Source organism: Oncorhynchus masou, unplaced genomic scaffold, assembly GCF_036934945.1.
Source record: "Oncorhynchus masou masou isolate Uvic2021 unplaced genomic scaffold, UVic_Omas_1.1 unplaced_scaffold_1625, whole genome shotgun sequence".
NCBI classification, from domain to species: Eukaryota; Metazoa; Chordata; class Actinopteri; order Salmoniformes; family Salmonidae; genus Oncorhynchus; species Oncorhynchus masou.
The window spans coordinates 1-72,089 of NW_027006349.1; the positions used below are offsets into that span (position 1 = coordinate 1).

The window sequence follows — 72,089 nt, forward strand, 5'->3', positions numbered from 1 at the left end:
CAAATTAGTTCCTTGCTTATTAAGGACACATCAACAAATCTTTCAGATGTTTTCCTGTTCCACTCTGGTATTCAACCCGCTCTAACCGTTAGGCTACTTGCCGCCCATTATTTTATTATTATGTGATGAAAGAAATTAAAAATATGAGCTTTTTGTCTGGAAATAAAATAAACATCGATCTCAACTGCGTTACCCACTCCAATCAGCAGATGGCGATGAGCGTCTTTCAGGCGACGCTGCCAGTGTGACGTATAATCTAGTGGACGGGACGTTTCTTCAATAACAACAGCTTGTAAGACACCTCGGTAGCTTCCTAGACAAAATAGTCGTTGTTTAGTTGCACCTGTGGTTTAAAAATACGTATGTCTTATTGCTAGCTAGTTTCCCCATTTAATTTCATATATACGTTGTTAGGTAGCTGGCTTGATAACTGAGCTTATCAATAGGCTAACGAACGCTAGCTAGCTAGCTAACATTCCCGACCATGAGTTCACTAAGCTACTCTTCTCCTGATAAAGAAGAAGTCTACTGGACGGAGAAAGAAGCTCTGGTGAAAGAGGAGGAGGAAGAGAAATATGTTACAATACAAAAACAAATAGAGGGTGAGACTGGTACTGTGAAAGAAGAAGAGAAAGACGTTTCAGTGAAAGAAGAGGAAGACGCGTTCAGAGTGAAAGAGGAGGAGGATGTTACAGTAAAAGAAGAGGAGGAAGAGCGAGAGGAGGATGCAGTTTTTGGAGTGAAAGAGGAGGAGGATGAGATGACTGTCACATTGAAAGAGGAGGAGACAGGAGATCTGATTAAGACCCGTAAGTACAGTCTTAAAAACGGCAGCACAAACTATTGTTACTATTCTCTCATTGAAACCTCGTTGGAGGAAGTATGTTCCATATGCTTTTTACATTTGTAACACAATCCATGTTTCATAACACCATGATAATAGGGCCATTATAGGACTTTTTTAGACCTGTACATGCCCCATGTCAGACTCCATGACCTCTGACCCCTCCATGATACAAACAACATCTAGTCATTATACTGTCAGACCCAATGACCTCTGACCCCTCCATGATACAGACAACATCGAGTCATTATACTGTAATACCCTATGACCCCTACATGATACAGACAACATCTTGGTGTCATTATGCTTCTTATATTGTGCTCTAATATAGAGAGTCTAGATTATGAGATGTATTTTTATACATTAATATCTCAAAAGTAGCCTTTCTGATCCAGCTCATTTTTAGACATATATCATTTGTAACGATATAGCCTACTCTTTAAACAATTCACATGGACTCTAGGTACTTTTGAAAGATATGACCCGATTTATAAATATAATATTTTTTGGTGTCTTTTATTGAGGTCTCAGTTTAATATGTTCTGGTTGTAGCGTAGCCCTGTTGTAGATATAGAGGATGTAGCGTAGCCCTGTTGTAGATATATAGGATGTAGCATAGCCCTGTTGTAGATATAGAGGATGTAGCGTAGCCCTGTTGTAGATATAGAGGATGTAGCGTAGCCCTGTTGTAGATATAGAGGATGTAGCGTAGCCCTGTTGTAGATATAGAGGATGTAGCGTAGCCCTGTTGTAGATATAGAGGATGTAGCGTAGCCCTGTTGTAGATATATAGGATGTAGCGTAGCCCTGTTGTAGATATAGAGGATGTAGCGTAGCCCTGTTGTAGATATATAGGATGTAGCGTAGCTGTTACGGATACAGTTATCCTGTGTGTGTGTGTGTATCCTGTGTGTGTGTTTCTTTTCTCTCCTTCTCCCCTCACAGGTGAAAATCATCACTCCCCAATCAGTCAACAACCAATCATCAATCAGAAGACACACCTCCTCCAATTTCCTGACCTATCACAGTTCCTTCCCCATGGTTTAAAAACCCCATTTGTTTGTTCTAGAGCTCAGCTCAGCTCAATCTCTCTGTAAATGCCATGTCTGTAGGTCTCTGTGTTTCACTCTCGCTTTGTGTCTTAACCTCTCTTTTGTTTAAGCACCTCATAGCACTTTGTCATCACCTGTGAGTATTGTTTTTGGTTATGGTGTTTGTGTTTGATTGCTGGTGGAAAAGGGGGAAACCAAGACAAGTCGCCCATGGGCATACACTACCCGTAGGTGAACTTTGTTAAATACACTAGTTAGAACTGGGCGGACCACCCACTGTATTTTTGGTTAGTTAGTTAGCTGTTGTTAAAGTAGGCTAGTCTAGCTTAGGGGTGTTTTTGAATACTTATTGTTTCTTTCCTTGGGTCCAGCTCAGCCCCTTTTCCTGCTCCCCCATTACCGTGTGTTTATAAAAAAACCTAGAGTTTGACGGTAGATTTCAGTTGTCGTGCTTATTTCGTTCACACTTTTCCTTTGTCACAATAATAATTTGCATGAGTTATGTTACGAGTCTCATTACCATCCCCCTAGACTGTCGGGCCAAAAGGGATTCGTAACATAAGTGGGGGCTCATCCGGGATATGTCATAACTGACACCCATGCCGCTCATGTAGATTGTTGTAGTGGTATAGTTCAGTGTTGAGCGTCATAGCTGAAGTAGCATTAGTGTTTGCTATTTCCTTTGGCACTTGTGAAGTAGTGTAAAAATGACTACTTTTGATTTGAAATCTTTTTTTGGATAACCCTTCGTGGGAGGTTTTTGACAAATGTCGTAGAGTTGATTTAATGACCTTGGCTGACCATTATTCAGTATCGATTCCGCAGAGTTTAGTTAAGGCGGAGGTGAAACGGATAGTATTAAATGTATTGTTGGAAGAGCAGGTGCTTGTGTTACCGCTGCCTGAGCCTACTACCCCTGTAGCGAATGTTGCTGCTCCTGTAAGACCATTGGTGTCTGATAATGAGGGAGAGGCTAAAACACCAGCCACATTGTCCCGTTTGATCCACTCTCCCCACTGTCAAATGGTGATGCCAGGAGGGATGTCTGTTTAGCACAGTTCCAACTGGAGGTGGAAGAGAGAGCCCAAATTAGGCGAGAGACTCTCCAGTTGGAGATGTGTAAAATAGAGGCAGAAAAAGAACGAGAACAACGGCATTTAGAGATGTGTAAAATTGAGGCAGACAGAGAACAAAGGCAGTTGGAGTTCAAAATGCGCCAGATGGAACTTGAGGCAGAGACAGCGAGGCTAGCCTCCGGTCCTACTGTGCCTGTTTGTGAGCCGTCCTCACCTGCTGTGTCCTCAAACACGTTTGACATTAGTAGGCAGATTGCCTTAGTACCTTTGTTCAGAGAGTCATTTACATTTACATTTAAGTCATTTAGCAGACGCTCTTATCCAGAGCGACTTACAAATTGGTGAATTCACCTTCTGACATCCAGGGTTGACCCCATCCAGGGTTCAGAGGTTGACTCCTATTTTTGTGTATTTGAGCGTATAGCCGTAGCATTGAAATGGCCTGAAGAGGTTTGGTGCCTATTACTTCAGTGTAAATTAACTGGTAAAGCCCAAGAGGTTTTGTCAGCGCTACCTCTGGAGGACAGTTTGAATTATGAAGTGGTCAAAGCTACTGTTCTTCGTGCCTATGAGCTTGTGCCTGAGGCATACCGACAGAGATTTAGGTCTCATAGAAAGTCTTCTAGTAAGACTTATGTGGAATTTGCTAGAGACAAGGAAATCTGTTTGATAAATGGCATGCTGCTAGTAAGGTAACTGATTTCAACTCTCTCCGGGAGTTAATCTTGTTGGAAGAGTTTAAAAATTGCTTACCCGAACGCATTGTAGTTTACCTAAACGAACAGAAAGTATCCACCCTGGCAGAAGCGTCTGTGTTGGCAGACGAGTTTGTGTTGACGCACAAGAGTGTGTTTTCGGCTCAAACTGAGAGTAGAGCCACTGAGTTTCCTACCTTTAGTCCTAGTCGGCCAGCAGTAGTATGTCAAGCACGCCAGAAGAATGAGCGTCCATGTTTCTATTGTCATAAAGTAGGACATATGATTAATGATTGCTTCCTGCTTAAACGCAAACAAGGGATGCCTCTTCGTGCCAAGCCACCAACAGGTGTTGCTCTAATTGCACGGTTGTGAGGTCTGCAACAAAACAGGTGCCTCAGGGTAACTGTAGTTTGAAAGTCTCAGTCCCCGACCGCAGTTATGAAGCATTCATTTTCGAGGGGTTTGTGTCCCTAACGAATGACGAAGCGTCTCAACGACCGGTTAAAATCCTTAGAGATACTGGTGCGGCGCAGTCGTTCATATTGTCTGATGTGTTGCCCTTATCTGACGATACATACTGTGGTTCCAGTGTGTTAGTGCAGGGTATTGAAATGGGTTTTGTCCCAGTGCCATTGCACTTTGTGAAAGTACACTCTGAGTTAATCAGTGGAATATTCAGAGTAGGGGTACGCCCTATGTTGCCAGTGAAAGGTGTGACCTTCATAATGGGTAACGATATTGCCGGAGGAAAGGTAGTACCCGTATTGGAAGTATTGGATAAAAGTGACCACTCTCTCTCGAATGAGCTGGCACAGAATTATCCACATGTGTTCCCCGCTTGTGCCGTCACTCGTGCTCAGGCACGACAAGAGGGTGATGAGATAGATTTGTCGAACACTGTTCTGTTCAAAGAGGTTGATCAAGAGGATGGATTGTGTGATCCCTCTGAGAAGCATGGACAGGTGCGCCCTGTTAATGCCAAGGTCTTGGCTATAACTGCATTCCCTGCACCTACCACCAGACGAGAGCTACGCCGCTTTTTAGGGATGGTTGGCTACTACCGTAGCTTCTGTAAAAATTTCTCTGCGGTAGTTGCTCCATTGACCGATTTGCTTAGTCCGGCTAGATCATTTGAGTGGTCCCCTGATTGTAAGAGAGCTTTTGAATCAGCAAAAGCACTCTTATGTAGTACACCTGTACTTGCTGCTCCTGATTTTGAACAACCGTTCAAACTTGAGGTAGATGCTAGTGCCAGAGGTGCTGGTGCTGTTCTACTGCAGCAGGACAAGAGTGGAGTGGATCATCCCGTTTGTTATTTTTCACGTAAATTTAATAAATGTCAAACAAACTATGCGACAATAGAACAAGAAGCTCTTGCTTTGTTGTTGGCTCTGCAATACTTTGAAGTATATATTGGTTCCAGTGCCCTACCCGTGATTGTATATACTGACCATAACCCCTTAGTTTTTCTCCACCGAATGTACAACCAGAACCAGCGCCTTATGCGTTGGGCGCTGATTGTACAAAATTATAATTTGGAGATCCGCCACAAAAAGGGTTCTGATAATGTGTTGGCAGATGCTTTGTCTCGTGTGTGAAAATGATTTCTGCATGTTTTGCAAGGTTGTTGCTTTGTTGGGAGTATTCATTGAAATACTGTAGTCGCAACCCCTAGGGTTGCTCTTTTAAGTGTGGGAGTGTTACGGATACAGTTATCCTGTGTGTGTGTGTGTATCCTGTGTGTGTGTTTCTTTTCTCTCCTTCTCCCCTCACAGGTGAAAATCATCACTCCCCAATCAGTCAACAACCAATCATCAATCAGAAGACACACCTCCTCCAATTTCCTGACCTATCACAGTTCCTTCCCCATGGTTTAAAAACCCCATTTGTTTGTTCTAGAGCCCAGCTCAGCTCAGCTCAATCTCTCTGTAAATGCCATGTCTGTAGGTCTCTGTGTTTCACTCTCGCTTTGTGTCTTAACCTCTCTTTTGTTTAAGCACCTCATAGCACTTTGTCATCACCTGTGAGTATTGTTTTTGGTTATGGTGTTTGTGTTTGATTGCTGGTGGAAAAGGGGGAAACCAAGACAAGTCGCCCATGGGCATACACTACCCGTAGGTGAACTTTGTTAAATACACTAGTTAGAACTGGGCGGACCACCCACTGTATTTTTGGTTAGTTAGTTAGCTGTTGTTAAAGTAGGCTAGTCTAGCTTAGGGGTGTTTTTGAATACTTATTGTTTCTTTCCTTGGGTCCAGCTCAGCCCCTTTTCCTGCTCCCCCCATTACCGTGTGTTTATAAATAAACCTAGAGTTTGACGGTAGATTTCAGTTGTCGTGCTTATTTCGTTCACACTTTTCCTTTGTCACAATAATAATTTGCATGAGTTATGTTACGAGTCTCATTACCATCCCCCCTAGACTGTCGGGCCAAAAGGGATTCGTAACAGTAGCCCTGTTGTAGATATAGAGGATGTAGCTTAGCCCTGTTGTAGATATAGAGGATGTAGCGTAGCCCTGTTGTAGATATAGAGGATGTAGCGTAGCCCTGTTGTAGATATAGAGGATGTAGCGTAGCCCATTTGTAGATATAGAGGATGTAGCGTAGCCCAGTTGTACATATAGAGGATGTAGCGTAGCCCTGTTGTAGATATATAGGATGTAGCGTAGCCCTGTTGTAGATATAGAGGATGTAGCATAGCCCTGTTGTAGATATATAGGATGTAGCGTAGCCCTGTTGTAGATATAGAGGATGTAGCGTAGCCCTGTTGTAGATATAGAGGATGTAGCGTAGACCTGTTGTAGATATATAGGATGTAGCGTAGCCCTGTTGTAGATATAGAGGATGTAGCATAGCCCTGTTGTAGATATATAGGATGTAGCGTAGCCCTGTTGTAGATATAGAGGATGTAGCGTAGCCCTGTTGTAGATATAGAGGATGTAGCGTAGCCCTGTTGTAGATATAGAGGATGTAGCGTAGCCCTGTTGTAGATATAGAGGATGTAGCGTAGCCCTGTTGTAGATATAGAGGATGGATGTAGCGTAGCCCTGTTGTAGATATAGAGGATGGATGTAGCGTAGCCCTGTTGTAGATATAGAGGATGGATGTAGCGTAGCCCTGTTGTAGATATAGAGGATGGATGTAGCGTAGCCCTGTTGTAGATATAGAGGATGTAGCGTAGCCCTGTTGTAGATATAGAGGATGTAGCGTAGCCCTGCTTTACGTATAGAGGATGTAGCGTAGCCCTGTTGTAGATATATAGGATGTAGCGTAGCCCTGTTGTAGATATAGAGGATGTAGCGTAGCCCTGTTGTAGATATAGAGGATGTAGCGTAGCCCTGTTGTAGATATATAGGATGTAGCGTAGCCCTGTTGTAGATATAGAGGATGTAGCGTAGCCCTGTTGTAGATATAGAGGATGTAGCGTAGCCCATTTGTAGATATAGAGGATGTAGCGTAGCCCAGTTGTACATATAGAGGATGTAGCGTAGCCCTGTTGTAGATATAGAGGATGTAGCGTAGCCCTGTTGTAGATATAGAGGATGTAGCGTAGCCCTGTTGTAGATATAGAGGATGTAGCGTAGCCCTGTTGTAGATATAGAGGATGTAGCATAGCCCTGTTGTAGATATAGAGGATGTAGCGTAGCCCTGTTGTAGATATAGAGGATGGATGTAGCGTAGCCCTGTTGTAGATATAGAGGATGGATGTAGCGTAGCCCTGTTGTAGATATAGAGGATGTAGCATAGCCCTGTTGTAGATATAGAGGATGTAGCATAGCCCTGTTGTAGATATAGAGGATGTAGCGTAGCCCTGTTGTAGATATAGAGGATGTAGCGTAGCCCTGTTGTAGATATAGAGGATGTAGCGTAGCCCTGTTGTAGATATAGAGGATGTAGCGTAGCCCTGTTGTAGATATAGAGGATAAATCCATTTCAATTCAATCACGTTTTTGATAGCATCCCTTTTGAGTGTCCATAGTGTCCATAGAGTATCCATAGTGTCCATAGAGTATCCATAGTGTCCATAGAGTATCCATAGTATCCATAGTGTCCATAGTGTCCATAGTGTCCATAGAGTATCCATAGAGTATCCATAGAGTATCCATAGAGTATCCATAGTGTCCATAGAGTGTCCATAGAGTGTCCATAGAGTGTCCATAGAGTGTCCATAGAGTGTCCATAGTGTCCATAGTGTCCATAGAGTATCCATAGTGTCCATAGAGTATCCATAGTGTCCATAGAGTGTCCATAGTGTCCATAGAGTGTCCATAGTGTCCATAGAGTGTCCATAGAGTGTCCATAGAGTGTCCATAGAGTGTCCATAGAGTGTCCATAGAGTGTCCATAGAGTATCCATATAGTGTCCATATAGCGTCCATATAGCGTCCATATAGTGTCCATAGTGTCCATAGAGTGTCCATAGTGTCCATAGAGTGTCCATAGAGTATCCATAGTGTCCATAGAGTGTCCATAGAGTGTCCATATAGTGTCCATAGAGTGTCCATAGAGTATCCATAGTGTCCATAGTGTCCATAGAGTATCCATAGTGTCCATAGTGTCCATAGAGTATCCATAGTGTCCATAGTGTCCATAGAGTGTCCATAGTGTCCATAGAGTATCCATAGTGTCCATAGAGTATCCATAGTGTCCATAGTGTCCATAGAGTGTCCATAGAGTGTCCATAGAGTGTCCATAGTGTATCCATAGTGTATCCATAGTGTATCCATAGTGTATCCATAGAGTGTCCTTAGTGTCCATAGAGTATCCATAGAGTGTCCATATAGTGTCCATAGAGGATCCATAGGGTCCATAGAGTATCCATAGTGTCCATAGTGTGTCCATAGTGTCCATAGTGTGTCCATAGTGTCCATAGTGTCCATAGAGTGTCCATAGAGTGTCCATAGTGTCCATAGTGTCCATAGAGTGTCCATAGTGTATCCATAGAGTGTCCATAGTATCCATAGAGTGTCCATAGTATCCATAGAGTGTCCATAGTGTCCATAGAGTATCCATAGTGTCCATAGAGTATCCATAGTATCCCTAGAGTGTCCATAGTGTCCATAGATGTTTGTCCATGTAAGAAGTGGTCAGAAAGTGACTTTTTGGACCTGAATGGCAAAACATTCAGGAGATGTGGGTCGGCAGGTAGCCTAGTGGTTAGAGTGTAGGGTCCAATTTGTAAGTCGCTCTGGATAAGAGCGTCTGCTAAATGACTTAAATGTAAATGTAAATGTAGGGGCGGCAGGTAGCCTAGTGGTTAGAGTGTAGGGGCGGCAGGTAGCCTAGTGGTTAGAATGTAGGGGCGGCAGGTGGCCTAGTGGTTAGAGTGTAGGGGCGGCAGGTGGCCTAGTGGTTAGAATGTAGGGGGAGCAGGTAGCCTAGTGGTTAGAGTGTAGGGGGAGCAGGTAGCCTAGTGGTTAGAATGTAGGGGCGGCTGGTAGCCTAGTGGTTAGAGTGTAGGGGCGGCAGGTGGCCTAGTGGTTAGAGTGTAGGGGCGGCAGGTGGCCTAGTGGTTAGAGTGTAGGGGGAGCAGGTAGCCTAGTGGTTAGAATGTAGGGGCGGCTGGTAGCCTAGTGGTTAGAGTGTAGGGGCGGCAGGTGGCCTAGTGGTTAGAGTGTAGGGGCGGCAGGTGGCCTAGTGGTTAGAGTGTAGGGGGAGCAGGTGGCCTAGTGGTTAGAATGTAGGGGGAGCAGGTAGCCTAGTGGTTAGAGTGTAGGGGCGGCAGGTAGACTAGTGGTTAGAGTGTAGGGGCGGCAGGTGGCCTAGTGGTTAGAGTGTAGGGGGAGCAGGTGGCCTAGTGGTTAGAATGTAGGGGGAGCAAGTAGCCTAGTGGTTAGAGTGTAGGGGGAGCAGGTAGCCTAGTGGTTAGAGTGTAGGGCCGGCAGGTAGCCTAGTGGTTAGAGTGTTGGGGGAGCAGGTAGCCTAGTGATTAGAGCATTGGACTAGTAACCAAAAGATTGCAAGATCGAAACCCGAGCTGACAAGGTGAGAATCTGTCGTTCAGCCCCTGAACAAGGCAGTTAACCCACTGTTCCTAGGCCTTCATTAAAAATAAGAATTTGTTCTTAACTGACTTGTCTAGTTTAAAAAAAATATATTTTTGTATTCCCCACCATACCATGAGACATCCCATGTTTGAATCACTGGAATTGACAAACGGTTGAGTGTGATATAATTTAAAAGCTTACAAAAGGTTTGTTAAACTGTTTTATAACCCCCCCCCCCCTCCCATTTGTTATTTATTTTTTATTACATTTTTTGTTACCTTTTTACCGTCAATTATCTAAAACGTGCAAAATCCATGTTGTAGTTTAGACCCTACTTTACGTCATCTGAGGTTCATGTTGTAGTTTAGACCCTACTTTATATCATCTGAGGTTCATGTTGTAGTTTAGACCCTACTTTACATAATCTGAGGTTCATGTTGTAGTTTAGACCGTACTTGACATCATCTGAGGTTCATGTTGTAGTTTAGACCCTACTTGACATCATCTGAGGTTCATGTTGTAGTTTAGACCCTACTTGACATCATCTGAGGTTCATGTTGTAGTTTAGACCCTACTTTACATCATCTGAGGTTCATGTTGTAGTTTAGACCCTACTTTACATCATCTGAGGTTCATGTTGTAGTTTAGACCCTACTTTACATCATCTGAGGTTCATGTTGTAGTTTAGACCCTACTTTACGTCATCTGAGGTTCATGTTGTAGTTTAGACCCTACTTTACATCATCTGAGGTTTCTGCCATTGGTTGAATACAGGGAGTCATTTCAATTATACACATATAATTCATAGAATGGACCTTTCAGACCATAGAATTCATAGAATGGACCTTTCAGACCATAGAATTCATAGAATGGACCTTTCAGACCATAGAATTCATAGAATGGACCTTTCAGACCATAGAATTCATAGAATGGACCTTTCAGACCATAGAATGGACCTTTCAGACCATAGAATTCATAGAATGGACCTTTCAGACCATAGAATTCATAGAATGGACCTTTCAGACCATAGAATTCATAGAATGGACCTTTCAGACCATAGAATTCATAGAATGGACCTTTCAGACCATATAATGGACCTTTCAGACCATAGAATTCATAGAATGGACCTTTCAGACCATAGAATTCATAGAATGGACCTTTCAGACCATATAATTCATAGAATGGACCTTTCAGACCATAGAATGGACCTTTCAGACCATAGAATTCATAGAATGGACAATTCAGACCATAGAATTCATAGAATGGACCTTTCAGACCATAGAATTCATAGAATGGACCTTTCAGACCATAGAATGGACCTTTCAGACCATAGAATGGACCTTTCAGACCATAGAATTCATAGAATGGACCTTTCAGACCATAGAATTCATAGAATGGACCTTTCAGACCATAGAATTCATAGAATGGACCTTTCAGACCATAGAATTCATAGAATGGACCTTTCAGACCAGGGGTGGAAAAAGTACCCAGCTGTCAAACTGGAGTAAAAGTAAAGATCCCTTCATAGAAAATGACTCAAGTAAAAGTCACGAGTGAAATACTACTTGAGTAAAAGTCTAAAAGTATTTGGTTTTAAATATACTTAAGTATCAAATGTAAATGAAATCCCTAAAATATACTTTTAAGTATAAAAAGTAAAAGTATAAATAATTTCTCATTCCTTATATTTAGCATTTCTTGTTTTATTATTTTACAGATCGCCAGGGGCGCACTCCAACACTCAGAAGTCATTTACAAACAATGTATTTGTCAGATCAGATGCAGTAAGGATGACCAGGGATGTTCTCTTGATAAGTGTTTGAATTGGACCATTTTTCTGTCCTGCTAAGCATTCAGAATGTAACAAGAACTTTTGGATGTCAAGGAAAAGTACTTCGGTAGTACAAGATGGCCGCCGGTCCATCCAACCGTTGAATGTCAACTTAAATGGTCCTCTCTATTCTGTTTATTTTTATGATTTCAACAGGTTTCTTATGGAGGATTGACCGTATAATTTAAAACAACAGATATTCCCATTCAAGTCCAACATTCTCTGATGTGTGGACCTCCAACCGTCTTTGTGGTTCGATTTGGAAGTCGAAATGTACATTTTATGACCATTTTAGAACTTTTTTCGACCAAAACATGACACCCATGAGAACAAGATTGGATTTGGAGCTCTACATAATTTGTTTTTAAAATCTCACCAAGTTTACTTTTAATGATGTAATGTTGTGAAAACTGACCACAGGTTATTGAGGGTTGTTGTCTGGATTAAACCTCATATGAAGACAGTTTTATCATGTGGAGGTTTTATTCAGGCCTCTGTTTAACTAAATAATCTGTTTATCTTTGGCAGTAGAGAGACCAGACTCTCCCTCTGACAGCGGGAAGAGTCCTTTAGGGGAACCAGACCCAGAGACACCCAAACCAGCCAAACGACATCACTGCTCGCACTGCGGAAAGAGTTTTACTAAGTTACGAAACCTAAAAGAGCATGAGAGGACACACACAGGAGAAAAGCCGTTCCAATGCTCCCAGTGTGGAAACAGTTTTAGTCAGTTAGGGAGCCTGAAAATACACAAGAGAATACACTCTGGAGAGAAGCCTTACCACTGCTCCCATTGTGGATTGACTTTTACCTGGTTAGGGAGCCTGAAGTCACATGAGAGAATACACACAGGAGAAAAGCCCTACCACTGTTCCCACTGTGGAAAGAGTTTTAGGTGGTTAGAAGGCCTGACAAAGCATGAGAGGACACACACAGGAGAAAAGCCCTACCAATGCTCCCACTGTGGAAAGAGTTTTACTCAGTTGGGGAACCTGAAATCACATCAGAGGATACATACACAGGAGGAGAAGACATACCACTGCTCTAATTGTGGAAAGACATTTTCCCGGGCAGAGGACCTGAAATCACATGAGAGAATAGAGAGGCTGTGTTCTGACTTGTGTTTTTGATTGAGAATTTGTGTTTTTGTTCATGCCAAGTTAAATTGTATTGTTTATATGAAATCATTTTTTTAAAGAGCTTTACTTTTGTTTTAGTTTTTTCATCTGGAGACCTGATCATGTCTAAAATAAAATAAAATATTTTAAAATGTGTAAAAAAATAAATCTTATTAGCTTCGATTGATTGGATGCAAAATGTCAACCCTGTGATGTTGTTTATTATATTATTTGCAAAATGTAAATTATTATAAGTAAGTAGCCTTCCAGAACAGCTCATAGAAACAGGAGCCTTGTCTTGTATGATCCAGAACAAATCAAATCAAAGTTTATTTGTCACGTGCTCTGAATACAACAGGTGTAGTTGACCTTCCAGTGAAATGTTGAATACAACAGGTGTAGTAGACCTTACAGTGAAATGCTGAATACAACAGGTGTAGTAGACCTTACAGTGAAATGCTGAATACAACAGGTGTAGTAGACCTTACAGTGAAATGTTGAATACAACAGGTGTAGTAGACCTTACAGTGAAATGCTGAATACAACAGATGTAGTAGACCTTACAGTGAAATGCTGAATACAACAGGTTGTAGTAGACCTTACAGTGAAATGCTAAATACAACAGGTGTAGTAGACCTCACAGTGAAATGCTGAATACAACAGGTGTAGTAGACCTTACAGTGAAATGTTGAATACAACAGGTGTAGTAGACCTTACAGTGAAATGCTGAATACAACAGGTGTAGTAGACCTTACAGTGAAATGCTGAATACAACAGGTGTAGTAGACCTCACAGTGAAATGCTTACTTACAGGCTCTAAACAACAGTGTGATTTTTAAGTAAAAAATATGTATTAGGTGAACAATAGATAAGTAAAGAAATAAATACGAACAGTAAAAAATAAGTGGCGAGGCTACATACAGGCACTGGTTAGTCGGGCTAATTGAGGTAGTATCATTATGGGGTATTGTGTCATCATGGGGTATTGTGTCATCATGGGGTATTGTGTCGTTATGGGGTATTGTGTCATCATGGGGTATTGTGTCGTTACGGGGTATTGTGTCGTTATGGGGTATTGTGTCATTACGGGGTGTTGTGTCATTATGGGGTATTGTGTCGTTACGGGGTATTGTGTCATCATGGGGTATTGTGTCATCATGGGGTATTGTGTCATCATGGGGTATTGTGTCATCACGGGGTATTTTGTCATCATGGGGTATTGTGTCATCATGGGGTATTGTGTCATTACTGGGTATTGTGTCATTACTGGGTATGGTGTCATTACGGGGTATTGTGTCATCATGGGTATTGTGTCGTTACTGGGTATTGTGTCATTATGGGGTATTGTGTCATTATGGGGTATTGTGTCATCACGGGGTATGGTGTCATTACTGGGTATGGTGTCGTTACTGGGTATGGTGTCGTTACTGGGTATGGTGTCGTTACTGGGTATGGTGTCGTTACTGGGTATGGTGTCGTTACTGGGTATGGTGTCGTTACTGGGTATGGTGTCGTTACTGGGTATGGTGTCGTTACTGGGTATGGTGTCGTTACTGGGTATGGTGTCGTTACTGGGTATGGTGTCATTACTGGGTATTGTGTCATCATGGGGTATGGTGTCGTTACTGGGTATGGTGTCGTTACTGGGTATGGTGTCGTTACTGGGTATGGTGTCGTTACTGGGTATGGTGTCGTTACTGGGTATGGTGTCGTTACTGGGTATGGTGTCGTTACTGGGTATGGTGTCGTTACTGGGTATGGTGTCGTTACTGGGTATGGTGTCGTTACTGGGGTGTCGTTACTGGGTATGGTGTCGTTACTGGGTATGGTGTCGTTACTGGGTATGGTGTCGTTACTGGGTATGGTGTCGTTACTGGGTATGGTGTCGTTACTGGGTATGGTGTCGTTACTGGGTATTGTGTCGTTACGGGGTATTGTGTCATCATGGGGTATTGTGTCATCATGGGGTATTGTGTCATCATGGGGTATTGTGTCATCATGGGGTATTGTGTCATCATGGAGTATTGTGTCATCATGGAGTATTGTGTCATCATGGAGTATTGTGTCATCATGGGGTATTGTGTCATCATGGGGTATTGTGTCATCATGGGGTATTGTGTCATCATAAATTCCCACCTGGTTATGAATGCAGCGTACTGATAACTAAGCCCAGACATGTCATTGGGGTGGCAGCGTAGCCTCGTGGTTAGAGCATTGGACTAGTAACCGAAAGGTTGCAAGTTCAAATCCCCGAGCTGACAAGGTACAAAATCTGTCGTTCTGCCCCTGAACAGGCAGTTAACCCACTGTTCCTAAGCCGTCATAGAAAAGAAGAATTTGTTCTTAACTGACTTGCCTAGTTAAATAAAGGTAAAATCTTTTAAAAATGGCACTGTTTCTAATGGGAACAAAGTTGTATAATTCATCACATATCGTGCCTCACATAGTTATCATCTTGCTCTTTCAGCACTTCAGCAAATCTTTCCCAAACTTCACTTTTGTGACCCTCCCGTCTCTTTATTTTCAACTCTCCATTTCGCAGATTTTCTTAATAAATTAATAAACAATTATCTGTTTGTTTGACTGAATGACAAAATATTGCTGATGTGAAGTAGTATAATTTTATTTAACAAGGCAAGTCAGTTAAGAACAAATTCTTATTCACAATGACGGCCTACCAAAAGGCAAAATGCAGGACCAAACACATCACGACAAGAGAGAAACACAATCCTACAACACAACACTACATAAAGAGAGACCTAAGATGACAACATGGCATGGCAGCAACACATGACAACAACATGACAGCAGCACAAGGCATTGTACAAACATTATTGGGCACAGACAACAGCACAAAGAGGAAGAAGGTCGAGACAACAATACATCAAGCAAAGCAGCCATAACACTGACAATTGACATTATATTGTCAAGATTGGAGTTAAATCCCCAACGAGGTATTAATTTATGAACATTTTATTCATTAAGCAGACTCATATCAAACCAACAACCCTGGTGTTGCGTGCGCCATGCTTTATCAACTGAGCTACACGGAACTATTCTGCCATATTATGTATTCATAATGTACATATTCACATGTAGCTATAGATCTGCATATACGAATGTTTTGGCTGTAAGAAGTCAGACAAAACATATTTGCTCATCTTTAAATACATAAACAATGTTGTGAATATTTTTCTAAACTGCGTCACCCATTCCAGTCAGTTCACGGCGATGCGCGACCTCCATATGGTGACGTCATATCTAGTGGACCAACACGACACCGGAAGCTGTTTCAACAACACGGATACTGACTCATTCAACCACCCCTTTAGCCTTGTAGCCAACATACAACCGAAAATATTAAAGCTCTTTAGACCATTTTTTGTGTAAATTGATCTCGGTGTTTTTAACACACCGATCTACTATTTAACTTAAACGTAACTTACTTGTTCAATTTACAAATGTGTCGATTATACTTAACCTAAGTTAATCGTCAATCCTAGCTTGCCCACCATGAGCTCTCCAAGCTACTCTCCTCCTGCTAAAGAAGAGGTCTGCTGGACGGAGAAAGAGGGTCTGTGGCTGAACATTGTCGTGAAAGAAGAGGGGGAAGAGGAGGTTTCAGTAAAAGGAGAGGAAGAAGCTTTCAGAATGAAAGAGGAGGAAGAGGAGGCTATCAGTATCACATTGAAAGAAGAGGAAGAACCTTTTGGAGTGGAAGAGGAGGCGATCTCAATAAAAGAGGAGGAAGAAGCTTGGAGAGAAGAAGAGGAGACTGGAGATCTGATTAACACCAGTGAGTACTGTCTTAAAAACACGGCCAGAAACTCTGCAGTTGTTGAACTAATGTGTGGTTTTAAAGCCAAAGGGACATTGCACTGAAATGTGCACCTCACCAGAACCCCAAATATAAGCTTGTAAAGCTCCGTTGTGTGTAAACAATGAACATGTAAACAAACACTGTATTTGACTCAACGTGTTTAAAACCATAATTTTGATCTCATGGTGGGTCCTTGCGTCCACAGCTCTTGTCTATGAATTAGAGATGTTCCATTTGTTCAAACCCTCAGCTACTCTCCCCTATCTGTTTATTAGGACAGCGGAGATATAAAACATTTAAGTACCAATAAGGAGTATGGTATTTATGGCTCTACCTTTCTCACTCATTATTATTCATGATTCTTTGATGATTATCCCTAATCATGTTAGCATCCACATTAATATACAAGTGTTCAGAAACATTTTCTATTCTTGTGTGACTTGTATGATACGATACATTACTTACTGTTCATTTCTATTGGGTACAACATCATCTGAAACACAACCAAAACAAAACTTATCAATGTGATCGCCTCCCTGCACTCAGTCTTCCAATAGGATCCCTGATATAATGTAAACGTTATACATCACCCTCTCTCCCCTTATCAATGTGATCGCCTCCCTGCACTCAGTCTTCCAATAGGATCCCTGATATAATGTAAACGTTATACATCACCATCTCACCATTAATTTCTGTTGGGAACAACATCATCTTAAACACAACCAAAACAAACTGCAAATGTATCCAACAAGTTTGCTGAGTCACAAGCTTGATGTAGTCATTGTGTTCTAGGAATATGGGACCAAATACTTCAATACACATATAAATGAATTTTGTCCAAATACTTCTGACGCATTCAAATGGGGGCACAAGATACATGAAGTGATGTTATTTCTAAATGGTAAAAAATATATACCCTCAACTAAAAGGTGACGTTCTGTACTGTCTCATATGAAACATTTGATAGAGCCACATTTAACTGTTATCTTCCCTGTCCAGATAAATTGGTAGGGGAGTATATTTAGTTTATTTAAGCAATGAAGCCCGTATACCACAGGTATGACAAAACATTTATTTTTACTGCTTTAATTACATTGATAACCAGTTTATAACAGCAATAAGGCACCTCGGGGGGTTGTGGTATATGACCAATATACCACGGCTAAGGGCTGTTCTTAGGCACAATCCAACTCCCATATTACCTGACCTCTTTACTAACCTATAGGAGTAGGAGTTACCCAATCACAGGGATGGAAAACTCTGGAAATTCCAGCTGCTGCTACAGATTTAGGAAAAACAGCTGAGGCATTCCATGTCATTTCAGCAACTTGAAATGTAATTTGATCTTTGAGGAAATGAAGCTAGTTGATTTGCCCTTTTTGATTTAGAGGACTCACATAATAGTCAATAAATATAGTGTCCAACATCCAATTAGGACCAAACACTTCTTCTTCCTACCTTTTGAGTGGACATGAGGAATCCAACAACCAGTATATATATTTTTAATAGACACCAACTATCTTATCTACTTAAATTTGGAATCCAAAGGTCCCACGGTTGCGTAAAGCGTTTTTGGAGAGACAGAAAGAGGAAAGCCTCGTCCTCCATTACTACTGTACTACTAATATTCACAAGAATAAACAGAGAGACGGAAAGGAGAGACCCTCGTCCTCCATTACTACTGTACTACTAATATTCACAAGAATTGGGGTTTTTACATTTAAAAAAAATATATATATATTTCAGACATTGACGGCGAGGAACGTTCATAGAGGAGGAAGGACCGGTGTGTTCCTTTATGGAAAAGAACTCATGTCAAACATCACCCCTGGTCTCCTTAGTCTGTGCCACTACCATCCCTGGTCTCCTTAGTCTGCCACTACCATCCCTGGTCTTCTTAGTCTGTGCCACTACCATCCCTGGTCTCCTTAGTCTGCCACTACCATCCCTGGTCTCCTTAGTCTGTGCCACTACCATCCCTGGTCTCCTTAGTCTGTGCTCCACTACCATCCCTGGTCTCCATAGTCTGTGCCACTACCATCCCTGGTCTCCTTAGTCTGTGCCACTACCATCCCTGGTCTCCTTAGTCTGCCACTACCATCCCTGGTCTCCTTAGTCTGTGCCACTACCATCCCTGGTCTCCTTAGTCTGTGCCACTACCATCCCTGGTCTCCTTAGTCTGTGCCCCTACCATCCCTGGGCTCCTTAGTCTGTGCCCCTACCATCCCTGGTCTCCTTAGTCTGCCACTACAATCCCTGGTCTCCTTAGTCTGCCACTACCATCCCTGGTCTCCTTAGTCTGTGCCACTACCATCCCTGGTCTCCTTAGTCTGTGCCACTACCATCCCTGGTCTCCTTAGTCTGTGCTCCACTACCATCCCTGGTCTCCTTAGTCTGTGCTCCACTACCATCCCTGGTCTCCTTAGTCTGTGCCACTACCATCCCTGGTCTCCTTAGTCTGTGCCACTACCATCCCTGGTCTCCTTAGTCTGTGCCACTACCATCCCTGGTCTCCTTAGTCTGTGCCACTACCATCCCTGGTCTCCTTAGTCTGCCACTACCATCCCTGGTCTCCTTAGTCTGTGCCACTACCATCCCTGGTCTCCTTAGTCTGTGCCACTACCATCCCTGGTCTCCTTACTCTGCCACAACCATCCCTGGTCTCCTTAGTCTGTGCTCCACTACCATCCCTGGTCTCCTTAGTCTGCCACTACCATCCCTGGTCTCCATAGTCTGTGCCACTACCATCCCTGGTCTCCTTAGTCTGTGCCACTACCATCCCTGGTCTCCTTAGTCTGTGCCACTACCATCCCTGGTCTCCTTAGTCTGTGCCACTACCATCCCTGGTCTCCTTAGTCTGCCACTACCATCCCTGGTCTCCTTAGTCTGTGCCACTACCATCCCTGGTCTCCTTAGTCTGTGCCACTACCATCCCTGGTCTCCTTACTCTGCCACAACCATCCCTGGTCTCCTTAGTCTGTGCTCCACTACCATCCCTGGTCTCCTTAGTCTGCCACTACCATCCCTGGTCTCCATAGTCTGTGCCACTACCATCCCTGGTCTCCTTAGTCTGTGCCACTACCATCCCTGGTCTCCTTAGTCTGTGCTCCACTACCATCCCTGGTCTCCTTAGTCTGTGCTCCACTACCATCCCTGGTCTCCTTAGTCTGTGCTCCACTACCATCCCTGGTCTCCTTAGTCTGTGCTCCACTACCATCCCTGGTCTCCTTAGTCTGCCACTACCATCCCTGGTCTCCTTAGTCTGTGCCACTACCATCCCTGGTCTCCTTAGTCTGTGCCACTACCATCCCTGGTCTCCTTAGTCTGTGCCACTACCATCCCTGGTCTCCTTAGTCTGTGCCACTACCATCCCTGGTCTCCTTAGTCTGCCACTACAATCCCTGGTCTCCTTAGTCTGTGCCCCTACCATCCCTGGTCTCCTTAGTCTGCCACTACCATCCCTGGTCTCCTTAGTCTGCCACTACCATCCCTGGTCTCCTTAGTCTGTGCTCCACTACCATCCCTGGTCTCCTTAGTCTGTGCTCCACTACCATCCCTGGTCTCCTTAGTCTGCCACTACCATCCCTGGTCTCCTTAGTCTGCCACTACCATCCCTGGTCTCCTTAGTCTGCCACTACCATCCCTGGTCTCCTTAGTCTGTGCCACTACCATCCCTGGTCTCCTTAGTCTGTGCCTCTACCATCCCTGGTCTCCTTAGTCTGTGCCACTACCATCCCTGGTCTCCTTAGTCTGTGCCACTACCATCCCTGGTCTCCTTAGTCTGTGCCACTACCATCCCTGGTCTCCTTAGTCTGTGCCACTACCATCCCTGGTCTCCTTAGTCTGTGCCACTACCATCCCTGGTCTCCTTAGTCTGCCACTACCATCCCTGGTCTCCTTAGTCTGTGCCACTACCATCCCTGGTCTCCTTAGTCTGTGCTCCACTACCATCCCTGGTCTCCTTAGTCTGTGCCACTACCATCCCTGGTCTCCTTAGTCTGTGCCACTACCATCCCTGGTCTCCTTAGTCTGCCACTACAATCCCTGGTCTCCTTAGTCTCTGCCAGTACGATCCCTGGTCTCCATAGTCTGTGCCACTACCATCCCTGGTCTCCTTAGTCTGTGCCACTACCATCCCTGGTCTCCTTAGTCTGCCACTACAATCCCTGGTCTCCTTAGTCTGCCACTACCATCCCTGGTCTCCTTAGTCTGTGCCACTACCATCCCTGGTCTCCTTAGTCTGTGCCACTACCATCCCTGGTCTCCTTAGTCTGCCACTACCATCCCTGGTCTCCTTAGTCTGTGCCACTACCATCCCTGGTCTCCTTAGTCTGTGCCACTACCATCCCTGGTCTCCTTAGTCTGTGCCACTACCATCCCTGGTCTCCTTAGTCTGCCACTACCATCCCTGGTCTCCTTAGTCTGCCACTACGATCCCTGGTCTCCTTAGTCTGTGCCACTACCATCCCTGGTCTCCTTAGTCTGCCACTACCATCCCTGGTCTCCTTAGTCTGCCACTACCATCCCTGGTCTCCTTAGTCTGCCACTACCATCCCTGGTCTCCTTCGTCTGCCACTACCACCCCTGGTCTCCTTAGTCTGTGCTCCACTACCATCCCTGGTCTCCTTAGTCTGCCACTACCATCCCTGGTCTCCTTAGTCTGTGCCACTACCATCCCTGGTCTCCTTAGTCTCAACAGATTCACAGTAAACCCCAGACAAACATCTTCAGGTACCAACAGATTCACAGTAAACCCCAGACACACATCTTCAGGTACCAACAGATTCACAGTAAACCCCAGATACACTTCTTCAGGTACCAACAGATTCACAGTAAACCCCAGACACACTTCTTCAGCTACCAACAGATTCACAGTAAACCCCAGACACACATCTTCAGGTACCGACAGATTCACAGTAAACCCCAGACACACTTCTTCAGGTACCAACAGATTCACAGTAAACCCCAGACACACATCTTCAGGTACCTGCAGATTCACAGTAAACCCCAGACACACTTCTTCAGGTACCGACAGATTCCTAACTTTACAAGAAAGATATTCCCCTCTTTCCCATCACTCCCACCCACCAGCTGGCTTGATGAATGTCTGAACCTGGATCCCTATGTAAAGGGACACATTTCTATGCTGTATGACATTATTCAGAATATTGCATTCCCCCCACTTCTGACCAATGGAAAGCGTTGAGGAAGAGAGATTTCCGATATCACCTTGCATCCTGAATACACTTCATCCTCAATCTGCAGTAGACAGGTTACTACAGTTTAAAGTATTCTGCAGTAGACAGATTACTACAGTTTAAAGTATTCTGCAGTAGACAGGTTACTACAGGTTAAAGTATTCTGCAGTAGACAGGTTACTACAGTTTAAAGTATTCTGCAGTAGACAGGTTACTACAGTTTAAAGTATTCTGCAGTAGACAGGTTACTACAGTTTAAAGTATTCTGCATTAGACACAGGTTACTACAGTTTAAAGTATTCTGCAGTAGACAGGTTACTACAGTTTAAAGTATTCTGCATTAGACACAGGTTACTACAGTTTAAAGTATTCTGCAGTAGACAGGTTACTACAGTTTAAAGTATTCTACAGTAGACACAGGTTACTACAGTTTAAAGTATTCTGCAGTAGACAGGTTACTACAGTTTAAAGTATTCTGCAGTAGACAGGTTACTACAGTTTAAAGTATTCTGCAGTAGACAGGTTACTACAGTTTAAAGTATTCTACAGGAGTATTCTGCATTAGACACGGGTTACTGCCGTTTAAAGTATTCTGCATTAGATTCTACTGGTCATGTCTGACACTAGTTCCATTCTACTACTCTACTGGTCATGTCTGACACTAGTTCCATTCTGTTCCTCTACTGGTCATGTCTGACACTAGTTCCATTCTGTTCCTCTACTGGTCATGTCTGACACTAGTTCCTTCTGTTACTCTACTGGTCATGTCTGACACTAGTTCCTTCTGTTCCTCTACTGGTCATGTCTGACACTAGTTCCATTCTACTACTCTACTGGTCATGTCTGACACTAGTTCCATTCTGTTCCTCTACTGGTCATGTCTGACACTAGTTCCATTCTGTTCCTCTACTGGTCATGTCTGACACTAGTTCCTTCTGTTACTCTACTGGTCATGTCTGACACTAGTTCCATTCTACTACTCTACTGGTCATGTCTGACACTAGTTCCTTCTGTTACTCTACTGGTCATGTCTGACACTAGTTCCTTCTGTTACTCTACTGGGCATGTCTGACACTAGTTCCTTCTGTTACTCTACTGGTCATGTCTGACACTAGTTCCATTCTACTACTCTACTGGTCATGGCTGACACTAGTTCCTTCTGTTACTCTACTGGTCATGTCTGACACTAGTTCCTTCTGTTACTCTACTGGTCATGTCTGACACTAGTTCCTTCTGTTACTCTACTGGTCATGTCTGACACTAGTTCCTTCTGTTACTCTACTGGTCATGTCTGACACTAGTTCCATTCTGTTCCTCTACTGGTCATGTCTGACACTAGTTCCTTCTGTTACTCTACTGGTCATGTCTGACACTAGTTCCTTCTGTTACTCTACTGGTCATGTCTGACACTAGTTCCATTCTGTTCCTCTACTGGTCATGTCTGACACTAGTTCCTTCTGTTACTCTACTGGTCATGTCTGACACTAGTTCCTTCTGTTCCTCTACTGGTCATGTCTGACACTAGTTCCTTCTGTTACTCTACTGGTCATGTCTGACACTAGTTCCTTCTGTTCCTCTACTGGTCATGTCTGACACTAGTTCATTCTTCCCCTCGTTCTTTGAGACTGTCTCATGCACTAAGGAGATTTCCCCAGATACCTCTTTCGCTATTTTCTGGGTAGCACCTGACGGGCTCACTCTCTGTAACACCCAATCTGAGGCCATAGCCTTCTCATCCCTCCAAGAGTATTATTATTTTTAAGTGGAAGTCGGGTACCCAGCATTCGCATGTTCACTGGGTCAGTGATGTTATGTCTTATATCTTAAACTTGAGAAGCTCAAATATTCCATCCGTGGCTTCTCTTGTCAAGCAGCGATTTCTTAAGTACTTTGAGACCTTACTTTAACCTCTGCTCTGAGATCTTAATATAGCCTCTGCTCTGAGATCTTAATATAGCCTCTGCAACTCCCCATATCCTTCCATTGTTTATATGTACATCCAGATACTAACAGTGTTGGCCTAAAAGTGCTCGGTCCTCTTTTTCCTGTAGTCCACAATCATCTCCTTTGTCTTGATCACGTTGAGGAAGAGGTTGTTGTTCTGGCACCACACAGCCAGGTCTCTGATCTCCTCCCTATAGTCTGTCTCATCATTGTCGGTGATCAGGCCTACCACTGTTGTGTCATCGGCAAACTTAATGATGGTGTTGGAGTCGTGCCTGGCCGTGCAGTCATGAGTGAACATGGAGTACAGGAGGGGACTGAGCACGTACCCCTGAGGGGCCCCTGTGTTGAGGATCAGTGTGGCGGATATGCCACTGTGATTTATTTGTATCCTTTATTTTATCAGGTATGTTTACTGAGAACACATTTACAGCAACGACCTAGGGAGTAGTTACAGGGGAGAGGAGGTGAATGAGCCAATTGGAAGTTGGGGATGATTAGGTTGGCCATGATGGTATGAAGGCCAGGCTGGGAATTTAGCCAGGACACCGGGGTTAACTACTCTACTCTTAAGATAAGTGCAATTGGATCTTTAGTGACCACATAGAGTCAGGAAGTCCCATCCAAAAGACTGTCCCCAATCACTGCCCTGGGGAATTGGGATAATGTTTTTAGACCAGAGGAAAGACTGCCTCCTACTGGTCCTCCAACACCACTTCCAGCAGCACCTGATCTCCCATCCAGGTACCGAGCAGGACCAACCCTGCTTAGCTTCAGAGGCAAATCAGCAGTGGTATGCAGCGTGGTATGCTGCTGGTTAACATGCTCCTTTGTTGAGTGATCTAGTCCAGATTTAACCTCATAGGAAGACAGTTGTATTATGTGGAGGTTTCATTCAGGTCTCTGTTAAACTAAATCTGTTTGTCTTTGGCAGGAGAGAGACCAAACTCTCATGATGACAGCAGGAATAGTCCTTCAGGGGAACCAGACCCGGCGACCCCCAAGCCAACGAGACGACATCAGTGCTCCCACTGTGGAAAGAGTTTTCCCTGGTTAAAGGCCCTGAAGCAGCATAAGAAAAAACACTCTGGAGAGAAGCCTTATCTCTGTTCTCAATGTGGAATGACTTTTACCTGGGCAGGAAGCCTATGGGGGCATAAGAGAATACACTCTGGAGAGAAGCCTTACCACTGCTCCCACTGTGGAAAGAGTTTTAGGAAGTTAGGTGACCTGAAGGCGCATGAGAGGACGCACACAGGAGAAAAGCCCTACCAATGCTCCCAGTGTGGAAATAGTTTTAGCAAGCTGGGGAACCTAAAACAGCATAAAAGAACACACACAGGAGAAAAGCCCTACCAATGCTCCCAGTGTGGAAAGAGTTTTAGCCATTCAGGGAGCCTTAAAGACCATGAGAGGAGACACAGACAAGAAAAACCCTACCAATGTTCCCTGTGTGGAAAGAGTTTTATCAAGTTAGGGGCCCTGAATCGGCATGAGAGGACACACACTGGAGGGGATAAAACATACCACTGCTCCCTGTGTGAAAAGAGTTTTAACAGGTTAAGACATCTGAATAAGCATGAAATAATACATACACAGGAGGAGAAGACATACCACTGCTCTCATTGTGGAAAGACATTTTCCCAGTCAGAGGACCTGAAATCACATGAGAGAATAGAGAGGCTCTGTTCTGACTTGTGCTTTTAACTGAGAATTTGTGTTTTTTGTTTCATGCCACATTAAATCATATTGTTTGATTTAACCTGTCTATATAATACATAACTGTTCTATAACACACACAGGAGAGAAAACCTTCCACTGTTCTCATTTGCTTTTGACTGAGAATTAAGTGTTTTTTTTTGTTTGTTTTTGAACCCACTGATGGGTTTAGATTTTTAAACTTTAAATATCGTTAATCATCCGTTTTACGTTGACATAAGGGGTGCCATAGTCTGGTTTTTACAATAGAAGTTAATGGTTATGAGGGATGTATAGAGAGAAGGAACAGTTTATCGCCCGCATCACTTAACTTCCTGCCTAGCAACAAAGATGTCATGTCTAGAGAGAAGGACGAGACTCCACCCAGATTGGGGTATATATATATATATATATACACACTACCACTGGTGGAAGTATGTCTTTGTCTTTGTCTGTTCAGCCATTCGATCCTTTGGGTGATTAAAGTTGGTTGGCACTATTGTTGTGTCCGTCAATTTCTTACTCTGATATTTAGAACCAAACACCACAAATCATATTGTTTTATGAATTCTTACAACAACAAAAAATAGGCCTGTTTTAGTTTTTTCATCAATGACATTAATATTCAGACCCTTTGCTTTGAAACTCGAAATTAAGCTCAAGTGCATCCTGTTTCCATTGATCATCCTTGAGATGTTTCTTCAACTTGCTTGGAGTCCACCTGTGGTCAATTCAATTGATTGAACATGATTTGGAAAGGCACACACCTGTCTATATACGGGTTTCACAGTTGTCAGAGCAAAAACCATAGAGCACCGAGACAGGATTATGTCGAGGACAAGAAGGGTTGTGATCCTGGGCACCAAAAATGTCTGCAACATTGAAGGCCTCCAAGTACATAGTGGCCTCCATCTTAAATTGAAGACTCTTAACTAGAGCTGGTCGCCTGGCCAAACTGAGCAATCGGGGGAGACGAGCCTTGGTCAGGGAGGTGACCTAGAACACGATGATCACTCTGACAGAGCTCCTCTGTGAAGATGGAAGAATCTTCCAGAAGGACAACCATCTCTGAAACCGAGATAGGCCTAAATGCCAAGTGTCATGTCTGGAGGAAACCTGGCACTGTCCCTACGGTGAAGCATGGTGGTGGCAATATCATGCTGTCTGGAGTTTTTTCATTGGCAGGGAGACTACTCAGGATCGAGGCAAAGATGAACGGAGAAAAGTACAGAGAGATCCTTGATGAAAACCTGCTCCAGAGCGATCCAGAGCAATCAGTACCTCAGACTGGGGCGAAGGTTCACCTTCCAACAGGACAACGACCCTAAGCACACTGCCAAGATAACGCAGGAGTGGCTTTGGGACAAGTCTCTGAATGTCCTTGAGTGGCCCAGCAAGAGCCCGGATTTGAACCCGATCTAACATCTTTGAAGAGATCTGAAAATAGCTGTGCAGCGACGTTCCCCATCCAACCTGACAGAGCTTGAGAGGATCTGCAGAGAAGAATGGGAGAAACTCCCCAAATACAGGTGTGCCAAGCTTGTAGCATCATACCTAAGAAGACTTGAGGCTGTAATAGCTGCCAAAGGTGCTTCAACAAAGTACCGATTAAAGGGTCTGAATACTTATGATAATGTGATATTTCAGTTGTTTTTTTTATACATTTACAAATATTTCTTAAAACCTGTTTTTGCTTTGTCATTAGGGGGTATTGTACGTAGATTGATGAGAACAAAAACAATTTAATTTATTTTATAATAAGGCTGTAACGTAACAAAATGTTGAAAAAGTCAAGGGTTCTGAATACTTTCCAAATGCACTGTGTCTATATTAGGGATGCACGATATATCGGAATCGGCTGATTATAGCTAACAATGCCAACATCGGCCCGATGTCTAGTTTAACAGCAATGTGCAAAACCAATGTCAAAGCTGACGCACATACCTATATAAAGTAGGTAGATGACATAATGTATTTAGTCAGCCACCAATTGTGCAAGTTCTCCCACTTAAAAAGATGAGAGAGGCCTATAATTTTCATCATTGGTACACTTCAACTATGACAGACAAAATGAGAGAAAAAAAATCCAGAAAATCACATTGTAGGATTTTTTATTTATTCATTTGCACAGCATTCCTAACCTAGCCCACAATGTCTGCTGTGTGGATCGAGTTTAAAGTTGTACTGCTATTATTTCCTGAGGAGGGGAGAAAGTGAAATCTTTTCAATACCACAATGACTCATTTGAAAGTGCATCACCCCCAGGTGTTCTGCGACGACTTAGAACAAAAGCAGAAAAAAAACTAAGTTCACATTTCAAACAACTAAACAAGTTCAAGTCCAGCAGTCATTTGAAAGGGTAAGAAAATTTCAGTCTGGAAACACAAAGGTGAAATCCACTAACGCCAAGATAACGGAATTCATTGCCCTTGAAAATCAACCGATCTGCACCGGTCGAGCACTTCGAAACCCCAGTACACACTACCAAGTAGAAGCTATTTTTCAGATGTTGCCCTACAGTCTCAGAGTTGTTGAAACTCACATCCATGATCTACTTGCAATGGGTGTCACTGTTATTAGCTTCACGACTGACATTTGGACCAGCGATGTCAGCCCCATGAGCATGCTGAGTCTGACAGCACAGTTGATCGACGAGGATTTCGTACTTAGGAAAGCCGTATTGCATGCTCAAGAATGTGCTGGTTCTCATTCCAATGCTGCCATTTCAATGGCATTTGAGAACATGTTAGAAACTTTGAAACATGAACACATTCTAACAACTGTTTGGAGAAATAAGCTCCTCAACTGTGTCTGCAGCAGACATGATACGCTCTGAAACACTCAACAAAACTGCCGACCGTGGGGTTTTATTTATTTAAAAAAAAAATATATATATATATGTAACCTTTTTTTTACATTTTTTACTAGGTGTAATGAATGTGAAACGGCTAGCTAGTTAGCGGTGCTGCGAGCTAAATAGCAACACATGACAACACAGCATGGTAGCAACACAACATGGCAGCAGCAGGACATGGTACAAACATTATTGGGCACAGACAACAGCACAAAGGGCAAGAAGGTAGAGGATTAAAACTTGTAAAAGTACTCAACTAGAAGCTGTGAATAAGCGATTCGGTGGTATTCTCTATGAGCCTCTTTACTGTGTCGTGGCCGTGCTCGATGCTAGGTACAAGACCCGCTACTTCTTTATTAACAGGCATTCTCTCTGAGCCTCTTTACTGTGTTGCCACCATGCTCGATACTAGTGTAACAGTTTAATTTTAGACCTCACCCATACCCGGGCGTGAACCAGGGACCCTTTGCACACATCAACAACAGTCACCCCTGGAAGCGTCGTTACCTGTCACTCCACAAACCACTACTTCAAGGTCTCAGAGCAAGTGACGTCACTGATTGAAACGCTATTTAGCGCGCACCACCGGTAACTTGCTAGCCATTTCACATCCGTTACACTAGGTACACTAGGACCCGCTACTTCTTTAACAGGCATTCTCTCTGAGCCTTTTTACTGTGTCGCCGCCGTGCTCGATGCTACAAGGACCACTAATTCAATACAGACAAGAAACAGGGTTTACATTAAATGTTACAGACACAGCTGGACAAGATGAAAACGGACACAGTGACAGTGGGCAAGGAGGAAGAGAGGCCACGGACTGACAGAGCTGGACAAGATGGAAACGGACACAGTGATCGTGCTCACCAAGGAAGAGAGGCCACGGACTGACAGAGCTGGACAACATGGAAACGGACACAGTGACAGTGCGCACCGAGGAAGAGGACACGGACAGACAGAGCTGAAACTTCACTGCTTGACATGTATGATGAAATCCTGATTGAGAATGAAATGACTGAACAAATGAACCACGAAACAACACATAAGTGAAAGAAATAGATTTTGATTATGTTTTACTGGTAATGGGAATAACGTTTTGGTCAGTGTGTGTGTGTGTTTCAACTATTTAACTGTAGTAGAATGCTTAAAAGGCCGCAAAAACGTTTAATATCGGTTATCGGTGTTTGTCAAAAATGTAATATCGGTGCATCCCTATTATATATGTTATTTTGTAGTTTTTGTCTTCATTATTATTCTACAATGTAGAAAATAGTAAAAATAAAGAAAAACCCTTGAATGAGTAGATGTGTCCAAACTTTTGACTGGTACTGTATATGTGGGTATCTATCTATTCTAATACCATGTATATAGCTAGAGGCTCATTTGAATAGCATTGTTAAAATCAACTGTTTATTTGACTGATTGTGTAGTAGATGTAAAGTTTATTTTAAATGAATCAAAAACTAATAAATTAACATATGTTTCTCTTTGTACGCCTCAATATAAAATGTAAACTTTATTGAAAGAAATGAAAAATAAATCAAATATTTTCTTCAAATGCGTTACCCGGTCTTTCAGGCAATGCTGCCAGTGTGACGTAAAATCTGGTGGACATGACAGCTTCTTCACAACAACAAGGATGTCACTAGTTACTACAGCCAGAAAGGTTAAGTAATTGTCTTGAGAGTCTAGCCTCCCAAAATACATGAAACAACACAAGTATGAAGTGACTATCATTATGGTACTCTTTATTGTGAATAAGAAAAACTGCTAAATTTAAACAGCAAAACCAAGGGTATTTATATTTATTATGGATCCCTATTAGCTGTTGCCAAGGCAGCAAAAGGCTATCGAGCTAGCAGTCATCAACCAGAGGGAGCTAAAAGGCTAGATACACTTATTTTGCTTTCACAACAAAAACGTATTTTGTTAACTAGTCATTACAGACTATTGTGAAATGGTAGAACCTGCTGTAGCCAACTAGCTAACCATGTGATTGTTTCTCTGTGACCAAAACATGACGTTTTATTTTGCTGATATGGGAATGAATACACAAGCAGCATATCAAACTGGGGTAATGTTTTAGGTTACATCCGGATATGACGTTAAAAAACACCACTGTGTATAGCAGATGTAAAATATGTTTTGATCGTTTTCTCATTACAAATCTGCACTAATCAATCAACTTCCCCACTCTAGGCCGCAGATGGCGATGAGCGTCTTTCGGGCGTCGCTACCAGCGTGACGTGTAATCTAGTGGACGGAACGGGAAGTTTCTTCAACAACTGCAGCTTGTCAGACACCTCCGTAGCTTGTTAGCCAATATAGCCGAAACGTATGAGCTCTTAAGACTGTTTCGGTGTATATTGGTCCTTGTGTTTAAAACATAATTATTTCGTATAGCTAGTTTCCCCATTTAATTAAATATATACGTTGTTAGGTTAGTAGCTAGCTGGATTGCTGAATTAGCTTAGAACCAGGCTAGTCGTTAATGCTAACTAGCTAACATCTCCGACCATGAGTTCACTAAGCTACTCTCCTCCTGATAAAGAAGAGGAGGTCTACTGGACGGAGAAAGAAGCTCTGGGACTGAACATTGTCGTGAAAGAAGAGGAGGGGGATATTAATGAAAGAATGAAAGAGGAGGTAGAAGAGGCCATCAGTATCACATTAAAAGAAGAGGAGGATGTTACAGTGAAAGAAGAGAAAGAACATGTTGGAGTGAAATATGAAGAGGGGATAGAGGCTGTCACAGTAGAAGAAGAGGAGGTAGAAGCTTTCAGAATTAAAAAGGAGGAAGAGGAGGAGGATGTTATAGTGAAAGAAGAGAAAGAACCTTTTGAAGAGGAAGAGGAGGCTGAAGATCTGATTAACACCCGTGAGTACTGTCTTAAAAGCAGGGCCACAAACTGCCCTTGTTGAATTAATATATCATTTTAATATCTGGCTCTGGGCCTCGCCATTGATTCTGGGAGAATATAACTTGTAAATGTCCACTGAATTTAGTTCAACTGTTGTACTCTATACGAATGCAAAATATAAGCTTGTTTTACTCTCATTTGTAAACAATGTAACTGTAAATTAACACTGTATATCCTCAAAACATGGAGGCAGTTTCATTTGTATTTATTAAGGATCTCTTTTTAGGTTGTGCTAAGGCAGCAGCTACTCTTCCTGGGTTTTATTATGGATCCCCATTAGTTCCTACCAAGGCAGCAGCTACTCTTCCTGGGTTTTATTATGGATCCCCATTAGGTCCTGTCAAGGCAACAGCTACTCTTCCTATGGTTTATTATGGATCCCCATTTGTTCCTGCCAAGGCAGCAGCTACTCTTCCTGGGGTTTATTATGGATCCCCATTTGTTCCTGCCAAGGCAGCAGCTACTCTTCCTGGGGTCCAGCAACATTAAGGCAGTTATATATGATTTTTTTTTAAATATTACATGACATTACATTTCATAACGCTTTTCACAACAAATTAAGTGTGTTCCATCAGGCCACTACTCTACCACCACATATCTACAGTACTACAGGTGTGCGTCTTCTCATATGTATGTCTATGTGGTTCTTCATTGTCCACACTGTTCCATAAGGTGTCGTTTTTTTTAAACCAAATCTGATTCTACTGTACTTGTACTTGCTTCAGTTACCTGGTGTGGAATATAGTTCCATGTAGTCATGGCTCTGTGTAGTACTGTGGAATATAGTTCCATGTAGTCATGGCTCTGTGTAGTACTGTGGAATATAGTTCCATGTAGTCATGGCTCTGTGTAGTACTGTGGAATATAGTTCCATGTAGTCATGGCTCTATGTAGTACTGTGGAATATAGTTCCATGTAGTCATGGCTCTGTGTAGTACTGTGGAATATAGTTCCATGTAGTCATGGCTCTATGTAGTACTGTGGAATATAGTTCCATGTAGTCATGGCTCTATGTAGTACTGTGCTACTCCCATAGTCTGTTCTGTACTTGGGAAGAGACCTCTGGTGGCATGTCTTGTGGGGTGGACATGGGTGTCTGAGCTGTGTGCCAGTAGTTCAAGCAGACAGCTCGGTGCATTCAGCTTGTCAACACCTCTCACAAATACAAGCAGTGATGCATCTCTCCTCTACTTTGAGCCAGGAGAGATTGACATGCATATCATTGTTAGCTCTCTGTGTACATCCAAGGGCCAGTTGTGCTGCTCTGTTCTGAGCCTATTTAAATTTTCCTAAGTCCCTCTTTGTGGCACCTGACCACACGACTGAACAGTAGTCCAGGTGTGACAAAACTAGAGCCTGTAGGACCTGCCTTGTTGATAGTGTTGTTAAGAAGGTAGAAACTAGGGCCTGTAGGACCTACCTTGTTGATAGTGCTGTTAAGAAGATAGAAACTAGGGCCTGTAGGACCTGCCTTGTTGATAGTGTTGTTAAGAAGGTAGAAACTAGGGCCTGTAGGACCTGCCTTGTTGATAGTGTTGTTTAAGAAGGTAGAAACTAGGGCCTGTAGGACCTGCCTTGTTGATAGTGCTGTTAAGAAGGTAGAAACTAGGGCCTGTAGGACCTGCCTTGTTGATAGTGCTGTTAAGAAGGTAGAAACTAGGGCCTGTAGGACCTGCCTTGTTGATAGTGTTGTTTAAGAAGACAGAGCAGCCCTTCATTTGTTATACTTCTCCCCATCCTAGCTACTGTTGTTTCAACATGTTGTGACCATGACCGTTTACAAACCAGGCATACTGATAACCTGCACTGGTTGCTGTTTTGAGGTTTTTTTTCTTGAGTGGGCAGCTTGTTGATATTGAAATATTGAAGTCAGTATTGAAATCACCAAGAAAATATCTCTCTTATTGATATTACATACATTATCAAGCATTGTCAGCCAGTAAAATACTACTTGGTTCTAAATATTCCTATGTTTCAAAAGTAAATTGAATTGCTAAAATATAACTATCACCAGTAAAAGTATTAAACAAAGCAGATGGCATCATTTTCTTGTTTTACAATTGGACAGATAGTCAGGGGACCCACTCCAACACTCAGACATCATGTACAGATAGTCAGGGGACCCACTCCAACACTCAGACATCATTTACAGATAGTCAGGGGACCCACTCCAACACTCAGACATCATTTACAGATAGTCAGGGGACACACTCCAACACTCAGACATCATGTACAGATAGTCAGGGGACACACTCCAACACTCAGACATCATTTACAGATAGTCAGGGGACACACTCCAACACTCAGACATCATTTACAGATAGTCAGGGGACCCACTCCAACACTCAGACATCATGTACAGATAGTCAGGGGACCCACTCCAACACTCAGACATCATGGACAGATAGTCAGGGGACACACTCCAACACTCAGACATCATTTACAGATAGTCAGGGGACACACTCCAACACTCAGACATCATTTACAGATAGTCAGGGGACACACTCCAACACTCAGACATCATTTACAGATAGTCAGGGGACACACTCCAACACTCAGACATCATGTACAGATAGTCAGGGGACACACTCCAACACTCAGACATCATGTACAGATAGTCAGGGGACACACTCCAACACTCAGACATCATTTACAGATAGTCAGGGGACCCACTCCAACACTCAGACATCATTTACAGATAGTCAGGGGACCCACTCCAACACTCAGACATCATTTACAGATAGTCAGGGGACCCACTCCACCACTCAGACATCATTTACAGATAGTCAGGGGACACACTCCAACACTCAGACATCATTTACAGATAGTCAGGGGACCCACTCCAACACTCAGACATCATTTACAGATAGTCAGGGGACACACTCCAACACTCAGACATCATTTACAGATAGTCAGGGCACACACTCCAACACTCAGACATCATGTACAGATAGTCAGGGGACACACTCCAACACTCAGACATCATGGACAGATAGTCAGGGGACCCACTCCAACACTCAGACATCATTTACAGATAGTCAGGGCACACACTCCAACACTCAGACATCATTTACAAACGAAGCATGTGTTTAGTGAGTCCTCCAGATCAGAGGCAGGAGGGATGCCCACGTGTTCTCTTGATAAGTGTGTGAATTGGACCACTTTCCTGGCTTGCTAAGCGTTCAAAATTTAACGAGTACTTTTGGGTGTGAGGGGAAAATGTATGTAGTAAAAAGTACATTGTTATCTTTAGGAATGTAGTGAAGTAAAATTTGTGAAAAATATAAATAGTCAAGTACAGATATCCCCAAAAAGTACTTAAGTAGTACTTTAAAGTAATAATAATAATAATAATGTACATTTGCTGAAGCATTATGACAACTCAGCGACACAATGGTAGTGATTAAATGAGCTGGGCTTGGGTCATTGATACGTTATTGTACATAATGGCTCCGTGGAGGATGGCTGTCGTTTTACGGGCTCCTAACCAACTGTGCTATTTTGTAATTTTTCAAAAAGTTATCTTTTTTTATGGTTCACATGGGGAAAAGGAAAGAGGAGTCTGAGGATCATAATGACACAGCCCCTAGATATAATTTAAATAGAGACAGTGGTACACAATGACACAGCCCCTAGATATAATTTAAATAGAGACAGTGGTACACAATGACACAGCCCCTAGATATAATTTAAATAGAGACAGTGGTACACAATGACACAGCCCCTAGATATAATTTAAATAGAGACAGTGGTACACAATGACACAGCCCCTAGATATAATTTAAATAGAGACAGTGGTACACAATGACACAGCCCCTAGATATAATTTAAATAGAGATGATGGTACACAATGACACAGCCCCTAGATATAATTTAAGTAGAGACAGTGGTACACAATGACACAGCCCCTAGATATAATTTAAATAGAGACAGTGGTACGCAATGACACAGCCCCTCAGTATAATTTAAATAGAGACAGTGGTACACAATGACACAGCTCCTCAATATAATTTAAATAGAGACAGTGGTACACAATGACACAGCCCCTCAATATAATTTAAATAGACATAGTGGTACACAATGACACAGGCCCTAGATATAATTTACATAGACATAGTGGTACACAATGACACAGCCCCCAGATATAATTTAAATAGAGACAGTGGTACACAATGACACAGCCCCTCAATATAATTTAAATAGAGACAGTGGTACACAATGACACAGCCCCTAGATATAATTTAAATTGAGATGATGGTACACAATGACACAGCCCCTAGATATAATTTAAGTAGAGACAGTGGTACACAATGACACAGCCCCTAGATATAATTTAAATAGAGACAGTGGTACGCAATGACACAGCCCCTCAGTATAATTTAAATAGAGACAGTGGTACACAATGACACAGCTCCTCAATATAATTTAAATAGAGACAGTGGTACACAATGACACAGCCCCTCAATATAATTTAAATAGACATAGTGGTACACAATGACACAGGCCCTAGATATAATTTAAATAGAGACAGTGGTACAAAATGGCACAGCTCCTCAATATAATTTAAATAATCCACAATATGATTAAAATGAGTTATGACATCGTAGATCCAAAAATATGTTTTCAATTAATATCATCAATAGAATATCAAAAACCTGTTCCTAGAAAAGCATCACAGTGATGTACAGAGCATTCGGAAAGTATTCAGACCCCTTGACTTTTTCCACATTTTGTTACGTTACAGCCTTATTCTATAAATGTATCTTATATGACTAGTATATTTATCTATTAGGTCTAATACATGTATCCTATACTGACTAGTATATTTATCTATTAGGTCTAATACATGTATCCTATACTGACTAGTCTATTACATGTATCCTATACTGACTAGTCTATTACATGTATCCTATACTGACTAGTCCATTACATGTATCCTATACTGACTAGTCTAATACATGTATCCTATACTGACTAGTCTATTACATGTATCCTATACTGACTAGTCTATTTATCCATTAGGTCTATTACATGTATCCTATACTGACTAGTCTAATACATGTATCCTATACTGACTAGTCTATTACATGTATCCTATACTGACTAGTCTATTACATGTATCCTATACTGACTAGTCTATTACATGTATCCTATACTGACTAGTCTATTTATCTATTAGGTCTAATACATGTATCCTATACTGACTAGTCTATTACATGTATCCTATACTGACTAGTCTATTACATGTATTCTATACTGACTAGTCTATTACATGTATCCTATACTGACTAGTCTATTACATGTATCCTATACTGACTAGCCTATTACATGTATCCTATACTGACTAGTCTATTTATCCATTAGGTCTAATACATGTATCCTATACTGACTAGTCTATTACATGTATCCTATACTGACTAGTCTATTTATCTATTAGGTCTAATACATGTATCCTATACTGACTAGTCTATTTATTCATTAGGTCTAATGCATGTATCCTATACTGACTAGTCTATTTATCCATTAGGTCTACAACCATGAAGTTTAATAGTGTTTTTATTGGCCTATAAATCACAACAGCCACTCTTTATTTGTTATTGAGGGATCTATTCTGGATTAAACCTCATAGGAAGACAGTTTTATCATGTGGTGGTTTCATTCAGGTCTCAGTTTCACTCAATACTCTGTCTTTGGCAGGAGAGGGACCAGACTCTCACTCTGACAGCAGGAAGAGTCCTTCAGGGGAACCAGACCCAGAGACGTCCAAACCAGCAAGACCACACCACTGCTCCCACTGTGGAAAGAGTTTTACCCGGTTCTGGAACCTAAAACAGCATGAGACGATGCACACAGGAGAAAAGCCTTTTCAATGTTCCCAGTGTGGAAAGAGTTTTACCTGGTTAAGGGCCCTGAATAGGCATGAAGAAATACATACAGCAGGGAGGAAGACCTACCAATGCTCCCAGTGTGGAAAGAGTTTTACTCAGTTAGGAAGCCTGAAAATACATGAGAGAATTCATACAGGAGAGAAGCCTTACCCCTGCTCCCTGTGTGGAAAGAATTTTACCATGTTAGGCAATCTTAAAAAACATGAGAAAATACACTCAGGAGAGAAGCCTTACCACTGTTCCCTGTGTGGAAAGAGTTTTACCCAGATAGGGAGTCTGAAAACACATGAGAGAATGCACACAGGAGAGAAGCCTTATTACTGCTCCCAGTGTGGCAAGTATTTTTCTCATTTAGAGACCCTGAAAATACATAAGAGAATACATACAGGAGAGAAGCCTCACCACTGCTCCCTGTGTGGAAAGAGTTTGACCACTTTGGGCAATCTAAAAGAGCATGAGAGGACACACACGGGAGAAAAGCCTTTTAAGTGTTCCCTCTGTGGAAAGTGTTTTACCCATTTAGCGAGCCTGAAAAGGCATAAAGGAATACACACAGGAGAAAAGCCTTACCAATTCTCCCAGTGAGAAAAGAGATTTTCACGATTACAGGACCTTACATGACATGAGGACACCTGACCACTGCTCCCAATGTGGAAAGACTTTTACCTTGTTAGGGATCCTGAAAACATTGAGACACAGGAGAAAAGATCTACCACTGTTATCAGTGTGGAATAAGATTTACCCGGTTCTAGAACCTGAAATAATTCATACAAATACACAGGAGGAGAAGACATACCACTGCTCTCATTGTGGAAAGACATTTCCCAGTCAGAGGACCTGAAAACACATGAGAGAATAGAGAGGCTGTGTTCTGACTTACGTTTTTGACTGAGAATTTGGGGTTTTGTTTAATACCACATTATTAAATCGTATTCAGAAAAGGTTTACAGGAATTGGTTTAAAAAGGTTTACAGGAATTGGTTTAAAAAGGTTTACAGGAGAGGCCTGGGAATTCCTGTAAACCTTTTATGAGTGTGATTTAATGTGGTATTATATATATATACACTGCTCAAAAAAATAACGAGAACACTTAAACAACACAAAGTAACTCCAAGTCAATCACACTTCTGTGAAATCAAACTGTCCACTTTGGAAGCAACACTGATTGACAATAAATTTCACATGCTGTTGTGCAAATGGAATATACAACAGGTGGAAATTATAGGCAATTAGCAAGACATCCCCCAATAAAGGAGTGGTTCTACAGGTGGTGACCACAGACCACTTCTCAGTTCCTATGCTTCCTGGCTGATGTTTTGGTCACTTTTGAATGCTGGCGGTGCTTTCACTCTAGTGGTAGCATGAGACGGAGTCTACAACCCACACAAGTGGCTCAGGTAGTGCAGCTCATCCAGGATGGCACATCAATGCGAGCTGTGGCAAGAAGGTTTGCTGTGTCTGTCAGCGTAGTGTCCAGCGCATGGAGGCGCTACCAGGAGACAGGCCAGTACATCAGGAGATGTGGAGGAGGCCGTAGGAGGGCAACAACCCAGCAGCAGGACCGCTTTCTCCGCCCTGGTTGCAAGGATGAGCAGGAGGAGCACTGCCAGAGCCCTGCAAAATGACCTCCAGCAGGCCACAAATGTGCATGTGTCTACTCAAATGGTCAGAAACAGACTCCATGAGGGTGGTATGAGGGCCCGACGTCCACAGGTGGGGGTTGTGCTTACAACTCAACACCGTGCAGGACGTTTGGCATTTGCCAGAGAACACCAAGATTGGAAAATTCGCCACTGGCGCCCTGTGCTCTTCACAGATGAAAGCAGGTTCACACTGAGCACATGTGACAGACGTGACAGTCTGGAGACGCCGTGGAGAACGTTCTGCTGCCTGCAACATCCTCCAGCGTGACCGGTTTGGCGGTGGGTCAGTCTTGGTGTGGGGTGGCATTTCTTTGGGGGGCCACACAGCCCTCCATGTGCTCGCCAGAGGTAGCCTGACTGCCATTAGGTACCCGAGATGAGATCCTCAGATCCCTTGTGAGATCATATGCTGGTGTGGTTGGCCCTGGGTTCCTCCTAATGCAAGACAATGCTAGACCTCATGTAGTTGGAGTGTGTCAGCAGTTTCTGCAAGAGGAAGGCATTGATGCTTTGGACTGGCCCGCCCATTCCCCAGACCTGAATCCAATTGAGCACATCTGGGACATCATGTCTCGCTTCATCCACCTACGCCACGTTGCACCACAGACTGTCTAGGAGTTGTAGGGAGGTCATACAGGCACGTGGAGGCCACACACACTACTGAGCCTCATTTTGACTGGTTTTAAGGACATTACATCAACGTTGGATCAGCCTGTAGTGTGGTTTTCCACTTTAATTTTGAGTGTGACTCCAAATCAGACCTCCATGGGTTGATAAATTTGATTTCCATTGATCATTTTTGTGTGATTTTGTTGTCAGCACATTCAACTATGTAAAGAAAAAAGTATTTAATTCATTCAGATCTAGGGTGTGTTATTTTAGTGTTCCCTTTTTTTTTTTTTTTGAGCAGTGTATATAGTTTTTTGTTGTTTTTGTGGTTGCCTGTTTTGCATGTTATTTTGGCATTAATATGCATCACATCAGTTTGCAAACAATGTTTAAAAAAATGAATTAATAAATATTGCGTTAATAAAGCCGCATACAAACTTTTTTTGCTTTCTTGAGTAAGGCAGCTCCAAAGTGCAGGTGTTTCAGCCTAGCTCAGTGCTTTCTGTGGTGGTGGAGCAAGAAAATACGGAGCGAAGGGGTTGGTGATGTTCTCTAATTGCGCCGTAAGATGGCGCCGGAGCAGAAGGCAGACGCCCCCAACTGATTGTTTTTTTTTTTTGTTTATCTGCGTTGTATGTAACTTAGTAAAAAAAAAATTGTACATAATGTTGCCGCTAACGTCTCTTATGACCGAAAATAACTTCTAGACATCAGGACCTCACCATGGCAGAATCATTATTCTTCTTTCACCACTCTGACGAGCGGAGGGTATATGGCTCCCCCGGGAACAGGCCCCGACCCCAGTGATCTGCTTGAAGAGGAGACGGAGAAAGAGAGGCCTGAGGGCGGGCTGCCTTCTGAAGAGTCAGAGGCGATCGAGAGAAAAAAACACTCCCCTCAATTCTGCTAGCAAACGTGCAATCTTTGGAAAATAAAATGGACAAGTTATTGGGAAGATTAAACGACCAACGGGACATTAAAAACTGTCACATCTTATGCTTCACGGAGTCGTGGCTGAACTACGACAATATCAACATACAGCTGGCTGGTTATATGCTGCTGTACCGGAAGGTTAGAACAGCAGCGTCTGGTAAGACAAGGGGTTTAGGTCTATGTATTTTTGTAAGGAAGTCTCGAGCTATTGAATTATTACTATACTATTGCCTGAAGTAGAGTTTCTCATGATAAGCTGTAGACCACACTATCTACCTAGAGAGTTTATCTGCATTTTTCGTAGCTGTTCACATACCACCACAGACTGAGGCTGGCACTAAGACCACATTGCCTGAAGTAGAGTTTCTCATGATAAGCTGCAGACACATAACCTACCAAGAGAGTTTATCTATATTCTTTGTAGCCGTTCAAATACCACCACAGTTAGAGGCTGGCACCAAGATAGCATTGAATGAGCTGTATTCTGCCATAAGCAAACAAGAAAATGCTCACCCAGAGGCGGCACTCCTAGTGGCCGGGGACTTTAATGCAGGGAAATTTAAATCAGTTTTACCAAATCTCTATCAACATGTTAAATGTGCAAGAGGAGAAAACTCTATACACACGTACAAAGCTCTCCCTCATCTTCCATTTGGCAAATCTGACCATCATTCTATCCTCCTGATTCCTGCTTACAAGCAAAAATTTAAGAGGGAAGTGACGAGATCAATAAAATAGTGGTCAGATGAAGCAGATGCTAAGCTACAGGACTGTTTTGCTAGCAAAGACTGGAATATGTTCCGGGATTCCTCCAATGGCATTGAGGAGTCCACCACATCAGTCACTGGCTTCATCAAAAAGTGCATCGATGATGTCGTCCCCACAGTGACCGTACGTATATACCCCAACCAGAAGCCATGGATTACAGGCAGCATCCGCACTGAGTGAAAGGCTAGAGCTGCCACTTTCAAGGAGCTCTAACCCGGAAGCTTCTAAGAAATCCTGCTATCCTGCTATGCCCTCTGATTAACCATCAAACAGGCAATATGTCAATAAGGTCGAGTCGTACAACACTGGATCCAACACTCGTCGGATGTGGCAGGGCCTGCAAACCATTACAGACTACAAAGGGAAGCACAGCCGAGAGCTGTCCAGTGACACGAGCCTACCGGACGAGCTACACTACTTCTATGCTCGCTTCGAGGCAAATAACACTGAAAAATGCATGAGAGCACCTGCTGTACCGGAAGACTTTTACGTCACTACATTCCTAAAGAAAATAATGTACTTTTTACTCCATACATTTTCCCTGACACCCAAAAGTTGCAGGACAGGAAAAGGGTCCAATTCACGCACTTATCAAGAGAACACGTGGTCCCTACTGCCTCTGATCTGGCAGACACAAATGCATAATTTATATAGCCCCTGGGTATCTGTGCATTTGAAAAACAAGAAAATGGTGCTGTCTGCTTTGCGTAATATAAGGAATTTGAAGTGATTTATACTTTCACTTTTGATAGTTAAGTATAAGTTAAGCACCAAATACTTTTAGACTTTTCTCATAATTGTAGACTTTTACTCAAGTAGTATTTTACTGGGTGACTTTCACTTTTGAAAGTCTGAAGTTTCACTCAAGTATCACAATTGGGTACTTTTTTCCATCACTGCCATTTTATCATTTTGAAGTGTCATTCAGGTCTTTCTGTTTCACTAAATACTCTGTTTTTCTTTGGCAGGAGAGAGACCAGACTCTCACTTTGACAGCGGGAAGAGTCCTTCAGGGGAACCAGACCCAGAGAAGAGTCCTTCAGAGGAACCAGACCCAGAGAAGAGTCCTTCAGGGGAACCAGACCCAGAGACGGGTCCTTCAGGGGAACCAGACCCAGAGAAGAGTCCTTCAGGGGAACCAGACCCAGAGACATCCAAACCAGCAGGACGACACCACTGTTCCCTCTGTGGAAAGAGTTTTACTAAGCTACAGAACCTAAGAGTGCATGAGAGGACACACAGAGGAGAAAAGCCTTTCCACTGCTCTCAGTGTGGAAAGAGGTTTACCCGTTTAGAGAACCTGAAACAGCATGATAGAATACACAGAGGGGAGAAGCCTTACCATTGTTCCCATTGTGGAAAGCGCTTTAGGTCGTTAGGCACCCTGACAACGCATGAGAGAATACACACAGGAGAGATGCCTTACCACTGTTCCCACTGTGGAGAGAGTTTTAGGTGGTCAGGGAGCCTGAAAACACATGAAAGGACACACACACAAGAAAAGCCCTACCAATGCTCCCTGTGTGGAAAGAGATTTACAGAGTTCGGGTCCCTGAAAATACACAATAGAATACACACAGGAGAGAAGCCTTATTACTGCTCTCAATGTGGAATAAATTTTACCTGGCTGGCGAGCCTGAAAACACATGAGAGAATACATACAGGAGAAAGGTCTTACCACTGTTCCTACTGTGGAAAGAGCTTTAGTGGGTTAGTGAACCTGAAACAGCATGAGAGAGTGCACACGGGAGAGAAGCCATACCTGGGTGGAAAGCATTTTACCCATTTGGGGAACCTAAAAGAGCATGATAGGACACACACAGAAGAAAAGCCTTACCAATGCGCTCTGTGCGGAAAGAGTTTTACCAAGTTAGTTGGCCTGAATAAGCATGACAGGACACACACACGAGGAGATACGACCTACCACTGCTCCCAGTGTGGAAAGACATTTACCCGGTTAAGGTACCTGAATGAGCATGAAACAGTACATACAAATACACTCGAGAAGAAGACATACCACTGCTCTCATTGTGGAAAGACATTTTCCCAGTCAGAGGACCTGAAAACACATGAGAGAATAGAGAGGCTGTGTTCTGACTTGTGCTTTTGACCTGAGAAGTTGTGTTTTTGTTTATGCCACATGAAAGCTTACTTAAACATAGGCTTACAGTGACAAGAAAAAGTGAAATTCCCTTTAGAATGTCCTGGTTTTCTGTATAAATTGGTCATAAAATTTGATCTGATCTTCATGTAGGTCACAACAACTTTCATTTTTCCGTCGCTGACAGCAAGCTGTCCAGGCCCTGAGGCAGCAAAGCAGCCCCACACCATCTGATCTTCATGTAGGTCACAACAACATTCATTTTTCCATCGCTAACAGCAAGCTGTCCAGGCCATGAGGCAGCCCCACAGCCCCACACCATCTGATCTTCATGTAGGTCACAACAACATTCATTTTTCCGTCGCTGACAGCAAGCTATCCAGGCCCTGAGGCAGCAAAGCAGCCCCAAACCATGATGCTCCCTCCACCAGACTTTACAGTTGGGATGAGGTTTTGATGTTGATGTGCTGTGCCTTTTTTCTCCACACAGTGTTGTGTGTTCCTTCCAAACAACTCAGCTGTAGTTTCATCTGTCCACCAAATATTTGGCCAGTAGAGTTGTAGAACATCCAGGTGCACTTTTACAAACTTCAGACGTGCAGCAATGTTTTTTTTGGACAGCAGTGGCTTCTTCCGTGTTGTCCTCCCATGAACACCATTCTTGTTTAGTGTCTTACGTATCGTAGACTCGTCAACAGAGATGTTAGCATGTTCCAGAGATTTCTGTAAGTCTTTAGCTTACACTGTACGATTCTTCTTACCCTCATTGAGCATTCTGCACTGTGATCTTGCAGTCATCTTTGCAGGACGGCTGCTCCTAGGGAGAGTAGCAACCGCTCTGAACATTTTGTGAGTTTTTTTATAGGGCAGGGCAGCTCTAACCAATCTCATTGAATGGACTCCAGGTTAGTCGACTCCAATTTGCTTTTGTAAAAGTAATTAGCCTAGGAGTTCACATACTTTTTCCAATCTACACTGTGAATGTTTAAATTATGTATTCAATATAGACACGAAAAATACAATAATTTGTGTGTTATTAGTTTAAGCACACTGTGTGTCTATTGTTGTGACTTAAATGAAGATCAGATCAAATTTGATGACCCAGGACACTCTAATTCACATACTTTTTCTTGACACTACTTTTTAAAAAAATTTTTTTTTATCTCTGATAAAAAGTTTAAAATGTGTGTTTTGTTTGTACACGTTCACATATTGGATATAAGTATAAACCCTTAATGTTAATTTGATTATTTACATATTTTTTAAATGGAAATGATTAAATAGACCCTGTTCCCGTCTTGTCCCCTGAAATAGATGAATAGAATGTGTAGATGAATAGATTAATAGAATGTGTAGATGAATAGAATGTGAAGATGAATAGATTAATAGAATGTGTAGATGAATAGAATGTGAAGATGAATAGATTAATAGAATGTGTAGATGAATAGAATGTGAAGATGAATAGATTAATAGAATGTGTAGATGAATAGAATGTGAAGATGAATAGATGAATAGATTAATAGAATGTGTAGATGAATAGAATGTGAAGATTAATAGATTAATAGAATGTGTAGATGAATAGAATGTGAAGATGAATAGATGAATAGAATGTGTAGATGAATAGAATGTGAAGATGAATAGATGAATAGATTAATAGAATGTGTAGATGAATAGAATGTGTAGATGAATAGAATGTGAAGATGAATAGATTAATAGAATGTGTAGATGAATAGATTAATAGAATGTGTAGATGAATAGAATGTGTAGATGAATAGAATGTGAAGATGAATAGATTAATAGAATGTGTAGATGAATAGATTAATAGAATGTGTAGATGAATAGAATGTGAAGATGAATAGATTAATAGAATGTGTAGATGAATAGAATGTGAAGATGAATAGATGAATAGAATGTGCATTTCTTGATTCTAACCTCGGAACCTCTTTTAATTTTGTTGTTTGGTGTCGTCAAGCTAAAGGTGTATGAAATGAAATTGTTGGTAGAGAGGTAGTTCTATAGTTGTATCTAGTTGTATCTAGCCAGACTAGAAGGGTTCATGTAGATTGTTGGTAGAGAGGTCGTTCTGAAGTTGTATCTAGCCAGACTAGAAGGGTTCATGTAGACTGTTGGTAGAGAGGTAGTTGTATCTAGCCAGACTAGAAGGGTTCATGTAGATTGTTGGTAGAGAGGTAGTTCTGTAGTTGTATCTAGCCAGACTAGAAGGGTTCATGTAGATTGTTGGTAGAGAGGTAGTTCTGTAGTTGTATCTAGCCAGACTAGAAGGGTTCATGCAGATTGTTGGTAGAGAGGTAGTTCTTTGCATTTCGACTTTGAAATATATATTATATAACTGAATACAGTGAAATTCAAATGCCTCTTCGATTCTCTATTAGGTGTAGTCTAATCTAGTCTATCCAAATATACATGTGTACAGAAAACCAGCGTGACATGTAATCTAGTAGACGGGACACTTCTTCAATAACCGCAGCTAGTCAACCACCTCGATAGCATGCAACTGACATCATATTGCCAAAGACTGGCGTTGTGTGCGCCAAGCTCTACCAACTGATCTACAGGAAACTATTCTCACCTCATGTATCCTCGTGTATTCATATGTAGCTACAGGTCTGCATTAAACTATTCTAACAGTATATATTCATAATGTACATATTCACATGTAGCTACAGGTCTGCATAGACGAAAGCATTGGCTGTAAGAAGTCAGACAAAACATATTTGCTCATCTTTAAATGAACAAACAATGGAGTGAATATTTTTTCTAAACTGCGTTACCCATTCCAGTCAGCTGACGGCGATATGCGACCTTCATGTGACGTCATATCTAGTGGACCACACGACACCGGAAGCTGTTTCAACAACACGGATACTGACTCATTCAACCACCTCTTCAGCCTGGTAGCCAACATACAACCGAAAACATTAAAGCGCTTTAGGCCATTTTTGTGTATATTGATCTCGGTGTTTTTAACACAATTCTCTTTACGTATCTACTATTTAACTTAAAGTAATTTGCTTGTTAAATGTACAAATGTGTTGATTATACCGAGTCTAGCACTAAGCTTATCGTTAATGCTAGCTAGCCCGACCATGAACTCACTGAACGACTACCCTCCTGTTAAAGAAGAGGCGGTCTGCTGGACGGAGAAAGAAGCTCAGGGGCTGAACATTGTCCTGAAAGAAGAGAAGGGGGATATTACAGTGAAAGAAGAGAAAGAACATTTTAGAGTGAAGGAGGAAGAGGAGACTGAAGATCTGATTAACACCAGTGAGTACTGTCTTAAAAACATGGCCAGAAACTCTGTCGTTGTTGTTTTAAAGCCAAAGGGACATTGCACTGAAATGTGCACCTCACCAGAACCCCAAATATAAGCTTGTAAACAATGAAAATGTAAACAAACACGTTATTTGACTCAAAACGGTTTTAAAACAATAATTTTGATCTCATGGTGGGTCCTTGCATTCACAGCTCTGTCTATGAATTAGAGATGTTCCATTTGTTCAAACCCTCAGCTACTCTCCCCTATCTGTTTATTAGGACAGTGGAGATATAAAACGTTTAAGTACCAATAAGGAGTATGGTATTTATGGCTCTACCTTTCTCACTCATTATTATTCATGATTCTTTGATGATTATCCCTAATCATGTTAGCATCCACATTAATATACAAGTGTTCAGAAACATTTTCTATTCTTGTGTGACTCCTATGACACAATACATTATTTACCGTTGTTAGGTTCTAATTCTCAGAGTTAAAACTCAATGGAAAAAACTGAACCAGAGGGTCAATCCAGCTGGATTAGACAAAAATCCTCCTGCACATCTGTACAAACATCGTATCTTTACTTCACTTTACTGCAATTTACTGCACTTTACGTCACTTTACTGGACACTAAATAATATGGGCCATACACTTTTCTTCCTCCCTTAACATGGCCTGACCTTGACCCCCCTTCATCACTAATCCATGGCTCTCCTTATCAATGTCTGCCACATGTGATCTCTTCCCTGCACTCAGTCTTCCAATAGGATCCCTGATATAATGTAAACGTTATACATCACCCTCTCTCCCCTTATCAATGTGATCGCCTCCCTGCACTCAGTCTTCCAATAGGATCCCTGATATAATGGCCTCCCTGCACTCAGTCTTCCAATAGGATCCCTGATATAATGTAAACGTTATACATCACCCTCTCTCCCCTTATCAATGTGATCGCCTCCCTGCACTCAGTCTTCCAATAGGATCCCTGATATAATGTAAACGTTATACATCACCCTCTCTCCCCTTATCAATGTGATCTCTTCCCTGCACTCAGTCTTCCAATAGGATCACTGATATAATGTAAACGTTATACATCACCCTCTCTCCCCTTATCAATGTGATCTCTTCCCTGCACTCAGTCTTCCAATAGGAACCCTGATATAATATAAACGTTATACATCACCATCTCTCCCCTCATGTTCATGAATAAGTATCTTTCATATTCTCAGAGCCCAACACAATTAATTTCTGTTGGGAACAACATCATCTGAAACACAACCAAAACATACTGCAAATGTATCCAACAAGTTTGCTGAGTCACAAGCTTGATGTAGTCATTGTGTTCTAGGAATATGGGATCAAATACTTTAATACACATATAAGTGAATTTTGTCCAAATACTTCTGAGGCATTCAAATGTAGGGACTAGATACATGAAGTGATTTTATTTCTAAATGGTAAAACTGATATGTATGAATATACCCTCAACTAAAAGGTGACGTTCTGTTCCTTTGTCTCATATGAAACATTTGATCTCAAATCTAAAATGCTGGAGTATAGATTCACATTAAACTGTTATCTTTCCTGTCCAGATACATATGTAGGGTAATAGTTTAAGCAATAAAGCCTGTATACCACAGGTATGACAACCTGATCAATAATACCACAGGTATGACAACCTGATCAATAATACCGCAGGAATGACAACCTGATCAATAATACCACAGGAATGACAACCTGATCAATAATACCGCAGGAATGACAACCTGATCAATAATACCACAGGTATGACAACCTGATCAATAATACCACAGGAATGACAACCTGATCAATAATACCACAGGAATGACAACCTGATCAATAATACCACAGGAATGACAACCTGATCAATAAAACCACAGGAATGACAACCTGATCAATAATACCACAGGAATGACAACCTGATCTACATGAATGGAGCTTAGATAGCCGTTAGATGCAGTTTCCAGTATACAGTATCAGTCCACACCACCACCCCAACCAGGAATGGTTTTAACTAATCCAGACCCCACCAACCAGGAATGGTTTTAACTAATCCAGACCCCACCAACCAGGAATGGTTTTAACTAATCCAGACCCCACCAACCAGGAATGGTTTTAACTAATCCAGACCCCCCCAACCAGGAATGGTTTTAACTAATCCAGACCCCAACAACCAGGAATGGTTTTAACTAATCCAGACCCCACCAACCAGGAATGGTTTTAACTAATCCAGACCCCACCAACCAGGAATGGTTTTAACTAATCCAGACCCCACCAACCAGGAATGGTTTTAACTAATCCAGACCCCACCAACCAGGAATGGTCTTAACTAATCCAGACCCCAACAACCAGGAATGGTTTTAACTAATCCAGACCCCACCAACCAGGAATGGTTTTAACTAATCCAGACCCCACCAACCAGGAATGGTCTTAACTAATCCAGACCCCACCAACCAGGAATGGTCTTAACTAATCCAGACCCCAACAACCAGGAATGGTCTTAACTAATCCAGACCCCCCAACCAGGAATGGTTTTAACTAATCCAGACCCCCCCAACCAGGAATGGTTTTAACTAATCCAGACCCCACCAACCAGGAATGGTCTTAACTAATCCAGACCCCACCAACCAGGAATGGTCTTAACTAATCCAGATCACTTCTTTGAAAGGAATAATCCACACGCCAGAGAAGGACTAAATTGCTTTCATGGAGGACTGAATCGGAGGACAATATATTTTAATGGTGAGAAAAAAGCTATTGGTTTTCTACCCAAAGTTGGAAAGAAATTGTTGTGATCCATTTAATAAACACAGCAAAATTTATAAAAAAAACTTGTGGCAATAGCAGGAACAGCGGCATCTAGTGGGCAAAACCCAAAGTGGGTAAATGTCAGTCCTGTAGGTGAAATTAAGATTGTAACAATGACACTCCATTATATATATAAATCATTATTTAGACGTATTGAGGGAAAATCAAGGATGAAAAAAATGGCAGAGTAAATTCATGAGGTGATTGGGGGACTAAACCTGATAGTATAACAGTAGTAGTGATGGTCTTTATTTAAATTCATGAGGTGATTGGGGGACTAAACCTGATAGTATAACAGTAGTAGTGATGGTCTTCCTTTGAATTCATGAGGTGATTGGGGGACTAAACCTGATAGTATAACAGTAGTAGTGATGGTCTTCCTTTGAATTCATGAGGTGATTGGGGGACTAAACCTGATAGTATAACAGTAGTAGTGATGGTCTTTATTTAAATTCATGAGGTGATTGGGGGACTAAACCTGATAGTATAACAGTAGTAGTGATGGTCTTCCTTTGAATTCATGAGGTGATTGGGGGACTAAACCTGATAGTATAACAATAGTAGTAATTAATGTATTATATACAACACATTTCATTACAAAGACAATCTCAGACTGTAAAAACTGCCAAAACTAACAAAACACATGTAGAGATCTGGCAGGTCTTGGTGATGGTCTTCCACAGCTTCAGATGATGTGTGTTGTTCAGTCAGGCAGTTCAGAAAGGCTGGGCAGTAGTTTAAATGGAGGGAGCAGCGATGTCACAGAGGGAGCAGCGATGTCACAGAGGGGGCAGCGATGTCACAGAGGGGGCAGCGATGTCACAGAGGGGGCAGCGATGTCACAGAGTGAGCCAGTTTTATCATGTAGAAGTTTTCTTCAGGTCTCTATTAAGTATTTAACTAAATAATCTGTTTGTCTTTGGCAGGAGAGAGACCAGACTCTCACTCTGACAGCGGAAAGAGTCCTTCAGTGGGACCAGACCCAGAGACACCCAAACCAGCGAGACGACACAACTGCTCCCAACGTGAAATGAGATTCTCCCTCTCAGGGGACCTAAAACGGCATGAGAAAAAACACACAGGAGAAAAGCCTTTCCAATGTTCCCAGTGTGGAAAGAGTTTTACCTGTTTAGGGAATCTAAATCGGCATAAGAAGATACACGCAGCGGGAAAGCCTTACCACTGTTCCCAGTGTGAAAAGAGTTTTGCCTGGTTAAGGAGCCTGAAGAAGCATGAGAAGATACACGCAGGGGAAAAGCCTTTCCAATACCAAGGGACCAGCCAACCTTTTGATACAGGATGCAGTGGTGAGTATCAGAACTGCCACCAGTGATAAAACAAGTGGTGCTGTATGGTAGATGGCATCCAAATGTTTAAGGGTAGTGACTGCTGCATTCTGGTAAACGATGTCACCATAATCAAGAACGGTCAGGAACAGTTGACTGTACAATCTGATTTCTGCTCTTTAGTTAGAGGCAAGATCTAAAAAAAAATAAAAAAGAAGCCCGGTTTAAATCAGAGCTTTTTAACTATCTCATCCATATGTTAAAAAAAACATGAAGTCTTTGTCAATCCAAATGCCCAGATATTTATCGGAACCCGATCGATGGGAAAAACCATCCAGTGAATAAATATATCGTCCATCTGAAACATCCTGAACTACAGAACAACATGTATTTAGTCTTGTCCACATTACAGTACACGTTTTAAACCAACCAGGCGTTCTGTTAGGTAACAAGGTCAGATAGCAGCTCTAACATAGGCTGGCCAACAGTTGGGTCAATGGCAAGTTGAAGTTGGAAGTTTACATACACCTTCGCCAAGTACATTTAAACTCAGTTTTTCTCAATTATTGACGTTTAATCCTAGTAAAAATTCACTGTTTTAGGTCAGTTAGGATCACCACTTTATTTTTAAGAATGTGAAATGTCAGAATAATAGTAGAGAGAGTGATTTATTTGAGCTTTTATTTCTTTCATCACATTCCCAGTGGGTCAGAAGTTTTACATACACTCAATTAGTATTCGGTAGCATTGCCTTTAAATTGTTTAACTTGGGTCAAACTTTTTGGGTAGCCTTCCACAAGCTTCCCACAATAGGTTGGGTGAATTTTGGCCCATTCCTCCTGACAGAGTTGGTGTAACTGAGTCGGGTTTGTAGGCCTCCTTGCTCGCTCACGCTTTGTCAGTTTTGCCCCACATTTTCTATGGAATTGAGGTCAGGGCTTTGTGATGGCCACTCCAATACCTTGACTTTGTTGTCCTTAAGCCATTTTGCCACAACTTTGGAAGTATGCTTGGGGCAATTGTCCATTTGGAAGACCCATTTGTGACCAAGCTTTAACTTCCTGACTGATATCTTGATATCTTTTTCTTTCCTCATGATGTCATCTATTTTGTGAAGTGCACCAGTCCCTCTTGCCGCAAAGCCCCCCACAACATGATGCTGCCACCCCGTGCTTCACGGTTGGGATGGTGTTCTTCGGCTTGCAAGCCTCCCCCTTTTCCTCCAAACATAACGATGGTCATTATGGCCAAACAGTTCTATTATTGTTTCATCAGACCAGAGGACATTTCTCCAAAAAGTACGATCTTTGTCCCCATGTGCAGTTGCAAACCGTAGTCTGGCTTTTTTATGGCCGTTTTGGAGCAGTGGCTTCTTCCTTGCTGAGCGGCCTTTCAGGTTATGTCGATATAGGACTCGTTTTATTGTGGATATAGATACTTTTGTACCTGTTTCCTCCAGAATCTTCACAAGGTCCTTTGCTGTTGTTTTGGGATTGATTTGCTCTTTTCGCACCAAAGTATGTTCATCTCTAGGAGACAGAACGCATCTCCTTCCTGAGCGGTATGACGGCTGAGTGCTCCCATGGTGTTTATACTTGCGTACTATTGTTTGTACAGATGAACGTGGTACCGTCAGGCATTTGGAAATTGCTCCCAAGGATGAACCAGACTTGTGGAGGTCCACAATTTTTTCTGAGACCTTGGCTGATTTCTTTTGATTTTCCCATGATGTCAAGCAAAGAGGCACTGAGTTTGAAGGCAGGCCTTGAAATACATCCACATGTACACCTCCAATTCACTCAAATGATGTCAATTTGCCTATCAGAAGCTTCTAAAGCCATGACATCATTTTCTGGAATATTCCAAGCTGTTTAAAGGCACAGTCAACTTAGTGTATGTAAACTTCTGGCCCACTGGAATTGTGATACAGTGAAATATAAGTGAAATAATCTGTCTGTAAATATTCGTTGGGAAAAAATGACTTGCATCATGCACAAAGTAGATGTCCAAAACGACTTGCCAAAACTATAGTTTGTTAACAAGGAATGTGTGGAGTGGTTGAAAAAAACGAGTTTTAATGACTCCAGTCTAAGTGAATGTAAAACTTCCCCACTTCAACTGTAGGTGTCGTCTGCATACAGATGACTATACAAGTTACAACAGATGGACCAGTGTTATTTACTGTTGTAAAGTATTCAGATCCCTTGGACTTTTTTCACAAATTTTGTTACGTTTCAGCCTTGTTCTAAACATGGATTAAATTAAACGTTTTTCCTCATCAATCTACACACAATACCCCATAATGACATCACAATACTCCATAATGACATCACAATACCCCATAATGACATCACAATACCCCATAATGACAAAGAGAAACCCCATGTTATGGTCAACAGTGTTGAAGGCCTTGGAAGGGTCTGGAAATAAGGCAGCACAATGATGTCTGTGATCTAAGCCTGTGCTGCCCAACCCTCTTCCAGGAGATCTACTGTCCTGTAGGTTTTCAGCCCAACCCTCATCCTGGAGATCTACTGTCCTGTGGGTTTTCAGTCCAACCCTCTTCCTGGAGATCTACTGTCCTGTAGGTTCAGTCCAACCCTCATCCTGGAGATCTACTGTCCTGTAGGTTTTCAGTACAACCCTCTTCCTGGAGATCTACTGTCCTGTAGGTTTTCAGTCCAACCCTCTTCCTGGAGATCTACTGTCCTGTAGGTTCAGTCCAACCCTCATCCTGGAGATCTACTGTCCTGTAGGTTTTCAGCCCAACCCTCTTCCAGGAGATCTACTGTCCTGTAGGTTTTCAGTCCAACCCTCTTCCTGGAGATCTACTGTCCTGTGGGTTTTCAGTCCAACCCTCTTCCTGGAGATCTACTGTCCTCTGGGTTTACAGTCCAACCCTCTTCCAGGAGATCTACTGTCCTATGGGTTTTCAGTCCAACCCTCTTCCTGGAGATCTACTGTCCTGTAGGTTCAGTCCAACCCTCATCCTGGAGATCTACTGTCCTGTAGGTTTTCAGTCCAACCCTCTTCCTGGAGATCTACTGTCCTGTAGGTTCAGTCCAACCCTCATCCTGGAGATCTACTGTCCTGTAGGTTTTCAGTACAACCCTCTTCCTGGAGATCTACTGTCCTGTAGGTTTTTAGCCCAACCCCCTTCCAGGAGATCTACTGTCCTGTAGGTTTTTAGCCCAACCCCCTTCCAGGAGATCTACTGTCCTGTAGGTTTTCAGTCCAACCCTCTTCCTGGAGATCTACTGTCCTCTGGGTTTACAGTCCAACCCTCTTCCAGGAGATCTACTGTCCTATGGGTTTTCAGTCCAACCCTCTTCCTGGAGATCTACTGTCTTGTGGGTTCAGTCCAACCCTCATCCTGGAGATCTACTGTCCTGTAGGTTTTCAGTACAACCCTCTTCCTGGAGATCTACTGTCCTGTAGGTTTTCAGCCCAACCCTCTTCCTGGAGATCTACTGTCCTGTAGGTTCAGTCCAACCCTCATCCTGGAGATCTACTGTCCTGTAGGTTTTCAGTCCAACCCTCTTCCTGGAGATCTACTGTCCTGTAGGTTCAGTCCAACCCTCATCCTGGAGATCTACTGTCCTGTAGGTTTTCAGTACAACCCTCTTCCTGGAGATCTACTCTCCTGTAGGTTTTCAGCCCAACCCTCTTCCAGGAGATCTACTGTCCTGTAGGTTTTCAGTCCAACCCTCTTCCTGGAGATCTACTGTCCTGTGGGTTTTCAGTCCAACCCTCTTCCTGGAGATCTACTGTCCTCTGGGTTTACAGTCCAACCCTCTTCCAGGAGATCTACTGTCCTATGGGTTTTCAGTCCAACCCTCTTCCTGGAGATCTACTGTCCTGTAGGTTCAGTCCAACCCTCATCCTGGAGATCTACTGTCCTGTAGGTTTTCAGTCCAACCCTCTTCCTGGAGATCTACTGTCCTGTAGGTTCAGTCCAACCCTCATCCTGGAGATCTACTGTCCTGTAGGTTTTCAGTACAACCCTCTTCCTGGAGATCTACTGTCCTGTAGGTTTTCAGCCCAACCCTCTTCCAGGAGATCTACTGTCCTGTAGGTTTTCAGTCCAACCCTCTTCCTGGAGATCTACTGTCCTGTGGGTTTTCAGTCCAACCCTCTTCCTGGAGATCTACTGTCCTCTGGGTTTACAGTCCAACCCTCTTCCAGGAGATCTACTGTCCTATGGGTTTTCAGTCCAACCCTCTTCCTGGAGATCTACTGTCCTGTGGGTTCAGTCCAACCCTCTTCCTGGAGATCTACTGTCCTGTGGGTTCAGTCCAACCCTCTTCCTGGAGATCTACTGTCCTGTAGGTTCAGTCCAACCCTCTTCCTGGAGATCTACTGTCCTGTAGGTTCAGTCCAACCCTCTTCCTGGAGATCTACTGTGTTGTTAAAGCCACCAAGTCTTTTTAACATCAGAACCACTGGGCCTCAAGGGGACCCCTCCTTGAAGTTAATGGGCAGCCTCTCTGTTAGTTAGCATTTCTCCTTTGCCAAGATAATCCATCCACCTGACAGGTGTGGCATATCAAGAAGCTGATTAAACAGCATGATCAATCCCCCCCCCCAGACTGTCAAAACTAACAAAACCCATGTAGAGATCTGGCAGGTCTTGGAGATGGTCTTCCACAGCTTCAGATGATAAGGTGTTGTTCAGTCAGGCAGTTCAGAAAGGCTGGGCAGTAGTTTAAAAGGAGGGAGCAGCGATGTCACAGAGGGGAGCAGCGATGTCACAGAGGGAGCAGCGATGTCACAGAGGGGAGCAGCGATGTCACAGAGGGAGCAGCGATGTCACAGAGGGAGCAGCGATGTCACAGAGGGAGCAGCGATGTCACAGAGGGAGCAGCGATGTCACAGAGGGGGCAGCGATGTCACAGAGGGGGCAGCGATGTCACAGAGGGGGCAGCGATGTCACAGAGGGGGCAGCGATGTCACAGAGGGGGCAGCGATGTCACAGAGGGGGCAGCGATGTCACAGAGGGGGCAGCGATGTCACAGAGGGGGCAGCGATGTCACAGAGGGAGCAGCGATGTCACAGAGGGAGCAGCATCAGTCAGTTACTCAGACCGGAGCTCTTCACCAGGCTCATCCTCTAACATGGAGCCAGTTTTATCACGTAGAAGTTTTATTCTGGTCTCTATTAAGTATTTAACTAAATAATCTGTTTGTCTTTGGCAGGTGAGAGACCAGACTCTCACTCTGACAGCGGGAAGAGTCCTTCAGGGGAACCAGGCCCAGTGACACCCAAACCAGCGAGACGACACCACTGCTCCTACTGTGGAAAAAGTTTCACCCGATTACTACACCTGAAATCACATGAGAGAATACATACAGGAGAAAAGCCCAACCACTGTTCCCGGTGTGAAAAGAGTTTTAGGTGGTTAACGACTCTGAAACTCCATGAGAGGACACACACACACGAAAAGCTCTACCACTGCTCCCTGTGTGAAATGAGTTTTACCAAGTTAGAGGCCCTGAATGTGCATGACAGGACACACATAGGAGGGGATAAGCCCTACCGCTGCTCCCTGTGTGGACAGAGATTTAACCGGTTAAGACATCTGAATAAGCATGAAAGAATACATACACAGGAGGAGAAGACATACCACTGCTCTCATTGTGGAAAGACATTTTCCCAGTCAGAGGACCTGAAAACACATGAGAGAATAGAGAGGCTGTGTTCTGACTTGTGTTTTTGACCTGAGAAGTTGTGTGTTTTTTTTGTTTCTGCCAAATGAAATCATTATTGAAATAGACCTACTTTTTTGTCTTAGTTATCATCTGGAGACTGACATGACTCTCCTGTGAGGATCCAAGGGTTTCTAACATACTCTGTTACACGGAATCATGGCTCTCTCTCTCTCCAGATATACTGTTGCCATGACTCCTGTGAGGATCCGAGGATCAGGTTACAGTGGATCAGCGTTCAATAGAGGGAGGGAGGGATATGGGGGTTTTATGACACCTCACCATTGATAGTAAATTGTAGGTAGCAGACTATTACAGTGGATCAGCGTTCAATAGAGGGAGGGATATGGGGGTTTTATGACACCTCAACATCGATTGTAAATTGTAGGCAGACTATTCCTTTTGGGGTCTAATTTGGGCGACTGGAATGTCTCTTTGTTACCGAGAGATTCTTAGACGACCCCAAAAACTTCAACATCAAACAATGGACACTGGGACAATATATTCCAACATCCGAATGTTGGGAACGATGAGAGATGGAATATGGAAAATGTAATGTCTATTTTGTGATGTCATTAAAAATGTTATAAATAGGTTTTAATGAAAGCATTAACTTCAAGAGCTTTCGCACTGTGTATATCAGGTTTACATTCTTTACGTTGTGTAGAAAATATCAAGGATAAAGAGAATGTTTTTGTGATGATGGGATTGTGATTTTAGTACTCTAACGAGATAGTAATTCTGATACCTTGCCTCGTAACCAATTTGTAAGTCGCTCTGGATAAGAGCGTCTGCTAAATGACTTAAATGTAATGTAAATGTAACTAGCCACACCCCAGGGAGCCCGGAGAACGGGTCAGAATGACGAAAAATGCCTCAATTTTTCTCCGGTATAAAAATATTGAGTTAAGAATGATCATATCAGACTAGGAGGACCACGAGCTGTAGCTGAGGTCTACGATTAGTCACGACCCCCCCACGCACAGCGCAAAACACAACACACGAAGAAGACAACGGAACCTCTTAACAATCAATGCTACGGTTAATTAGCTGTTCTTAATGTCCTCAGGACATCTTCCAGAATGAGTGCAAAGTAATCAGACAACTAAAAAGAAGGACATTGTGACATTTTGTGGACAGATCAGAGCCTTACACCTGAGAACGACCAGAGAAGGCCAGCCGAAATAAGAAGGAACCTCCTCATCAAGCGGGAACCCGGCCCACGATGGGCCCAACAGAGGGAAGGCCCAACTGAACCCTCCTAATCAAGCGGGAACCCGGCCCACGAAGGGCCCAACTGAACCCTTCTAATCAAGCGGGAACCCGGCCCACGAAGGGCCCAACTGAACCCTTCTAATCAAGCGGGAACCCGGCCCACGAAGGGACCAACAGAGAGAAGGCCCAACTGAACCCTCATCAAGCGGGAACCCGGCCCACGAAGGGCCCAACAGTGATACCCGACAGAGACCTTCAGCGCGTAAATACATGCGTTACTTCTTACCCAGACGATCGGAAGCTTGGGGCAAGATATTAAGGGCTATACTGTGAGTATAGTTCCCAAATGTATCCAAGTGTTGCGTCTCTTACTTTCTCTAACTCTCCATCTTGTGTAACAAGTGTCATATTGTGTTAGTCCGCTAGGGACTTGTTGTCATCGTATTAAGTTTCCAATCAATAACCTATACCGTGTTTGTGTATCCTATGTTATCATTTAGTTTGTTAGTAAATAAATAATCAAATCAATTTGTGTGGTACGGAAATGATCAGTGAGACTTTGTACCGATTTCAAGAAGTCAACGACGTTCACAATGATACTGATATGAGGAAATGATTAAATTAGTTACTGTTATGATATCTATATATTCTTGAGATAATTCGGGAGACGGTAACTCATTAAACAACTGTTCCCGTGGTGCCCCAAATTCCTAATGAGTTAATTGTTTCATGATTAATATAATTGAGTATCAATTCAATATAGTTTGATCAAATAAATAACAGTCATCAGATTAATGATAGTAACGTCACGGCAAATGATGAATACAATACAGTTTGTGTTTTGATTATGAACTTTAATGTGTTGGCATACAAGTATAAACCCTCTGTTGTTCATTATATTCTGGGGATATTGCTCTATATATAGATGAATGGAGTTTTTGCATTTCTTAAACCTCTTGAATTTAATGTTTGACACAGCACACTGCAGTTATATTTCACCCTGACTGCCATTTTGTTTCACGAGGGGCAGTCATGACATCATACAATACCTTCGGAAAGTATTCAGACCCCCAAGACATTTTTCCACATTTTGTTACCTTACAACCTTATAGAGTATACCTATGTATCACCTCTTCAACCCAGAGAGAGAGAGAATACCTATTTATCACCTCTACAACCCAGAGAGAGAGAGTATACCTATGTATCACCTCTTCAACCCAGAGAGAGAGTATACCTATTTATCACCTCTTCAACCCAGAGAGAGAGAGAGTATACCTATTTATCACCTCTTCAACCCAGAGAGAGAGTATACCTATTTATCACCTCTTCAACCCAGAGAGAGAGTATACCTATGTATCACCTCTTCAACCCAGAGAGAGAGAGAATACCTATTTATCACCTCTTCAACCCAGAGAGAGAGAGTATACCTATTTATCACCTCATCAACCCAGAGAGAGAGAGAGAGTATACCTATTTATCACCTCTTCAACCCAGAGAGAGAGTATACCTATTTATCACTTCTTCAACCCAGAGAGTATACCTATTTATCACCTCTTCAACCCAGAGAGAGAGAGTATACCTATTTATCACCTCTTCAACCCAGAGAGAGAGTATACCTATTTATCACCTCATCAACCCAGAGAGAGAGAGAGAGTATACCTATTTATCACCTCTTCAACCCAGAGAGAGAGAGTATACCTATTTATCACCTCTTCAACCCAGAGAGAGAGAGTATACCTATTTATCACCTCTTCAACCCAGAGAGAGAGTATACCTATTTATCACCTCTTCAACCCAGAGAGAGTATACCTATTTATCACCTCTACAACCCAGAGAGAGAGTATACCTATTTATCACCTCTTCAACCCAGAGAGAGAGTATACCTATTTATCACCTCATCAACCCAGAGAGAGTATACCTATTTATCACCTCTTCAACCCAGAGAGAGAGTATACCTATTTATCACCTCTTCAACCCAGAGAGAGAGTATACCTATTTATCACCTCATCAACCCAGAGAGAGAGAGAGTATACCTATTTATCACCTCATCAACAGAGAGAGAGAGTATACCTATTTATCACCTCTTCAACCCAGAGAGAGAGAGTATACCTATTTATCACCTCTTCAACCCAGAGAGAGAGAGTATACCTATTTATCACCTCTTCAACCCAGAGAGAGAGAGTATACCTATTTATCACCTCTTCAGAGAGTATACCTATTTATCACCTCTACAACCCAGAGAGAGAGTATACCTATTTATCACCTCTTCAACCCAGAGAGAGAGTATACCTATTTATCACCTCTTCAACCCAGAGAGAGAGAGTATACCTATATATCACCTCATCAACCCAGAGAGAGAGTATACCTATTTATCACCTCTTCAACCCAGAGAGAGTATACCTATTTATCACCTCTTCAACCCAGAGAGAGAGTATACCTATTTATCACCTCATCAACCCAGAGAGAGAGAGTATACCTATTTATCACCTCTTCAACCCAGAGAGAGAGTATACCTATTTATCACCTCATCAACCCAGAGAGAGAGAGTATACCTATTTATCACCTCTTCAACCCAGAGAGAGAGAGAGAGAGTATACCTATTTATCACCTCATCAACCCAGAGAGAGTATACCTATTTATCACCTCATCAACCCAGAGAGAGAGAGAGAGTATACCTATTTATCACCTCTTCAACCCAGAGAGAGAGAGTATACCTATTTATCACCTCTTCAACCCAGAGAGAGAGAGTATACCTATTTATCACCTCTACAACCCAGAGAGAGAGAGTATACCTATTTATCACCTCTTCAACCCAGAGAGAGAGTATACCTATTTATCACCTCTACAACCCAGAGAGTATACCTATTTATCACCTCTTCAACCCAGAGAGAGAGAGTATACCTATTTATCACCTCTACAACACAGAGAGAGTATACCTATTTATCACCTCTTCAACCCAGAGAGAGAGAGTATACCTATTTATCACCTCTTCAACCCAGAGAGAGAGAGTATACCTATTTATCACCTCTTCAACCCAGAGAGAGTATACCTATTTATCACCTCTTCAACCCAGAGAGAGTATACCTATTTATCACCTCATCAACCCAGAGAGAGTATACCTATTTATCACCTCTTCAACCCAGAGAGAGAGAGAGTATACCTATTTATCACCTCATCAACCCAGAGAGAGTATACCTATTTATCACCTCATCAACCCAGAGAGAGAGAGAGTATACCTATTTATCACCTCTTCAACCCAGAGAGAGAGAGTATACCTATTTATCACCTCATCAACCCAGAGAGTATACCTATTTATCACCTCATCAACCCAGGGAGAGAGAGAGTATACCTATTTATCACCTCTTCAACCCAGAGAGAGAGAGTATACCTATTTATCACCTCTTCAACCCAGAGAGAGAGAGAGTATACCTATTTATCACCTCTACAACCCAGAGAGAGAGTATACCTATTTATCCTCTTCAACCCAGAGAGAGTATACCTATTTATCACCTCTACAACCCAGAGAGAGAGTATACCTATTTATCACCTCTACAACCCAGAGAGAGTATACCTATTTATCACCTCTTCAACCCAGAGAGAGAGAGTATACATATTTATCACCTCTTCAACCCAGAGAGAGAGAGTATACCTATTTATCACCTCATCAACCCAGAGAGAGTATACCTATTTATCACCTCATCAACCCAGAGAGAGAGAGAGTATACCTATTTATCACCTCTTCAACCCAGAGAGAGAGAGAGTATACCTATTTATCACCTCTTCAACCCAGAGAGAGAGAGAGAATACCTATTTATCACCTCTACAACCCAGAGAGAGAGAGTATACCTATTTATCACCTCTTCAACCCAGAGAGAGAGAGTATACCTATTTATCACCTCTACAACACAGAGAGAAAGTATACCTATTTATCACCTCTTCAACCCAGAGAGAGAGTATACCTATTTATCACCTCTTCAACCCAGAGAGAGAGTATACCTATTTATCACCTCTTCAACCCAGAGAGTATACCTATTTATCACCTCTTCAACCCAGAGAGAGTATACCTATTTATCACTTCTTCAACCCAGAGAGAAGTATACCTATTTATCACCTCTTCAACCCAGAGAGAGAGAGTATACCTATTTATCACCTCTTCAACCCAGAGAGAGTATACCTATTTATCACCTCTTCAACCCAGAGAGTATACCTATTTATCACCTCTTCAACCCAGAGAGAGTATACCTATTTATCACCTCTTCAACCCAGAGAGAGTATACCTATTTATCACCTCATCAACCCAGAGAGAGAGTATACCTCACCTCTTTATCACCTCTCTTCAACCCAGAGAGAGTATACCTATTTATCACCTCATCAACCCAGAGAGAGTATACCTATTTATCACCTCTTCAACCCAGAGAGAGAGAGTATACCTATTTATCACCTCATCAACCTAGAGAGAGAGGGAGTATACCTATTTATCACCTCTTCAACCCAGAGAGAGTATACCTATTTATCACCTCATCAACCCAGAGAGAGTATACCTATTTATCACCTCTTCAACCCAGAGAGAGTATACCTATTTATCACCTCTTCAACCCAGAGAGTATACCTATTTATCACCTCATCAACCCAGAGAGAGAGTATACCTATTTATCACCTCTTCAACCCAGAGAGAGAGTATACCTATTTATCACCTCTTCAACCCAGAGAGAGAGAGTATACCTATTTATCACCTCTTCAACCCAGAGAGTATACCTATTTATCACCTCTACAACCCAGAGAGAGAGTATACCTATGTATCACCTCTACAACCCAGAGAGAGAGTATACCTATTTATCACCTCTTCAACCCAGAGAGAGTATACCTATTTATCACCTCTTCAACCCAGAGAGAGAGTATACCTATTTATCACCTCATCAACCCAGAGAGAGAGAGTATACCTATTTATCACCTCTTCAACCCAGAGAGAGAGAGTATACCTATTTATCACCTCATCAACCCAGAGAGAGTATACCTATTTATCACCTCTTCAACCCAGAGAGAGAGAGAGTATACCTATTTATCACCTCTTCAACCCAGAGAGAGTATACCTATTTATCACCTCTTCAACCCAGAGAGAGAGTATACCTATTTATCACCTCTTCAACCCAGAGAGAGAGAGAGTATACCTATTTATCACCTCTACAACCCAGAGAGAGAGTATACCTATTTATCACCTCATCAACCCAGAGAGAGAGAGTATACCTATGTATCACCTATTCAACCCAGAGAGAGAGTATACCTATTTATCACCTCATCAACCCAGAGAGAGTATACCTATTTATCACCTCTTCAACCCAGAGAGAGTATACCTATTTATCACCTCATCAACCCAGAGAGAGAGTATACCTATTTATCACCTCTTCAACCCAGAGAGAGAGTATACCTATTTATCACCTCTTCAACCCAGAGAGAGAGTATACCTATTTATCACCTCATCAACCCAGAGAAGAGTATACCTATTTATCACCTCTTCAACCCAGAGAGAGAAGTATACCTATTTATCACCTCATCAACCCAGAGAGAGAGGGAGTATACCTATTTATCACCTCTTCAACCAGAGAGAGAGTATACCTATTTATCACCTCATCAACCCAGAGAGAGTATACCTATTTATCACCTCTTCAACCCAGAGAGAGTATACCTATTTATCACCTCTTCAACCCAGAGAGAGAGTATACCTATTTATCACCTCATCAACCCAGAGAGAGAGAGTATACCTATTTATCACCTCTTCAACCCAGAGAGAGAGTATACCTATTTATCACCTCTTCAACCCAGAGAGAGAAGTATACCTATTTATCACCTCTTCAACCCAGAGAGAGAGTATACCTATTTATCACCTCTACAACCCAGAGAGAGAGTATACCTATGTATCACCTCTACAACCCAGAGAGAGAGAGTATACCTATTTATCACCTCTTCAACCCAGAGAGAGTATACCTATTTATCACCTCTTCAACCCAGAGAGAGAGTATACCTATTTATCACCTCATCAACCCAGAGAGAGTATACCTATTTATCACCTCTTCAACCCAGAGAGAGAGTATACCTATTTATCACCTCATCAACCCAGAGAGAGTATACCTATTTATCACCTCTTCAACCCAGAGAGAGAGAGAGTATACCTATTTATCACCTCTTCAACCCAGAGAGTATACCTATTTATCACCTCTTCAACCCAGAGAGAGTATACCTATTTATCACCTCTTCAACCCAGAGAGAGAGAGTATACCTATTTATCACCTCTACAACCCAGAGAGAGAGTATACCTATTTATCACCTCATCAACCCAGAGAGAGAGAGAGTATACCTATGTATCACCTATTCAACCCAGAGAGAGAGTATACCTATTTATCACCTCATCAACCCAGAGAGAGAGTATACCTATTTATCACCTCTTCAACCCAGAGAGAGAGTATACCTATTTATCACCTCATCAACCCAGAGAGAGAGAGTATACCTATTTATCACCTCTTCAACCCAGAGAGAGAGAGAGTATACCTATTTATCACCTCTTCAACCCAGAGAGAGAGTATACCTATTTATCACCTCATCAACCCAGAGAGAAGTATACCTATTTATCACCTCTTCAACCCAGAGAGAGAGTAAACCTATTTATCACCTCTTCAACCCAGAGAGAGAGAGTATACCTATTTATCACCTCTTCAACCCAGAGAGAGAGAGTATACCTATTTATCACCTCATCAACCCAGAGAGAGAGAGAGAATACCTATTTATCACCTCTACAACCCAGAGAGAGAGAGAGTATACCTATTTATCACCTCATCAACCCAGAGAGAGAGTATACCTATGTATCACCTCTTCAGACTAGAAGGGTTCATGCAGATTTTTGGTAGATAGGTAGTTTGAGGGTCAAGGAGCTATTGAAATTTGAAAGTTTACAAAATTCATGTAAAATCATGTGAGATGAGAATTTTTTTACCTTTATTTTACTAGGCCAGTCAGTTAAGAACAAATTCTTATTTTCAATGACGGCCTAGGAACAGTGGGTTAACTGCCTGTTCAGGGGCAGAACAACAGATTTTGTACCTTGTTAGCTCAGGGATTTGAACTTGCAACCTTTCGGTTACTAGTCCAATGCTCTAACCACTAGGCTACCCTGCCACCACAATTGACCAACTAAAGGGTGTGCAATGTGTAGGCCCATTGAAGGGACATTCTGAACCTTGTTTGAAGTCACTAGGTCACATGACCAAGGCAATATTTAATTGTTTAAAAAAATATACAGTCTGGCAAAAAAAGTATTTAGTCAGGCACCAATTGTGAAAGTTCTCTCACTTAAAAAGATGAGAGGCCTGTAATTTTCATCATAGGTACACTTCAACTATGACAGACAAAATGAGGGAAAAAAATCCAGAAAATCACATTGTAGGATTTTTAATGAATGTATTTGCAAATTATGGTGGAAAATAAGTATTTGGTCAATAACAAAAGTTTATCTCAATACTTTGTTATATACCCTTTGTTGGCAATGACAGAGGTCGTTGTTGTATGAAAATAGGATGCTGTTGTTTTGATAACAACATTGATAAATTGTTGACTTAAAAAAACATTCACCATGAATGTTCTCATGAATCTTACCATCAGTATTTTTCCACGTCAGATTGTAAAATGTGCCTGGTTGTTAAAAACAAAAAAAATGTTTAAAAACAAAAAAAATGTTTAAAAAAAGGATTTAATTAATGGAACATATTTCTGTCTGAATGGAAATAAAATGTGGAAAGCCTGCACCATTATAGGACAATCATTATATACATCTACATATAGAGGGCTTTGCGTTTGCTCCACAAATCAATCGCACCAGGCGCCATGTTGGATGTTGTTATTCGTCTTTAAGGCGACGCTGCCGAGTGTGACGTCTAATCTAGTCGACGGGCCGCTTCTTTATTAACAACAGCTTGTTTAGCTATCTCTGTAGCTTGCTAGGCAACATAGCCGAAACATTGGAGCTCTTTAGACGCGTTCAGTGTATATTTTTCTGTGTTTTAAAACATACTTCTTTCGTATTGCAAGTAGCCCCATTTAATTTAATATTTACGTTGTAAATCGGGTAGCTAGCTGGCTGGATAAATTAGATTAGCTCCAGGCTAGTCGTTAATGCTAACCCGCTAGCTAGCTAACATCCCAGACCATGAGTTCACTAAGCTACTCTCCTCCTGTTAAGGAAGAGGAGGTCTGCTGGACGGAGAAAGAAGCTCTGGGGATGAACATTGTCATGAAAGAAGAAGATGATGTTTCAGTAAAAGGAGAGGAAGAAGCTTTCAGAATGAAAGAGGAGGTAGAAGAGGCTATCAGTATCACATTGAAAGAAGAGGATGATGTTACAGCGAAAGAAGAGAAAGAACATATTAGAGTGAAAGATGAAGAGGGGATAGAGACTGTCACAGTGGAAGAAGATAAAGAACCCGTTGTAGTGGCAGAGGAGGATATCTTAAGAAAAGAGGAGGAAGACGTTTTGGGAGATGAAGAGGAAGGAGAGGAGACTGAAGATCTGATTAACACCAGTGAGTACCGTATTAAAAGCAGGGCCACAAACTGTCCTTATTGAATTAATATATCGTTTTAATATCTGGCTCTGGGCCTCGCCATTGATTCTTGGAGAATACAACTTATAAATGTCCACTGAACTCCGAACCCAAAATATAAGCTTGTTTTACTCCTTTGTTTGTGAACAATGTAATTGAATATTGTATATCCTCAAAGCAGGGAGGTAGTTCCATTTGGCTGAACCTGAGACCCTGACCACAACGATACTGACCACAACTACTGACTGCCACAGACCACACCTACTGACTACAGATACTGACCACAAGTACAGCTACATACACCAAACCAATGTTCACATGTTTAGGCTATCCTAACTTCAAACCATTATCGACTAACCTATATAAATGTGCATACATTTACATAAAATAACCCACTAACAGTAAACTATTGAACCGTTCAAGCTAGATATACCAAACCAATTTTCATATGTTCCAGCTGTCCTTTTCATCCACCTACTTTTCCAACTATAACCAGTCACTGCCACTACTATAACCAGTCACTGCCACTACTATAACCAGTCACTGCCACTACTATAACCAGTCACTGCCACTACTATAACCAGTCACTACCACTACTATAACCAGTCACTACCACTACTATAACCAGTCACTACCACTACTATAACCAGTCACTACCACTACTATAACCAGTCACTACCACTACTATAACCAGCCACTATCACCACTATAACCAGCCACTACTACCACTATAACCAGTCACTACCACGACTATAACCAGTCACTACCACTACTATAACCAGTCACTACCACTACTATAACCAGTCACTACCACTACTATAACCAGTCACTACCACTACTATAACCAGTCACTACCACTACTATAACCAGTCACTACCACTACTATAACCAGGCACTACCACTACTATAACCAGTCACTACCACTACTATAACCAGCCACTACCACCACTATAACCAGCCACTACCACCACTATAACCAGCCACTACCACGACTATAACCAGCCACTACCACGACTATAACCAGTCACTACCACTACTATAACCAGTCACTACCACTACTATAACCAGTCACTACCACTACTATAACCAGTCACTACCACTACTATAACCAGTCACTACCACCACTATAACCAGTCACTACCACCACTATAACCAGTCACTACCACTACTATAACCAGCCACTACCACCACTATAACCAGCCACTACTACCACTATAACCAGCCACTACCACGACTATAACCAGTCACTACCACGACTATAACCAGTCACTACCACGACTATAACCAGTCACTACCACTACTATAACCAGTCACTACCACTACTATAACCAGTCACTACCACTACTATAACCAGTCACTACCACCACTATAACCAGTCACTACCACCACTATAACCAGTCACTACCACTACTATAACCAGTCACTACCACTACTATAACCAGTCACTACCACTACTATAACCAGTCACTACCACTACTATAACCAGTCACTACCACCACTATAACCAGTCACTACCACCACTATAACCAGTCACTACCACCACTATAACCAGTCACTACCACCACTATAACCAGTCACTACCACCACTATAACCAGTCACTACCACCACTATAACCAGTCACTACCACTACTACTACTACTATAACCAGTCACTACCACTACTATAACCAGTCACTACCACTACTATAACCAGTCACTACCACTACTATAACCAGTCACTACCACTACTATAACCAGTCACTACCACTACTATAACCAGTCACTACCACTACTATAACCAGTCACTACCACTACTATAATGTATATCGCAGCCATACATACATTAAAACAAGCTAGAAAACAACACATTGTCTTCAGGAAAAAATGTACAGTACTTTTCAGTGATCACTGTTAGCCTAAATAGTTTATCGGTAGGTCTCCATAGGAACCTATTCTACATGGTTCTTCAACGACCATAAAAAATACTCATCACAATTTCTCTCCCCAAATAACATAAAGCTTTTCTAATCATTACATCATTATTCAACTAAAATCAAACTTTATTTACACTAAATGTTTTACAAAAGTAAATTGTGCATTTAAAAAACAAATCTGCAACCCACTGAATGATTCAGAGTCCACATTACCCTGCCTTTTCAGAGTGATTCAGAGACTACAATACCCTGCCTTTTCAGAGTGGTTCAGAGTCCACATTATCCTGCCTTTTCAGAGTGGTTCAGAGACCACATTATCCTGCCTTTTCAGAGTGATTCAGAGTCCACATTATCCTGCCTTTTCAGAGTGATTCAGAGACCACATTATCCTGCCTTTTCTTATACCCACCAACAATACATGTAACTCTTGATACCGTTCAAGCTGGAGACACCAAACCATCTTTCACATGTTCAGGCTATTCTGAACTTTAAATCCTTTTAAAAAATGTTTATCAACTACAGTGTAACTATATACATTTTCCACTGCGGGATTTTTTTTTTTTCAAAAGACCTGAAGTCACACAATTTTTCGTAATGGAAAATGACCATTTAGTTATTATTATAATTAGGAACGATACTCCTTCATCGTTTTAAGCTGGAAACATCATATAAACTTTAAAACGTGCAGATCGGTCTGGAATAGTGTGGCTGCTGGTCTACAACTCTTTGGTATCTTTACTTCTTTTTAAACTATTAAACGTTTCTGTCTCCATTCACTTTCACGGCACTTCCTCACTATTCTAAAAGGGCCCGTTGTGACGTAATCACATCCAACATTGTTGTAAACACAAATCGGCTACTTTGCCAAACAACTTAGACAATAAGTCCTGACTGTCTGGACAGTTTCCTCATAGTCAGTGTTCTACCATTCTGTCTCTGTCTCTGTAGTCCTGACAGTTTCCTCATAGTCAGTGTTCTACCATCCTCTCTCTCTGTCTCTGTAGTCCTGACAGTTTCCTCATAGTCAGTGTTCTACCTTCCTCTCTCTGTCTCTGTAGTCCTGACAGTTTCCTCATAGTCAGTGTTCTACCATCCTCTCTCTGTCTCTGTAGTCCTGACTGTCTGGACAGTTTCCTCATAGTCAGTGTTCTACCATCCTCTCTCTCTGTCTCTGTAGTCCTGACTGTCTGGACAGTTTCCTCATAGTCAGTGTTCTACCTTCCTCTCTCTGTCTCTGTAGTCCTGACAGTTTCCTCATAGTCAGTGTTCTACCATCCTCTCTCTGTCTCTGTAGTCCTGACTATCTGGACAGTTTCCTCATAGTCAGTGTTCTACCTTCCTCTCTCTGTCTCTGTAGTCCTGACAGTTTCCTCATAGTCAGTGTTCTACCTTCCTCTCTCTGTCTCTGTAGTCCTTACTGTCTGGACAGTTTCCTCATAGTCAGTGTTCTACCATCCTCTCTCTGTCTCTGTAGTCCTGACAGTTTCCTCATAGTCAGTGTTCTACCATCCTCTCTCTGTCTCTGTAGTCCTGACTGTCTGGACAGTTTCCTCATAGTCAGTGTTCTACCATCCTCTCTCTGTCTCTGTAGTCCTGACTATCTGGACAGTTTCCTCATAGTCAGTGTTCTACCATCCTCTCTCTGTCTCTGTAGTCCTGACAGTTTCCTCATAGTCAGTGTTCTACCATCCTCTCTCTCTGTCTCTGTAGTCCTGACAGTTTCCTCATAGTCAGTGTTCTACCATCCTCTCTCTGTCTCTGTAGTCCTGACAGTTTCCTCATAGTCAGTGTTCTACCATCCTCTCTCTGTCTCTGTAGTCCTGACAGTTTCCTCATAGTCAGTGTTCTACCTTCCTCTCTCTGTCTCTGTAGTCCTGACAGTTTCCTCATAGTCAGTGTTCTACCTTCCTCTCTCTGTCTCTGTAGTCCTGACTGTCTGGACAGTTTCCTCATAGTCAGTGTTCTACCTTCCTCTCTCTGTCTCTGTAGTCCTGACAGTTTCCTCATAGTCAGTGTTCTACCTTCCTCTCTCTCTGTCTCTGTAGTCCTGACAGTTTCCTCATAGTCAGTGTTCTACCTTCCTCTCTCTCTGTCTCTGTAGTCCTGACTGTCTGGACAGTTTCCTCATAGTCAGTGTTCTACCATCCTCTCTCTGTCTCTGTCGTCCTGACTGTCTGGACAGTTTCCTCATAGTCAGTGTTCTACCTTCCTCTCTCTCTGTAGTCCTGACAGTTTCCTCATAGTCAGTGTTCTACCTTCCTCTCTCTGTCTCTGTAGTCCTGACTGTCTGGACAGTTTCCTCATAGTCAGTGTTCTACCTTCCTCTCTCTGTAGTCCTGACAGTTTCCTCATAGTCAGTGTTCTACCATCCTCTCTCTGTCTCTGTAGTCCTGACTGTCTGGACAGTTTCCTCATAGTCAGTGTTCTACCATCCTCTCTCTGTCTCTGTCGTCCTGACTGTCTGGACAGTTTCCTCATAGTCAGTGTTCTACCTTCCTCTCTCTCTGTAGTCCTGACAGTTTCCTCATAGTCAGTGTTCTACCTTCCTCTCTCTGTCTCTGTAGTCCTGACAGTTTCCTCATAGTCAGTGTTCTACCTTCCTCTCTCTCTGTAGTCCTGACAGTTTCCTCATAGTCAGTGTTCTACCTTCCTCTCTCTGTCTCTGTAGTCCTGACTGTCTGGACAGTTTCCTCATAGTCAGTGTTCTACCTTCCTCTCTCTGTAGTCCTGACAGTTTCCTCATAGTCAGTGTTCTACCATCCTCTCTCTGTCTCTGTAGTCCTGACTGTCTGGACAGTTTCCTCATAGTCAGTGTTCTACCTTCCTCTCTCTGTCTCTGTAGTCCTGACAGTTTCCTCATAGTCAGTGTTCTACCATCCTCTCTCTGTCTCTGTAGTCCTGACAGTTTCCTCATAGTCAGTGTTCTACCTTCCTCTCTCTGTCTCTGTAGTCCTGACTGTCTGGACAGTTTCCTCATAGTCAGTGTTCTACCATCTCTCTGTCTCTGTAGTCCTGACAGTTTCCTCATAGTCAGTGTTCTACCTTCCTCTCTCTGTCTCTGTAGTCCTGACAGTTTCCTCATAGTCAGTGTTCTACCATCCTCTCTCTGTCTCTGTAGTCCTGACAGTTTCCTCATAGTCAGTGTTCTACCTTCCTCTCTCTGTCTCTGTAGTCCTGACTGTCTGGACAGTTTCCTCATAGTCAGTGTTCTACCTTCTCTCTCTGTCTCTGTAGTCCTGACAGTTTCCTCATAGTCAGTGTTCTACCATCCTCTCTCTGTCTCTGTAGTCCTGACTGTCTGGACAGTTTCCTCATAGTCAGTGTTCTACCTTCCTCTCTCTGTCTCTGTAGTCCTGACAGTTTCCTCATAGTCAGTGTTCTACCTTCCTCTCTCTGTCTCTGTAGTCCTGACAGTTTCCTCATAGTCAGTGTTCTACCATCCTCTCTCTGTCTCTGTAGTCCTGACTGTCTGGACAGTTTCCTCATAGTCAGTGTTCTACCATCCTCTCTCTCTGTCTCTGTAGTCCTGACTGTCTGGACAGTTTCCTCATAGTCAGTGTTCTACCATCCTCTCTCTGTCTCTGTAGTCCTGACAGTTTCCTCATAGTCAGTGTTCTACCATCCTCTCTCTGTCTCTGTAGTCCTGACTGTCTGGACAGTTTCCTCATAGTCAGTGTTCTACCATCCTCTCTCTGTCTCTGTAGTCCTGACTGTCTGGACAGTTTCCTCATAGTCAGTGTTCTACCATCCTCTCTCTCTGTCTCTGTAGTCCTGACTGTCTGGACAGTTTCCTCATAGTCAGTGTTCTACCTTCCTCTCTCTGTCTCTGTAGTCCTGACAGTTTCCTCATAGTCAGTGTTCTACCATCCTCTCTCTGTCTCTGTAGTCCTGACAGTTTCCTCATAGTCAGTGTTCTACCTTCCTCTCTCTGTCTCTGTAGTCCTGACAGTTTCCTCATAGTCAGTGTTCTACCATCCTCTCTCTCTGTCTCTGTAGTCCTGACTGTCTGGACAGTTTCCTCATAGTCAGTGTTCTACCTTCCTCTCTCTGTCTCTGTAGTCCTGACAGTTTCCTCATAGTCAGTGTTCTACCTTCCTCTCTCTGTCTCTGTAGTCCTGACTGTCTGGACAGTTTCCTCATAGTCAGTGTTCTACCATCCTCTCTCTGTCTCTGTAGTCCTGACAGTTTCCTCATAGTCAGTGTTCTACCTTCCTCTCTCTGTCTCTGTAGTCCTGACAGTTTCCTCATAGTCAGTGTTCTACCATCCTCTCTCTGTCTCTGTAGTCCTGAC

General features: G+C 42.4%; 5 protein-coding genes across 8 annotated transcripts in view; all 5 read left to right on the forward strand.

Moving 5' to 3' along the window:
- The first annotated feature begins 202 nt into the window (after positions 1-202).
- LOC135531527 (zinc finger protein 239-like) lies at positions 203-13,112 on the forward strand. 3 transcript variants are annotated; one of them, XM_064959545.1, is made up of 2 exons: positions 203-809; positions 12,016-13,112. In XM_064959545.1, exons 1-2 carry the CDS (start codon positions 485-487, stop codon positions 12,615-12,617), a joined length of 927 nt encoding a protein of 308 aa, XP_064815617.1. In that variant the 5' UTR covers positions 203-484; the 3' UTR covers positions 12,618-13,112. The 3 variants fall into 3 exon arrangements, with proteins under 3 accessions (XP_064815617.1, XP_064815618.1, XP_064815619.1); XM_064959546.1 differs by having other exon boundaries at positions 12,019-13,112; XM_064959547.1 differs by lacking the exon at positions 12,016-13,112 and adding an exon at positions 1,790-2,415.
- A 2,808-nt stretch (positions 13,113-15,920) lies between these two features.
- LOC135531524 (zinc finger protein 239-like) lies at positions 15,921-25,727 on the forward strand. Its single transcript, XM_064959542.1, has 2 exons — positions 15,921-16,401; positions 24,502-25,727. The coding sequence occupies exons 1-2, from the start codon at positions 16,119-16,121 to the stop codon at positions 25,272-25,274; spliced, it is 1,056 nt and encodes a 351-aa protein (XP_064815614.1). The 5' UTR covers positions 15,921-16,118; the 3' UTR covers positions 25,275-25,727.
- Positions 25,728-30,417: 4,690 nt separating this feature from the next.
- Positions 30,418-45,453, forward strand: LOC135531528 (zinc finger protein 239-like). 2 transcript variants are annotated; one of them, XM_064959548.1, is made up of 2 exons: positions 30,418-30,997; positions 41,850-45,453. In XM_064959548.1, exons 1-2 carry the CDS (start codon positions 30,637-30,639, stop codon positions 42,989-42,991), a joined length of 1,503 nt encoding a protein of 500 aa, XP_064815620.1. In that variant the 5' UTR covers positions 30,418-30,636; the 3' UTR covers positions 42,992-45,453. The 2 variants fall into 2 exon arrangements, with proteins under 2 accessions (XP_064815620.1, XP_064815621.1); XM_064959549.1 differs by lacking the exon at positions 41,850-45,453 and adding an exon at positions 36,738-39,454.
- Positions 45,454-45,874: 421 nt separating this feature from the next.
- Positions 45,875-56,323, forward strand: LOC135531525 (zinc finger protein 544-like). Its single transcript, XM_064959543.1, has 3 exons — positions 45,875-46,267; positions 50,018-50,398; positions 55,573-56,323. Exons 1-3 carry the CDS (start codon positions 46,072-46,074, stop codon positions 56,091-56,093), a joined length of 1,098 nt encoding a protein of 365 aa, XP_064815615.1. The 5' UTR covers positions 45,875-46,071; the 3' UTR covers positions 56,094-56,323.
- Positions 56,324-65,246: 8,923 nt separating this feature from the next.
- LOC135531526 (zinc finger protein 501-like) overlaps positions 65,247-72,089 on the forward strand; it is a 21,152-nt gene continuing 14,309 nt past the window's right edge. The window contains exon 1 of the mRNA XM_064959544.1: positions 65,247-65,864. Coding sequence (XP_064815616.1) covers positions 65,492-65,864 — 373 coding nt within the window. The 5' untranslated portion in view covers positions 65,247-65,491. The remainder of the gene's footprint in view (positions 65,865-72,089) is intronic.

What these genes read in the sequence shown, in the direction of transcription:
- LOC135531527 (XM_064959545.1), top strand. Translation starts at nt 485, where the DNA reads ATGAGTTCACTAAGCTACTCTTCTCCTGATAAAGAAGAAGTCTACTGG. An exon ending in AGGAGATCTGATTAAGACCC is followed by an intron (nt 810 to 12,015) that starts GTAAGTACAGTC and finishes TATCTTTGGCAG; the next exon opens with TAGAGAGACCAGACTCTCCC.
- LOC135531524 (XM_064959542.1), top strand. Translation starts at nt 16,119, where the DNA reads ATGAGCTCTCCAAGCTACTCTCCTCCTGCTAAAGAAGAGGTCTGCTGG. An exon ending in TGGAGATCTGATTAACACCA is followed by an intron (nt 16,402 to 24,501) that starts GTGAGTACTGTC and finishes TGTCTTTGGCAG; the next exon opens with GAGAGAGACCAAACTCTCAT.
- LOC135531528 (XM_064959548.1), top strand. Translation starts at nt 30,637, where the DNA reads ATGAGTTCACTAAGCTACTCTCCTCCTGATAAAGAAGAGGAGGTCTAC. An exon ending in TGAAGATCTGATTAACACCC is followed by an intron (nt 30,998 to 41,849) that starts GTGAGTACTGTC and finishes TTTCTTTGGCAG; the next exon opens with GAGAGAGACCAGACTCTCAC.
- LOC135531525 (XM_064959543.1), top strand. Translation starts at nt 46,072, where the DNA reads ATGCTAGCTAGCCCGACCATGAACTCACTGAACGACTACCCTCCTGTT. An exon ending in TGAAGATCTGATTAACACCA is followed by an intron (nt 46,268 to 50,017) that starts GTGAGTACTGTC and finishes TGTCTTTGGCAG; the next exon opens with GAGAGAGACCAGACTCTCAC. An exon ending in TTTTGATACAGGATGCAGTG is followed by an intron (nt 50,399 to 55,572) that starts GTGAGTATCAGA and finishes TGTCTTTGGCAG; the next exon opens with GTGAGAGACCAGACTCTCAC.